General features: G+C 47.1%; 2 protein-coding genes across 5 annotated transcripts; one reads left to right on the top strand and one right to left on the bottom strand.

Annotated features, from left to right (window-relative positions):
- The first annotated feature begins 10466 nt into the window (after positions 1 to 10466).
- On the top strand, positions 10467 to 49142 carry Nrde2 (NRDE-2, necessary for RNA interference, domain containing). Of its 3 annotated transcripts, none has more exons than XR_013044464.1 (14): positions 10467 to 10623; positions 18652 to 18760; positions 19695 to 19928; positions 23356 to 23517; positions 28668 to 29118; positions 30680 to 31085; positions 33241 to 33374; positions 35556 to 35676; positions 38683 to 38858; positions 40716 to 41102; positions 42007 to 42932; positions 43921 to 44054; positions 48341 to 48412; positions 48835 to 49142. XR_013044464.1 is itself a non-coding variant. In XM_006991807.4 (14 exons), the coding sequence occupies exons 1-14, from the start codon at positions 10560 to 10562 to the stop codon at positions 48958 to 48960; spliced, it is 3507 nt and encodes a 1168-aa protein (XP_006991869.3). In that variant the 5' UTR covers positions 10468 to 10559; the 3' UTR covers positions 48961 to 49142. The 3 variants fall into 3 exon arrangements, 2 of the variants coding, with proteins under 2 accessions (XP_006991869.3, XP_042116974.2); XM_006991807.4 differs by having other exon boundaries at positions 10468 to 10623; positions 43916 to 44054; XM_042261040.2 differs by lacking the exon at positions 10467 to 10623 and adding an exon at positions 14454 to 17295 and having other exon boundaries at positions 43916 to 44054.
- Positions 49143 to 51468: 2326 nt separating this feature from the next.
- On the bottom strand, positions 51469 to 66578 carry Psmc1 (proteasome 26S subunit, ATPase 1). 2 transcript variants are annotated; one of them, XM_006991808.4, is made up of 11 exons: positions 65958 to 66578; positions 62930 to 62983; positions 61930 to 62026; positions 60559 to 60683; positions 59353 to 59538; positions 59039 to 59167; positions 57977 to 58073; positions 55425 to 55614; positions 54549 to 54700; positions 53537 to 53691; positions 51469 to 51814 (listed from the first exon to the last, which is right to left on the bottom strand). In XM_006991808.4, exons 1-11 carry the CDS (start codon positions 65958 to 65960, stop codon positions 51680 to 51682), a joined length of 1323 nt encoding a protein of 440 aa, XP_006991870.1. In that variant the 5' UTR covers positions 65961 to 66578; the 3' UTR covers positions 51469 to 51679. The 2 variants fall into 2 exon arrangements, with proteins under 2 accessions (XP_006991870.1, XP_076407336.1); XM_076551221.1 differs by lacking the exon at positions 65958 to 66578 and adding an exon at positions 64334 to 65735.
- Between the last annotated feature and the right edge of the window lie 3743 nt (positions 66579 to 70321).

The following is a 70321-nucleotide window of genomic DNA, read 5'->3' as shown; positions in this document are numbered from 1 at the left end:
ACCATGTGGGTGCTGGGAATTGAACTCAGGACCTCTGGAAGAGCAGTCGGTGCTCTTAACCTCTGAGCCATCTCCCCAGCCCCTTTTGCTCTTTTTTTAATGAGGGGAGATAATGACAAAAGCGATGTAGATGGGAAGAAAAGGGGGAGCAAGGGAGCGGCGGGAGGGGGGGCACAGTAATCAACCAGTTTCCACTGCTGCGCCTGACGGATAAGCACCAACAAGCCAGGAGAACTGACAGAGAAAGAAAAGCCAGCTAGATGATGGAGAAATAGAGCCCGGGGCCAAGTCACTTCTTAAAATGTCACTTCCCTAGGACTGGAGAGATGGCTCATCGGTTAAGAGCACTGGCTGTTCTTCCAGAGGACCCAGGTTCAATTCCCAGTACAGTATGTACACAGTGGCTCACATTATCTGCAACATTAATCCCAGGGGATCTGATGTCCTCCTCTTCTGGCCTCTGAATAAAAATAAATAAAAAGTTCAGCTCTGGCTGTCCTGGAACTTACTTTGTAGACCAGGCTGGCCCTAAACTCAGAGATCCACCTGCCTCTGCCTCTCAAGTGCTGGGATCAAAGGTGTGTGCTGGGGTTGGGGATTTAGCTCAGTGGTAGAGCACTTACCTAGCAAGCACAAGGCCCTGGGTTCCATCCTCAGCTCCGATTAAAAAAAAAAAAAAAAAAAAAAAAAAAAAGGTGTGTGCCACCACTGCCCAGCAAATAAAAAATTTTATAAAGTCACTTTTCTAGTCAAAGAAAGACCATTGGAATAGTGAGGATTTAGCCATTTGCTTATTTAAAAATTATCTTTAATGGTGAATACTGTTTCATTGATCTCTTTTATTATCAAGAATAAGAATGGAGGAATCTCCATGACGGGTAAGGTGACCTGGCTGACGTCCCATGCAACCTAAGTCAGAAGCTCATTTATTAGTAAAAGGGGGACCTGTAGGTCCCTGGCCCCCGTTTTGGGTAACTGTTGCCTTGCTTGCTGACCTTGACATTGATATCCTCCTTATGCTAATTCCCTCCCCGGTTTCACCCTCCTGAATGCTTAAGGGAAGTTCCTTGTCTATGTATCCTACATAATGGGCATTAACAGCTTAGATGCAAGATTGTAAAACATCTGTAGCGAACTTCTGCCCTCCAGGGTTCTCCCATTGTGCTGTAAGCCTGTATTCAAGACCTCCTCCCTCCTTCAATAAACGGCATTTGGCATTAAAAACAAACAAACAAACAAACAAACAAACAACAAAACAGGGCTGGAGAGATGGCTCAGAGGTTAAGAGCCCTGGCTGCTCTTCCAGAGGTCCTGAGTTCAATTCCCAGCACCTACATGGTGGCTCACAACCATCTGTAATGAGACCTGGCGCCCTCCTCTGTGTACATAATAAATAAATAAAATCTTAAAAAAAAAAAAAAGAATAAACATGGAGCTGTGGGGGTAGCCTAGTGGTAGAGCATATGCTTAATGTGTGCAGGCCTGGGTTCAAGTCAGTATCCTAAACCAAAACCCAAATGCATATCGCTTTGGAAAGAAGCGCTAGTTTAAGAGTGATGTACCTGGGGCTGGAGACATGGCTCAGCGGCTGAGAGCACTTGCTGCTCTTCCAGAGGACTGGGGTTGGATTCTTTCTGTGTATTTCTGTGGGGTTTCTCAACACCTTTTGTGTTTTAGACAGATTGTAGACTGTGTGAATTGTACATTACGCACAAACAGACTGGTTTAACCAAATGATGATCCTTGGGGTTGTGTCTGGTCACTAAAACCCTTTCTGGGCTAGAAAGATGGCTCCGTGGTTAAGAGCACTTGCTGATTTTGTAGAGGACCTGGATTTAGTTCCTAGCATCTAGATCAGGTACTCCCAATCAGGAGATTTGATGTCCTCTTTTGGCCTCCATTGGCAACTGCACACATGTGGTGCACATACAAAGGAGCAGGCATAGATACATATCTGTGCTAACTAAAATAAATCTAAATAAAACAAAAAAAACAACTTTTCAACCTAAGACCCCACTGCAACCCTACACACACACACACCTCCATCCACCCTCATCCCCACCCCCACCCTCATCCCCACCCCCACCCTCATCCCCACCCCCACTCCCACCCCCACCCTCATCCCCACCCTCTGTGAAGTGGATCCAGACCTTTATTTATCCCCTCGCCGTTGGCTCTGATTTCCACATTTTCGTTTACTTCATGGAGACTAACAGAAAATTCCTGAAGATTGAGTGAGTTGATAAACCCGTTTCTCCAGTTTCCCTGAGTTAGTGTGGATTCTTTCTCCAGAGAGATGAAAAGGAGTTGACTTTGACCTACCTACTCTGGGTAGACCAGTTTAGAAGTCTCTCATCCTCAAACTACCTGGGAACAGGTTCTGGGATCATGACTCCGAGTGTGGAAATTGACTCATTCATTTTCTATTAGCTAAGACCCTTGGGTTCCAGAGACAACAAGTGAACTTGAATTTGACTACCAAAAATGGGAAAAAAGGTATTTGGCCATTTCCTAGAGCAGAAGCCCAGAATTGAGGGTAGGTTCCAGGGACAAGAAGCAGCAGCTCTTCAAAACCTCTGGGACTCCAGCTCACACCGGCCTTTCTTTCTTCTCGATTGGCTGATGTGTCTCAGCTTCTGAGCTATTATAGTCTGGATGCACAAGGAGCAACTAGCTTTTTGTTTGTTCAGTTCAGGTTCTGAAATCCTTGGTTCTGAAATCCTTGCGGAAGGTTGGGCATGGTAGCGCATACCAAGCTGAGGCAGGAGGGTGTTAAGCTGAAGGCCAGCCTTGGTTATGGAGTGAGACCCTGTCTCTGAAAGCAAAAAAATTAAAAGTAAATAACGCAAATAAAGACAATGACAGGGAAAGACCTTTGCTTGACCTGGCTTGATCAGAGTCAGGCTGAACACCTATCAACTGAAGACTTGGCTGCGTTGGGCCACATACTTACCAGGACATCACAGGTGACAGACAGGCTGGGATAATGAGGCCATAGTGTACTGACATGGGCTCTTGATATAACATTTCCTTCCTAAAGAAAACAGGATCATGTAGACATTGTTTTGCCAACAAACTTGTTTTAAGGGTGAAAGCTACATGCACCGCACAAATTGGCAGTGGACTGATTTGCCATGGCTGTATCTGCTAGACCTCTGCAAAATGCACTATTCTGTTAAACTAAAAGTGAAGTTTTGAGCTGGGTGTGGTGTCACAAGCCTTTAAACCCAACACTCAGAAGGCAGAGGCAGGCAGATCTCTGAGTTCAAGGTCAGCCCGGTCTACAGAGGGAGTTCCAGGACAGCCAGGGCTACAGAGAAATCCTGTCTCAAAATTTTTTTTGTCAAACACTGAGTACCTCCATATTTTTGTTTCTGTCTCTTAGAGATATTCTGCTCCCATCCCATCCTCTTATTACTGAAAAGGTGCGTGGGGGGTGGGGGTGGAGGGGCTTTACAATTTTTCTTATTAACTAATTGATCCACTGATTAATTAGTCAACCAATTGCGAGTGTATGTCTGGGCTTGTGTGTGTCCCAATGTGCGTGGAGGTCAGAGGTCAGCATGTGGGAGTTATTGCTCTCCTTTCACCACATAGATTCCAGGGATTGAACTCAGGTCATCAGTCTTGGCGGCAAGCACCCTTTCCCACTGAGCCATCTCACTGGCCCCAAAGGCCGCCTTTGATGACTTTTCATCTCACGCTTGCCATTTCTCATTCCTCATGGCCACAGGGGGCGGTCTTCACTAAATTCCAGCCTGTCTGTCTGTCTGTCTGTCTGACACCCAAGCCCTCTGCAATGAACTGAAGCTTCCTTTTCTCCTGCGCATTTCCCTCTTCCCCTTCATCTCTCTCCTTCCAGCTTCAGAGATGTTCAGAGGCGACCAGACAGACAGGAGCTGTAGAGACAAGGCCGGAGAACGAGACAGATGCCAGAACAGAAGCGTGCCAGGTTAGCGTGAGTTTTCTTTCCCTGCCTCAAACCACAGCGATGCTTAAGAAGTGGCTGAGCAGGGCACCGGCTGCTGTTAGCCAGGCTACCCACAAAGCCAAGTGGTGATTTGAGACCGTTTCTGGTTTATGTTGAGAAATCCCTGTCACATGCACTGGAAATACCCAGAGTTTACTGATGGAAACCAGAGTAATAACAAGTGGTTCGTTCTCACACCCTTTGTGGTGATTTTTATATGCAGAAAAGAATATTCAGGGGCTGGAGAGATGGCTCAGTGGTTAAGAGCACTGACTGCTCTTCCAGAGGACCCAGGTCCAATTCCCAGGACCCACATGGCAGCTCACACTGTCTGTAACTCTAGGTACATCCTCACACATACATGCAGGCAAAACACCAATGCACATAAAATAAAAATAAATAAAGTTTAAAAAAATAATATTTAAAACTTCCCCTTTAAAAATTTTTTTGAGACAGGATTTCTCTGTAGCCCTGGCTGTCCTGGAACTCTCTGTAGACCAGGCTGACCTTGAACTCAGAGATCTGCCTGCCTCTGCCTTCCGAGTGTTGGGTTTAAAGGCATGTGCCACCATACCCAGCTCAAAACTTCACTTTTAGTTTAACAGAATAGTGCATTTTGCAGAGGTCTAGCAGACACAGCCATAGCAAATCAGTTCATTGCCAATTTGTGTGGTGTATGTAGCTTTCACCCTTACAAATGTTAGAAAAGTAGAAATAATAATATTTCATAGCATTTGAAAAAAAAAACTTTTTTTTGAGCCAGGTGGTGGTGGTGCATGCCTTTAATCCCAGCACTCAGGAGGCAGAGGCAGGCAGATCTCTGAGTTAGAGGCCAGCCTGGGCTACAGAGTGAGTTCCAGGAAAGGCACAAAGCTATACAGGGAAACCCTGTCTCGAAGAAAATCAAAACAAAACAAAAACTTTTTTTTTGAGACAGGGACTCTTTATGTAGCCCTGGCTGTCCTGGAACTCTCTTATGTAGATGAGGTTTGCCTGGAACTCACAAAGATCTTCCTGTCTCTGCCTCCAGAGTGCTGGGGTTAAAGGCATGTGCCACCATGCCCTGTACATTTGAAAATGTACACAATTGACTTCCAGTGTAGTCGCAACAGAGAATGGAAATCCTGCTTGGTCTCCAGTATTTCTGTGTGATCCTTTTCCAAAAAAGTGTGCTGACCTCTGGTTTAACTGATCAACATTCAAGTGGGGCTGGAGAGAAGGCTCAGTAGCTAAGAGCACTTCCTGTTCTTTGCTTTGTTTTGTTTTGTGGTTTTTTTTTTTTTTTGATACAGGGTTTCTCTGGGCATTCCTAGCTGTCCTAGAACTCACTCTATAGACCAGGCTGGCTTCAAACTCAGAGATCCTCCTGCCTCTGCCTCTCCAGTGCTGGGATTAAAGGCGTGCACCACTACTGCCTGGTGCACTTGCTGTCCTTACAGAGGACCCGGGTTAAGTTCCCAGCACCCATACGGTGGCGGACAACTGTGAGTAAGCACACATTGCACACACATATGCAGGCAAAACACTCACAGACATAAAACAATGATCACCATCCAATCTATCAAAACAAAGTTAAAAATACTTCCTCTGCTTCTTTCTCGGTGAGAAGGATAAAACTTGTGAGTGCTCACTTGCTAGGCAACCACACTTGTGCTGGGGGTGTCTTTCTGTGTGCTGTGAATGTGTTGCTCTGACTGACGGATAAATAAAACACCGATTGGCCAGTACCAGGCAGGAAGTATAGTATAGGCAGGACAAGAGAGAGGAGAGTGCTGGGAAGAGGAAGGTTGAGTCCCGGAGTCACCAGCCAGACACAGAGGAAGCATGATGCAAAGATACTGGTAAGCCATGAGCCATGTGACAAAATATAGATTTATAGAAATGGGTTAATTCAAGTTGTAAGATCTAGCTAGCAAGAAGCCTGAGGCGCGGCCATACAGTTTATAAGTAATATAAGTCTCTGTGTGTTTACTTGGGTCTGAGCAGCTGCAGGAGCCAGGTGGACACAGGAAAACTTCAACTACACACTACTACTGAGCTACACATCCTGCCCTTAGTCATTTGTTTTGTTTGTTTTGAGACAAGGTCTCAGACTAAAGTCCAACCCAGGCTGGACTTGAACTCTCAGCCATTCTCCTGTCTCTGCCTCCTGGGTATTGGGATTACAGGCATCAATGACCAGACCTGGCTCATTTTTTTAAAAATGCTTTTAACAAAGCATATGGTTACACCCTTACTAAAGTATCACCCAAATCAAGAAACAGAACACTTCTATGACTCCCCAATGTTTCCCTGTGCCTGTGTAGAACACCCTACTGAGCTCCATTCTGCCATTATATATCAATATAAGTATTTTCTAAGATTTTGCATAAAAAAATCATACAATATGCCGGGCGGTGGTGGCGCATGCCTTTAATCCAAGCACTCGGGAGGCAGAGCCAGGCGGATCTCTGTGAGTTCGAGGCCAGCCTGGGCTACCAAGTGAGTTCCAGGAAAAGGCGCAAAGCTACACAGAGAAACCCTGTCTCGAAACCGCCCCCACCCCCAAAAAAAAATCATACAATAAACACTCTTGGTGTCTGGCTTACTTTATAGCTTTCTGATTTGGAGATTCACCATGTATAGTGATATTTTATTTGTGCTGAAATGTGATTTTATTTGTATGTTAATAAATAAAGTTGCCTGGAGATCAGAGGTCATAGCTGCAGCAAGAATCTTAAAAGGTCTTATTAATAAAAACAAACCTGGAGCCAGGTACTGGGGTCAATGCTGGAAGATCAGAGAAGCAGAACAAGCCACAGCCACCTCACCTTGCCAATTCCTCAGCTGATCTTGTTTCTTCAAACTGGAAGCTTCTGTGTCCTCATCTGAATGGCTCTCAGCTGAACTGCTGCTCAAAAGCCTAAAAGCTTAACCAGCTCTAGTTCCTAGTTTTTATGCCCTATATACCTTTCTGCTTTCTGCCATCACTTCCTGGGATTAAAGGCGTGAGTCACCATTCCTGGCTGTTTCCAGTGTGGCTTTGAACTCACAGAGATCGGATGGATCTCTGCCTCCCAAGTGATAGGATTAAAGGTGTGTGTGCCATCATTTTCTGGCCTCTGTGTCTATCTAGTGGCTGTTCTGTCCTCTGACCCCAGATAAGTTTATTAGGGTGCACAATATATTGGGGGACACAATATACCACTACATTTCCCCTTTTTTTGTCTAAAATAATAAAAGAAGGTTATAGTCAAGAATTACATTAACAATGTCTATTCCATTATCATTAGACAGATTCAGACAAAAAAAAACTCCATTATATATATATTAACAATATCCAGTTCAGTAACATTTGATAAACTTAGACAAAAAATTTCATTACTTAACCTATTTAAAACAAGTAGTTCCTTTTTAAAAGTAGATTCAATAATTGACCTTTTTATCTTACCATATCCATATTCTCTTTTTTCTTTTCATAATACATTCAATAATCTACCTTGTCATTTTTATATCTTCCCATTTTTCTTTTTCAACGATCTACCCATTTATCCTATTATTTTTTTTTTATCTTTTTTCTCAGAGTAGATTCAATAATCTACCTCACATAGCCATTAAGCGGAAGTCCGGCAGTGGTAGCATACGCCCTTAATCCTGATCACAAGGCAGGCAGAGTCTCTGTGTGTTCAAGGACACAGCCAAGCATGGTGATACACACCTTTAATCTCAGTACGAACCATAGCGATCTGGAGGTCTGTATAGACAGGCAGTGATGAGGAAGTCATGTGGTTGGGTTTAGAGCCAATGAGAAGGCAGAACAGAAAGGCAATAAAACAACAGAACACAGGAACAAGATCTCTCTCTCAGGGGAAGGATGGCAGCCATTGGTAAGCTAGAGGCTATTAGCTAGTATTCTGATCTCTTGGGCTTTTAACTTGGTATTTGGCTCTGTGTTTCTTATTTAATAAGACCATGCTGTTTTATCATCAGTTTATTCTTTCCTATAGTTAATTTCTTTATATTTATTTTATGTGTGTGAGTGTTTTGCCTGTACGTGTGTATGTACACCATGTTGGTGCCAAGTGCCTGAGGGGAAGAGAAGGGAGCACTAGACCCCCTGGAACTGGAGTTACAGTGGTTGTGAGCCACCACGTGGGTGCTAGGAACCAACCCTCGGTCCTCTGCAAGGGCAACAAGTGCCTGTACCCACTGAACCACTTGCCCTCTCCAGGCCCCTTGTTACAGTTACTTTTACAGAATGTTTCAGTTGAGGAAAAGGCAGGAGGAGGGAGGGTTTGAGCCTGTTCTACAGAGTGAGATCTATCGAAAAACAAAACCAAAATCCAAGACCAAACCAGAAGACAGCTGGTGAGATGTCTCAGTGGCCATCAGCTCCTGCCCTGCAAGCCTAATGACCTGAGTTTGATCCCTCAAACCTGCAAAAAGGCAGAAGCAAAGAACTGACTCCACAAAGTTGTCCTGTGACTGCCACACACGAACTATGGCATGTGTGCCCTCTCATCTGGCACCTATGCATGAACACACACACACACACACACACACTTTAGAAACAAGTAAAATAAAAAAAACTTCCCAGGAAACAAACCTCCAGGAAATCTGTATCAGTAACTTGATCACATACTTTAAGTCGTTCTTATGAAGGCTTGCTTATGAAGTCTCTTAAATGTTTGTAAATATACAAATACACACTCTGCCAAGATTCCTTATTACCAATACATTATCATTGGTTTCTAAAAACAATTCTGAAGCCTTTCACATTTAATTCTTATTTTTCTGAGCAAAAAGTGTTGGGAAAAGAGTGTTCCCATCCTAGTCACCTGAAGTGAAGGCAGATATTGTCCTAAACAATAAGAGATTTGACGGGACTTGAGAGTCACAGTTACAGACATGTAATTGTATGACGGGATTCTACTGCTCCCTCTTGCAAGCACTTTCAGGGACCTGAAAACGTGAAGGACGTTTATCTTGGACACACACAGTCTAAACATTAGGAAGGGCGCTGCTTTGAAAGACATCCATCCTTCCCTTGGTTAGATGATGAGATTCAAATCTCTGGGTTTAGAATTTTTTACTGTATTGCTATTGTGGGAAATGCTCATGCAACCCTGTACACTTGGAGCTCAGAAGACAACTTCGTGGAGTCTGGATGGAACTCAGGTGGCTATGTTTCCTTGGCAAGTGACTTTATCATCTGTGCCATCTTGTTGACCCCTTCTCCTCCAACTTGTTTTTTTTTTTTAAAGTGAAATGTCAAAAATACTTTATAAATATGTAATTATACATATACTATAAATATATATAAATAGGCAAGTACATGTATTTACTATAAAAATACCTTTATTGAGACCTTGAACTCTTCTGTATTCATGGAGCATTTATTTATATTATTTTCTTTTTTCCTTGTTTTTATTTTTTGAGACAGGGTTTCTTTGTGTAGTTTTGGTGCCTGTCCTGGATCTCACTCTGTAGACCAGGCTGGCCTCAAAGTCACAGAGATCTGCCTGGCTCGGCCTCCCAAGTGCTGGGATTAAAGGTGTGAACCATCACTGCCCGGCTATTTTCATTTTTTTGACACGAGTTTCTTTTCGTAACAGACCAGACTATCCTGGAACTCGCTTATGTAGACCATGCTGGCTTCGTACTCAGAGATCTGGCTGCCTCCCAATTATTAAAGGTGTGCATCATCACTGCTCAGCCCCAGCATTTTTAGGAGTATTTAAAATGGCAATTTAGCCAGGCGGTGGTGGCTCATGCTTTTAATCCCAGCACTTGGGAGGCAGAGCCAGGCGGATCTCTGTGAGTTCCAGGCCAGCCTGGGCTACCAAGTGAGTTCCAGGAAAGGCGCAAAGCTACACAGAGAAACCCTGTCTCGGAAAAAAAAAAAAAAAAAGGCAATTTAAATTTGCCATGGAGCTTATTACATCTTACACAAAAGCTAACTTTTCTTTTTTCTCTCTCTCCCCTCCTCTACCTCCTCACCTCCTCCCTCTCTTGGAGACAGATTCTCGATGTAGTTCTGGCTATGTAGACCAGGATGGTCTCAGAGAACCACTTGCCTCCGCCTCCTGAGAGCTGAGATTAAAGGCGTGTGCCACTACGCCCAGTTTAAAGCTAATTTTTCTGAAGTGCTTTTCACAGGTGAAACAATGCAATTTGTACTTCTATGTACACACACACAGAGGCAGACACATATAATCTCAGTATCTTGCAGATGAGGAAACTAAAGCTTACAGAACTTGACTACTTTGACCCAGTTTACAAGCGGCTGTGCAAGTTTAGGGATTGAGCTGGAATTCCAGTTTCCACGTCTTTTTTTTTTTTTTTTCCCTGAACTTCCTCTTCCGGTTCCTGCTTTTCCAGTTTCCTCAGGAGGCTAGGGCATTACCTACCAGGAAACTGCCCTTCCCCGCCCTCACTCTTTTCCCTCCCCCTTCTCCACCCGCAGGTCTCCGCCCAGCCTTGGGTCAAACCCCAGCGGAGTGCCGGAAAAACCACATTTCCCAGAGTGCACCGCGAGACGGAGTCCTCCAACCAGAGCGCTCCAGGCGGCGCCATTTCTGTGGTGGGAGTGGTGGTGCGGCCTGCGAACATGGCGCTGTTCCCGGCCTTTGCGGACATAAGTGAGGCCTCCGGGGGTGGGACATCCAGGAAAGGTAAGCACCCAAAAAGAGTCGAAAGCGACAGTCGATGATATTAGTGGCAGTTTTTCGGGCCCGGGGCTTGGCCTTTTTTCTCGGATTTGTTTATCCACCTGTATCCCAGAGTTCTCCGCGGCGCTGCAAAGCCTTCTGGGTCTTGTCTGAAGCTTAGGGAAAAGGTCCTTTCAGGCACTAAGGTGGTCAAGTTAGGGAAGGGTTAACAAAGGCTAGGGTGAAGTGTTGGGTCTGGGGCTAACATTACCATATTTTTGGACCTCAGTCTCCTAGGAGCTGCAATAAGACAACTCCTTTGCACAGAGAAACCCTTTTGAAATACTTTTAATTGTGGTCAGTGTAACTCTTTTGTTTACTAAACTGTAACCCTCAACAAAGTCTGAGACGGTCTGTCTGCTCGTTGCAGCCCATCTAGTTGTCAGCACAGGTTCAAAATATAGAAGTGTTCAATAAACGTGTCCGCAGTGTGTGGACGGATAGTGCAGCGTGTTGCATGGACGAAACTAAAAACAAACAGTATAAGTTAGAATGTTAGAAATGTCATAGATGAGCCACAACTAACAACATCATAAATGGGACGTTCCAAGGTTTTGTAAGAGTTAACTTTGCAGTGATCTTCAAGAGGTTAGGATTTGGACAGATAATAGCATTCAGGAACCTTCAAAGGCCTATGGAACAGAAGCATGAGACTTATTTAGATAAATGTAAACACAACTATTATTCATAATGAAATTAACTGGAGGATAAGTGCATAAAATATACTTAATACTGGAAGTGTAAGATTCATTTTGAAGGGCTGGTGGCGCACGTCTTTAATCCCAGCGTTTGGGAGGCAGAGGCTGGTGGATCTTTTGAGTTAAAGGCCTGTTTGGTCTACATATAGAGTTCCAGGACAGCCGGGGCTACATAGGGAGATTCTGTTTTATAAAAAAACCAAAAACAACAATAAAATTAACTATATTTTTATATCATATAGCTACCAGTCACTGTTCAGCTTTCTTGAGGTGTCTCCACCTTTTATAATTGGTTTGCTTGTTAGTATCAAGAAGAAATCAGAATTCTCATTGTATTTTACTTTTGTAGACAGGGCCTCACTATGTAGCCCTGGCTGGCCTAGAACTCACAGAGATCTGCCTCCTTAGTGTTGGAATTAAAGGCAAGTGCCACCATGCCCAGGAACATTACATTTTCCGAATGTACTCCTTACTTCCCTTTCATTATAAAACAGTTTCTCTTGCTCTCATATTTTTTCAGATGATTTATTTGTTGAGAAAACTTGTTATTTGTCCTGAAGATGTTTCCCATCAAATCTTCATGTGACATGCTTCTTTATCCCTTTATTTCCTCTAAACTGATGATTAGATCTAAAGAACTGATGAAATTTAGGTATAATCTTTTTGTTGTTGAAGATAGCATGTTTGGAGTGCTGCACAAATAATAAGTCATTTGAGGAAGATCCAGTCTTTGATTTCAGTGATATTAAGATTAGACAGTGAATTCATATGTTTCCAACTCTTATCTCTTGGGAAGTTGCCCATTAATCGAACTTTAATTTTTTTTTTATTTATCTGCATGTATATCTCTGCACCATGTTTATACCCAGTGCTCTTGGAGGCCAGAGGAGGGCATCAGATCCCCTGGGACTGAAGTTACAGATGGTTATGAGTCTCCATGGGGGTGCTGGAAATCAAACCTGGGTCCTCTGAAGAGCCCCCAGTGCTCTTGACCACTGAGACATCTCTCCAGCCCCTCCATCACACTTTTATCTAATGATTTTGTGGTGATGACGTCTATTTTCCTGTGACAGGGTCTCACTGTGGTACCCAGACCAGCCTCCAACTTATAATCTTCCTGAATGAACTAAAGAGACTGAAAGAGCATAGGTTCTTCTGACTCTAGAATTTGTATTATGAATTGTCTGATTTTTAAAATTATTTACTGTTACAGTGTTGGGGGGTCTTGTGATTTAGACCTTATCTTTGCAGTTCCTGGGCTGCTTCCTAGGACAGGTCACCTCCCAGGAAAGCATCTGCCATCTCCACCTTGAATGTCGTTCTTGGCTCTGTTTGCTGGCGCTTTTTGTATAAGTGAGTTTGTGCTCCCAGATTCTTTGCCAGAAAATGGGGGTTCTGATCAAAATGAAAGGCTTGGCTTATTCTTGAACAAACATTTTCATTGATATCATTGCTTATTTGTTTGTATCATCTGCCCTAAAAATGCTGTTTGAGAGGGCACCCCTGGAGGGGTGGCCACTCACCTCTGAGTTCACTCAAACAGGTGAGAAGCCAATGCTACTTTGTTAGGACAGGTTACACAAATGGATGTCGAACTTGGAAATGTTACCCAGTTATAACTGAAGACCTGTTTTTAAAGTTTAAGCTTATTCATGACGGTTTGCTCCTCTGCCTGTGGTGGAGCTGAACAAAGGCATTTTCAGTAGAGATGGAGAAGTAGAGTGCCATAGTAAACTCAGCACAGAGGCATTTCAGTGTCGAGTCCTTGTGATGGGCCGTTACCTTGCTTCTGTCTGAGTTCCCTGAAGGTGTAGGTGCTGTGGGTCCCAGCAGTAGGTAGGCAGGAGGCATGAGTGGCTTTTGTGCAGGATATTTCCCTCTCTTTTTCGAGGTACCTTGCTAGGCTCTCAGCAAGGTCTAGCCTGAGATATCTGTGCTGACCCCCAGGGACAAAAGGTTTTCCCTCTTCGGCTCCAGATGCTAGCTTTCCTTGCTGCTCTTCTCTGTAGTACATTACACCCTGCTTAGCGATGTGTGTGTGTGTGTGTGTGTGTGTGTGTGAGAGAGAGAGAGAGAGAGAGAATATGTATATGTATATAATACAACCTGAGTGAGAGAGAGAATATGTATATGTGTATAATACACCCTGCTTAGTGATCCAAGTACATATACATAATATATATATATATATATATATATATATTACACTCTGCTTAGTGATCTAAGTGTATATATAATATATTACACCCTATTTAGTCATGTAAGTATATACTTGATTTCTGCCAAGCACTGTAACTTATGAGGTTGTAAGTAACCATTGAAAAGAACTTAGCATCTGTTTAATAAAATGTCTTTTAATGTTAGATATCTCTGTCCAGGATTCTGTGCAACTAAAATTGAATCTCACAACTCAGGCCTGTTATCTGACAGGCAAGGGTATGATCAGGTATAACCATCCTAACCATCCTATGAGCAGGTGCTGTCTTGTCCATTACTGTTTCCCCAGTACCTGGAATTGTGCTTGGGTATGTCGCAGGTCCTCAGTAATGCAATGAATAAAGACAGTTACTGTGAAGAACAGAGGATTATATGCTGGCTGCTCTTTATACCTTGAGCAGACTTTTGGAGGAGGTTAGATCTTTTGGATATGAAGATGAAGACAGACTTCACGTCCTCAATAAATCAGTGTGTTTTATTTATTCAACAGGTATTTGTTGAGTCGCAGCACTGTGAGGAGTTAGGAGTGTAGGAGTGGTCATGGTTCCCACCTTCAGGCTGCTTATAATTTGTGAGAGATGGGCAGGCAGGGAGCTGGAGCTGGAAATGAGGATGGAAGACTTGCAACCACTTCGTGTGTTGTTTGCCTGGAAGACTGTATGTATGGACATATGTGTGTGTGTATACATGTAATATTACACGTGTATGGACATATATACTATTATGTGTTCATGGGTGTTTTGCCTGCATGTATACTGTATCACGTGCATGCCTGCTGCCCTCAGAGGCTAGAGGAGGCCTGTCAGATCCCTTGAAACTGGAGTTACAGATGGTTGTGAGTTGCCATGTGGGTACTAGGAGTCAAACTGGGATTCTCTGGAAGAGCAGCTGGTGCTCTTAACCATTCAGCCATTTCTCCAGCCCTGTTTTTTTTTTTTTTTTTTTTTTAATTTCTTATTATTTTTTTAATGGCCAGTTTTTAAAAAATGGGTCTCAAAATCACAGAGATCCATCTGCCTCTGTCTTCTGAGCTGTGACTGAAGGCATGGGCCACCATGCCCTCCTTAATAGAATTTGAGTTGGCCCCAAATGTTGTAGGAAGATGGACAAGAGATAATGAGGTCACAATTTGTAAATTGCTCTGACAGCCTTGTGTACGTGGCTGGAGAGTTTAGTTGAAATACAGTGTGGTCCCATGGTATGGTGGAGAGCCTTAGAGGAGGAAGGGTACATCCGGGCTTGGACGTGTGCCCTTGGCCACGTGACTCACCTTCTGTGGGCCACAGGCTATTGATCTATAAAGGAGAGGGAGTTGTCCAAGGTGCCCAGCTCTTTGAACACTCAGGGCATCCCTGCTGTTTTTGTTCTTTATGTTAAACTTCTCTGAGAGGTTTTGTTTGACAATTTGCTTGGTTTTAAAAAAAGTTCAAAATCTATCTGTGGACAGTGTGACGGAAGCATCTCCCAAATGCTTCCATTATTGTCACTCCTGACATTCCATGTGTCTTCATTTAACGTGCTACCAAAGCCACAGCAAGAACGGCTTGTCTGATCAAAATACCGTTTGCCTTCTGAGATGAAGGTCACACTGAGGGTCTCTGCTGATTTGAATTTGTAACCCAGGAGTTTCAGTTCTTTAGAAAGGACTTCTTTCTGTAGCATGAATCTTAAAGAGTCTTATTAATAAAAACAAACCCCGGGGCCAGGTTTTTGGGGTGAATGCTGAAAGATCAGAGAGACAGGACAAGCCACGACCACCTCACCTCATCAGTTCCTCAGCTGATCTTGTTTCCTCAGGCTGGAAGCCTCTCAGTCCTCATCCAAATGGATCTCAGCTGAACTGCTTCTCAAAGGCCTGAAAGCCTAACCAGCTCTAGTTCCTGATCCTCATGCCTTATATACCTTTCTGCTTTCTACCATCACTTCCTGGGATTAAAGGTGTGAGTCACCATGCCTGGCTGTTTTCAGTGTGGCTTTAAACTCACAGAGATCCGGATGGATCTCTGCCTCCCAAGTGATAGGATTAAAGGCATGTGTGCCACCATTTTCTGGCCTCTATATCTAGTAGCTGTTCTGTCCTCTGACCCCAGATAAGTTTATTAGGGTGCACAATATTTTGGGGAACACAGTATCACCACATCTTTCTCAGTGGCTGCGCGTGGCGGACCCTCATCCCCAGGAAACCTGACCTGCAGGCGCTCTCTGAAGGCCTTTGGAGAGTCCCGTCTTTGTCTTGTGTTTCTTCACCTGCCATCACCATTTAGAGTGTTGGTGGTGTGAAGAGCCACTGGGATGCGCTGAGAACATCTCTCCCTGCATACTGTTTGTCCCATCTTTCCCCACTTGTCCTTTGTATGTGATGGAATCTGATTGCTGTGGAAATATTCTGATCTCAGTGAGCAACAAGGACTATTTTCCCTTAGCTCCTGCTAGGAATGAGGCCCAAGGGAAAAGAACCAGCCTTAGAAGGAGCACAGAGACAGGAGAGAGCGCGCATGAGCAGTTGGTCGGTGATGACTAGATCGGACCTTATGCATGACTCACTCCCTTCAGGCCTGGTTCTTCGTCTGTAAAGTACTGGGATGGTACTTCCCCAGAACTGGCTTAGGAGATGTGGAAGATGGAAAGGCCATCCCCTTGTCCTGGTGTTGGCCTACAGTGCACACTTTGTTAGTTTCTCCTCCTCCCTTTTCTCCTGTGCTTTTTAATGTTCCTTTTCTCCTTTGGAATCTTCCCTTGCTCATTCCTCTCCTTCCTGCACATATTTGTCAATCACCTGCTGTATGCCAAGCATTGCCCTCGCTGCTGGAAATATGGCAGTAGGTAAGGTAGAGCACCCGTATTCAGGGAGCTGGCATGCTGTCTGTTTCTTTTCATTAACATGCAGTTACCATGAGGGACTAGATTCCAGAATATGTAAAGAACTTGTGGAACTCAATAATAAGAGGACCCTATTTAAAAATGGGTAAAGTATTTGAATAGCTATTTCTTCAGAGATGGTCCAATGAATGGCCAATATGTAAGCAAAAAGATGTTGATGTTATTGTCATAAGGGAAATGGAAACATAGCCACAATGAAATAATATTCCACCTGCTAGGATGATAATTGGAAAAACAACCACAATTGTTGATTAGATGCTTAGAAATGGAATCCTCCTGTGCTGTTAATGGGAATTGGATGATGCAGCTATTTGGTAAAATATACAGTCTGGCAGTTCCTTGGAATGCCAACATGGTTTATGATCTGACCTAGCAATTGTCTAAATATCCACCCAGGAGAAATGAAAGCATTCATGGAGAACTTGTACATGTAAGTTCTTAGAAGCCTTGTTGTAATAGGCACAGAAGAGAAATAACCCAAGTATCTGCTGGCTGATGAGTAGACACGACAAGTGAGGTACATCACCAAATGCCATATATTTGGCAGTGAAAAAGAATGATGTAATGATACGTGGCTGTAGCTTGAGTGAACCTTGCAAACCAGAAAGTGGAAAAAACCAGTTACAGAAAACCACATAGTGTATGAACTTATTTATATGAAATAAATTTATATGTACCAAACAGGCAGATCCGTTGAGACAGAAAGTAGATAAGTGATTCCATAAGGCAGAGGAGGGAGGCAAAGGGCATGGGTGAGGAGCAGTGGAGGAGCAGGGCACAACGCAGACCTCTGAGGACTCTTCCATGTGCCATCCCATGCTTTTTCCCCTTCCTTTCACAGGTAAGACTTAGAAAGTTAGAAAGGACTCTGTAGAGCTGTACATTAAGAAATGTAGAAACAGTCATTGTTAAGACGTTAGAGCGACAGAGGGAAGGCTAGGCTGGAGAAGGCGTTTGTCGCCAAGGATGGCCAGAGTTCCATCTCCCGATAATGCAATACAAATTATTTAAAAGAGAGTGGGAGCTGGAGAGATGGCTGAGCTGTTAAGAGCACTGGTTGCTCTTCCAGAGGACCCAGGTTCAATGCCCAGCACCCACGTGGCAACTCACAGTTGTCTGTAACTCCAGCTCCAGAGTATTGGACACCCTCACACAGACATGCACGCAGGCAAGACACCAATGCACATAAAATAAAAATAAATAAAGCATAAAAAAAAGAAGTTAGGAATTATAGATAAGCCAAAGATTTTAAACATTTAATCACACTACCTAGAAGTAATAATAATTAATGTTTATAAATTTTAGTATTAAAGTTCATTTTATGTTTTTTTTGTTTGGTGGTTTTCTTGAGACAGGGCTTCTCTGTAGCTCTGGCTGTCCTGAAACTCACTCTGTAGAACATGCTGGTCTCGAACTCTTAGAGATGCCTCGTTCTCCTGAGTGCTGGGATTAAAGGCGTGTGCTATCACACCTGGCCCTTATATTTTTGTTTCCAAAGGATACTGTTGTAAGACAAAGTTTGCTCTTGACTACACTAGTGTAGAACATGGAGTGTTTCCTGAGTGGTACACTTTCTTGCTGTATCTGTTTGGATACAGGATCTTGCCATGTTGCAGAGCTGTACTACACACTGTATATGTAGCTCAGGCTGGACTTTGGTCTTTGTCTTTGTCTCTGCCTCGCATGTGCTGGGGTTACAGGCATGTGCTGCCGTGGATGACTGACTTTCTAACTTTCAGGAGTTTCCAAATGGAATTTGAGGGCTGGTGAGATGGGGCAGCAGGTGAAGGTGCTTGCTGCCAAGCCTGACAACCTGAGTGTGAGTCCTGGGACCCACATGGTAGAAAGAGAGAGAGCACTGATTTCCCAAGACCAGTTGCATTGACATGATCAGACACATTAGACAGTGGATAGAATGCATGAAATGTTGTTAACCTTCAGGCCACATTGGGTATGTGACTTTTGTTCAAGCCACAGCCTAATATTACAAGAGGGTTTCAATCTTAAATATTTTAGAATGTGTTAAAGCACCGTGCCCTGTGAAAAATTTTATGGATTCCACTTGGTTTCTGTGGACTGCACAAGATATTGGCCGATAATACGGATGCCAGCTGATAGGCTGGGTGGGTTCCTGGTCTAGAAGGTCTGTGGCACTAATGGCATCCATCTTTTCTCTCTCTCTCTCTTGCATGTGCAGAATTAGACTGGCTGAGCAACCCAAGCTTTTGTGTTGGAAATCTAACGTCTCTGAGCCAACAAACCGAAGAGGTCACAGCCCTTGCTTCTGAAGGGTCACCACTGACAAGGTACTTGATTGACAGGTGGATTTAGCCTTGTGTACTGTTCATAGCCTCAGTGATGCTCCCTAGAAACCCCTGAGATGAAAGAAATGAATGGAGTTCGTCCTTTTGCTCGGTGACCAGGTCATCTGTGACCACCTTCCCTCCCCTAACTCCTGTGGATCCTGCTCCCTCCTTGTTTAGCAGGGGCAAAAGTACATGACACAGTTAGTACCTGTAATTAGGCCACGAGGGAAACTGCATCGTTGTAACTCTCCAGTAACTTCATTGACCTCATTAGTGACCTTAGAATATTGTTAATTTGGATATTTCTTTAGTTTCATTTTCAACACTTAGATAAAAATAGCTGATATAAGATAACAGAGGCTAAAATCTCCTAAGCTCATTGGGGAGCTGGATGACATACATCTTCCCTGACTGTGAAGGAAGGTTTTGTAGACCATTTGACAGAGAAATGTACATTCACAAATATAGACTAGATGGCCTCATTAACATGGTGAAAACCTCATACTCCACATGCACGGGAAGCCTCTGGAAATGATAGATGATGACCAGGGGGGAGTTTGTAATTGGTACAGTTCTGAGGAAGAAAAACTGTTGTCACCTTTACAAAGAAGGACCGTGACCACAGTTAAACCTTTTTTCCTCTAGAATGTCCACTGGGATAACAACAGTCCTCTAGTGGTGTCGCCAACAGTTTGCTAGAGGGACTGGTAGGCTACTTTTTCCATTACAGCTGTGTACACAGGTTTTCAGTGTTAGGATAGTGTCCTCACCTGTCTCGTTCAATCCTGACATCTCTAAGGTGAGTTCATCCAGGAAGGTGTCGTGTAGTGTACGGGCTAGGAGTGAGCGTTCATGCTTCTCTGCACATTATTCATCTATGTGTGATTTCCCCTACTTGTCTTGAAAATAATCCCAAAGTTGACTTTTCCAACAGGAGTCCTCTGAAGTCAGAGCTCTCAGATGAGAGTGACCCTAGCAAGACACTCACACAGATAAGCCGAAAAAAGAAGAAAGAGAAAAAGAAAAAAAGGAAACATCAGCACCGCAAAAAAGCTAAGAGGAGACATGAGCAATCGAGCAGCGGTGGGTCTGAGTCGGACACAGATTCTGGGAAGGACAGATCTTCCAGAAGCCTCAAGGACACTCAGAAGGAGTCTGAGAAACCCAGGTGGGGCGCTGCTTTCAGATGCAGGGGCGTTTTAATTGCCAAGGTTCTTTCTTGATTGTTGCCATAGTTAGACATTTAAATGACTCTTTAATCAGTTGATCAAAAGAAAGGCCTGCTGTGGAGCAGAGACCAGCCTTCAACTCCTGAATCTCTCGAGTGGTAGGATTATTGGCATGTGCCACCACACCTGTCTTGATTCTGGGACATGGCATATGTGCCATGAATTGGAGTGCGGGTCCGTGCACTGTGGAGTGGCAGGTTCCACTTTTAGAGAGGAGCAGAGTGTTGTCAATCCTGGATCACGCGTGTGCTGCTTTCTCTTTGGTTAAAGTCCCACAGCATTTGAATACCGACTTGCCCGTTTCCTTTCTTCACATTTCTGTGGAAGCTCCGTGTTGATGGCCATGGTATTTCCTTCCATAGGGCCGTTACTGATCTCCATACCCCACTCTGCTATCTACCTTAAAGCCTTACCTGGAACAGTGTAGGTGCTCACCGTAGCTGTTCCTCTGCTTAGGTGAATGTCCTGCTCTGTGGAAATGGATATTAGGCGGTGCAGGTGGTAGGTGGTGAAGATGCCTGGCTTAGGTACTTGTCTGTTGTTGTGATAAAATACCCTGAGCAAAACAACTTAAGGAGGACCAGTCTATTCTGGCTCATTGTTGAGAGTGTAGCCCATGGTGGCGGTGCATGTGTGTGTGTGTGTGTGTGTGTGTGTGTGTGTGTGTGTGTGTGTGTGTGTGTTAGGGCAGCAGGAGCTGAGGCAGTGGCTCAGGTTGCATCAGAAGGGAGAGGGAGATGCCTGCTGCTGCTCAGCTCCCTGCTCCCTTTCCTTCGGTCCAGGGCTCAGGCCATGAGTTTCCAGGCGAGTCTTCCCACCTCAGTGAACCTGGTCGAGAAAATGCCTCACAGGTATTCCTAGAGGCCACCCAGATCATCTGCATGATTCCGTACAGTTGTGTCAGGAGGCTTGTCTCTTAGGTGGTTCTAGAGCTTGTCCATTTGAGAGTCAGAGTTAACCATCACACTTTCTGAATTACTACTCATTGAGCTTTGTGTGTGTGTGTGTGTGTGTGTGTGTGTGTGTGTGTGTGTGTGTGTGTGTGTTTAGAAGATAGAAGATACAATTTTTTTTCTCAAATTGTTTTTTTTCCTCAAATGGCACATGTTAAGAATGCATTAATTACTGTGTTTTTATACAGTAAACACTAAGATATTAGTGAGTTGTGAATGGATTTCCATGATGTCAGGAAAGTGGGTTCATGGAGGGTAGCACACCATGTGGGAATCTACTTCAGGGGATCAAGGGACAAATTCCCCAGAGGTGACAGCCACTAATTGTTCCTTCCTTTGTGGATGCATTTGCTCATTCTGACAGGCTTACCTCCTTTTGTTGCCCCTTGGGATTTGGTGGAGAAACCACAGCTGTCCTGCAGGCAGTTGTGATTTCCTTCACTGTGGGTTTTAACCCAAGACTTGCCATTCAGCAGTTATTTAGTGAGTAGCTGTTCTCTGTCCCTAAAATACCATTCCCTTTATTCCCTGCCAAGAAGGATCTGGAAGTCTCCAGAATCTTTAGCTGTATCTGGGCAAAACAAAACCTGTAGCCTTATGAACTCTTTTCTTCTAGAGGCCAGAAAACCTCCCCTTCTGCTCTTCACTCCTAGGAGTGGTCGCATTCATTTGTGTCTGGGCTGAACATCTGCCACAGATTGGTTACAAGAGACAAGTCAGAGTCTTGTCTTACTGGGAGCTCTCACCATTCTGCCCTTCTTGTAGGAGTTCCAGATGTAGATAGAGCCCAGATGAAGAATCTGAGACCATGCCAGAGTGATACTGGAGACGCAGCAAATCAGAGTCATGGCTGTCTTAGTTAGGGTGACCACGGCAACTCTTACAAAGGAAACATTTGATTGGGCTGGTTTACAGTTTCAGAGGTTTAGTCCATTATCATCATGGCGGGACATGGGCCGTGAGGCAGACACAGTGCTGGAGAAGGAGCTGAGGGTTTTACATCTTGATCTACAGGCAACAGGAAGTGAATGGAGACACTGGATGTGTCTTGAGCATAGATGAGCCCTCAAAGCCCGTCTCCACAGTGACATACTTCCTCCCACAAGGCCACACCTCTTAAAAGTGCCACTCCCTATGGGCCAAGCATTTAAACAGTTTGTGGAGGCCATTCCTATTCAAACCACCACATGGCATTTCTTTCTTTTTTTTTTTTTTTTTTTTTTTTCCAAGACAGGGTTTCTCTGTGTAGCTTTGCGCCTTTCCTGGAACTTGCTTTGTAGACCAGGCTGGCCTTGAACTCACAGAGATCCGCCTGGCTCTGCCGCCCGAGTGCTGGGATTTAAGGTGTGCGCCACCGCCCGGCAGCATTTCTTCTTTTAAAGTACTCACTTGTAATAAAATGTTGGAAGACTGTTAAAGTAAGTCAGGTGAGGTGAGGGCAGTGCACTTTAAAGCCTCGTCGCCTTTGGCCCTGGGGCTGTGCCCTTTGCCTGGTTCTCTGGAGTGTCTTAGGTAGGAATAGTTTCCCTAAACAGCCTTGTTTAGGAAGTACCTCTGCAGTTGTGGTGATGGAGGTTTGAATGAGAATGGCCTCCACAGGCTCCTAGTTACACACTTGGTCCCCAGCTGGTGACATTGTTTGGGAAGGACTAGAAGGTGTGGCTGTGTTGGAGGACCTGTGTCACTGGGGGTGGACTTTGAGTTTCAGAAGCCCACACCATGCTCACAGTTAGCTCTCTCTCTCTGTCTCATGGTTGTTGTCTCACAGTGTGAAGTCTCAGCTACTGCCCCCATGCCATGCTCCCTGCCGTGATGGTCCTGGACTCTAGCCTACTGAAATTGTAATCCCCAATAAACTCTTTCTCCTATAAGTTGCCCTTATAGGTCATGGTGTCTCTTCACAACAGTAGAAAAGTAACTAAGACAATAGTTACAGACATTTAAATATTTGCATATGTTTGCTTGTTTATTTCCCAGAGCTTCCTGCATAGGATCACTAAGCTGGATCTCTTTCTTTTTTTGTATTTTTTGTTTTAGGACAGCATCTTATTAAGTTGCCCAGGCAGGTCTGGAGCTTATGATCCTCTTGCCTCAACCTTCTGAGTAGCTAGGACTGTATAGGCCTGTGCTGCCAGGTCTGGTTGAAATGAAATATTTCAAAGGAATGCCTGAATCCTTCAGGGTACTTACTGAGATGGCTTCTCTTCTTGGTGAAATGTCATTTCATGGTTGCTGGTTTTGCTTCATTTTCCAACCCTTCCCCATAGTGAAAGCCCTCTTCTCTTCATGGCCTGTGTGGTTATCTGTACCTGGGTGCCTTTGATGTCATGAGGGTTTGACAGGGTTAGCTTGCATATTTCTGAGGATGCCAAGTGTTTTAAAGTTTTAAAGTTCCTTTCCCATTGTCTGATAGTCAAGGAAGCAATGCTGTTGCTGTTGCTGCTGCTGCTGCTTCTGGACACCACTCCATTTGGCTGGAAGACATTCAGACTCTGACAGAAGTCTTCAGGACAGATAAGAAACCAGATCCTGCCAACTGGGAGTATAAATCTCTCTACCGAGGGGATATAGCAAGGTAACCATTGTTGTAGCCCTGGTTTGGTTTCTCTCTCTCTCTCTCTCTCTCTCTCTCTCTCTCTCTCTCTCTCTCTCTCTCTCTCTCTGTCTCTCTCTTTTCTATTAGAAGTAATGTCTTTCTCCTTTGGCTCTCTCAGCACTGTCTGTCTTTCTCTCATGGATTCTGTTGCATTTTGCCTGTTGTTGAGTTGTAAAGGCCCAGGTCTCTTCTATATTCTGAAATGAACACTTTAGCTGGAAGGTCAGTTTGGGGTGACCTTATCCCTGGCACATAGCATAGTGCCTGGCCGAGTGGGTGTTCAGTAAAATGTTTGTTCAGGAATGAATCTAAAAATACCTTATAATAATTATCTTTGGTAGGGTATCCAGGAACTATTTGGTCTGAGCTGTGTGCCATTTGAAAAGGTGGCAAGAGCATTTTTATTTATTCAGCCCCACACATATGCCACTTAGCAAATGACATTTGATGGTAATGCCTTTGTCACATTATTTCTAGCAGACACCAACAGAGAGTCATAAAGTAGGGGGTGGCATTTGCTGCAGGAATGAATTAGAACTCTTTCTTGTAATCTGTCAAACGTATTGAAAAATGTGCAGGGTGGTGCATCCCTCTAATCCCAGCTGCTTGTGAGGCTGAGGTGTGATTGTCACTCTGAGAGACACCTGGGCGACTTGGGGAGACTTCTGCCTCAGACAGCAACGCTGAAGCAAGGTTTGAGTGTTTCCTGACTCCCTGGAGACAGTTAGGACCTTGTAGGACTTGGGACATAAAGGGCAGAGGCGGGCGGGACCCCAGCTCCCAGTTCCCAGGTCTTGAAGATTTAAGTTCTGAGATATTGGAGATCAGTGTTTTGTTTGTTTGTTTGGTGTCTGTTTTGAGCTCCCTCTATAGCCCAGGCTGTCTTCACACTCACTGTGTAGCCCAGGCTGTCTTCACACTCACTGTGTAGCCAAGGCTGTCTTCACACTCCCTCTATAGCCCAGGCTGTCTTCACACTCACTGTGTAGCCCGGGCTGTCTTCACACTCACTGTGTAGCCCAGGCTGTCTTCACACTCACTGTGTAGCCCAGGCTGTCTTCACACTCACTGTGTAGCCCGGGCTGTCTTCACACTCACTGTGTAGCCCAGGCTGTCTTCACACTCACTGTGTAGCCCCTTCACACTCACTGTGTAGCCCAGGCTGTCTTCACACTCACTGTGTAGCCCAGGCTGTCTTCACACTCACTGTGTAGCCCGGGCTGTCTTCACACTCACTGTGTAGCCCAGGCTGTCTTCACACTCACTGTGTAGCCCAGGCTATCTTCACACTCACTGTGTAGCCCAGGCTGTCTTCACACTCACTGTGTAGCCCAGGCTATCTTCACACTCACTGTGTAGCCCAGGCTGTCTTCACACTCACTGTGTAGCCCAGGCTGTCTTCACACTCACTGTGTAGCCCAGGCTGTCTTCACACTCACTGTGTAGCCCGGGCTGTCTTCACACTCACTGTGTAGCCCAGGCTGTCTTCACACTCACTGTGTAGCCCAGGCTGTCTTCACACTCACTGTGTAGCCCAGGCTGTCTTCACACTCACTGTGTAGCCCGGGCTGTCTTCACACTCACTGTGTAGCCCGGGCTGTCTTCACACTCACTGTGTAACCCAGGCTGTCTTCACACTCCCTCTATAGCCCAGGCTGTCTTCACACTCACTGTGTAGCCCAGGCTGTCTTCACACTCACTGTGTAGCCCGGGCTGTCTTCACACTCACTGTGTAGCCCGGGCTGTCTTCACACTCACTGTGTAGCCCAGGCTGGGTGAGTTCCAGCCTCCAGTGTCACTGCCCTTCCGGTGTGCTCACGCTGCACTCCCCTGGAGGAGCTGTGCCCATATAAACAGTCCCACCCCAGTGTCCCTCACCACAGTGTGTGAGGCTGTGTCTGTTTACCTCTTCTTCCCATTTGATTTGATTTGAGCTGAATTCATTTGAGTCAAATGTACTTAGAACGTGCGGGTTCCTACTTCTGGGTTCAAGGGGAGCCAGTAGGTGGTTTGATAAGGATCTTATAGGATACGTATCTTCATTGCGGGAATGTTGCCTTAATTACATCATAAGTTCTACTCAAGATTCTTGAACAAGTGATAAATAAGATGTTGAACAATATGAAAGTAGTTAAGTTATGCCTCATCCATACAGTAGACTAGTTTGAAGGCAATAAAAACTATGCTCCTGTGGCTGGTGGATGGCTCAGTTGGTAAAGGTCCTTGCCATTAAGTCTAACAACCTGAGTTCGAGGCCTAGGACCCCCATGGTGGAAGAGGGAACTGCTGCCCACAGGTTGTCCACTGACTCATGTGTGCACTGTGGCTGCACCCTCCCCGCCCAAATGTAATTAGGGACTGGAGAGATGACCCAGCGGTTAAGAGCACTGTCTGTTCTGCTCTTCCAGAGGTCCTTTGTTCAATTCCCAGCAACCACATGGTGGCTCACAACCATTTATAATGGAATCTGATGTCCTCTTCTGGGGTACGGATGTACATGCAGACAGAGCACTCATACATAAAACACTTACATAAATAAATGTAATTAAATATTAATTAATTAATTAATATCTTTAAGGGTTGGAGAGATGGCTCGGTGGTTAAGAGTGCTTGCTGCTCTTCCAGAGGACCCAGGTTCAATTCCCAGCACCCATGAAAGAAAAAAAAAAAGAGGAAAAATTATATTCTTTAAGAGTAATTGTATTGTGAAGTGTGTAAAAGCAGTGGGAAGGTTCAGGGCTATGACTGTTAAAAGGATGTGTACCTGTGTCTGTGTCCAGAAGTCGGTATCTGAAAGTAGTGGGACTTTGCGTTCCCTCCCATCTTCATTTACTTTGCTCTAGCAGATGCTCTCCTAACTTATTGTCAGTTTTACTTTATGTGGATGGGTGTTTTGCCTCCATGTATGTCTGTGCACTGTGTGTGTGCAGTGCCCATGGAGGCCAGAAGAAGTCAGATTCTATGGGACTGGAGTTACAGATGACTGTGGGAATCAAATTCATGTCCTCTGGAAGAGCAGTGCTCTTGACCACTGAGCCATCTCTCCAGCACCTTCCCCCCCCCCCCCGCCCCCCCCCATCAATTTGTCCTTTGGAGCTGAAGAGTCTGTTCCCATCATGGCCGCCTATGGCCATGATGTTCTTTATCTCCTAATTGCTCTCTCACTTCCTGGCCTCATCATGGCTGCCTATGGCCATGAGCTTCTAGCTCTACAGTGAAGTTGCTCTGCATGTAATTCCATGGTCATTCCTCCTTTCTGCAACCCTTTCCTTCTATCCTTATCACACTGGGGTTTTCAGTCTACTCACGTCGCTACTGGAGATGCTGTCACAGTGTTCGGACCCTGCATGATTTAGGAGAACTTGTGTGTTTGAGAAAAGATTTCCCTGAATTGGGATTCCCAGCAGTGGAGCAGTGATAGAGGTACAAGGCAAACAGAAGGCATCTGGACAGTGGAGGAAGCAAGGAGACGGGGGAGCCCGGCTTGCCTGGCTCTCTTGGAGCTGACAAGGTGTGGCGTCTCTCCCCTATCCTTTCCACATGACATTTTATTTTGCAGGACTTCACATACATAGCAACGGTTGGAAGAATTTTGTCCTCATGTACTCCTCCAACATTCTGCCTCGGATACCCCTCAGGCTTGCTTCCTGGCTGTCTGTCCATCAGCCCTTCTGAAGTTTTGATACATTTCAAACCAGCCACAGCCAGTACACTGTCTTCTAAGTGTGCATATTAGTGACTAGGACTCAGTAGTTTTTAGGGTTTCCCTTTGGTTTCCCATTACGTGCAGTTCATCTCTAGTCTTGCACGTTGGTGAACACCTGCGCCCGTGTAACCATGACCCTGTGACACCCACATTTCTCCACCTGTGACACCCACACATTTCTCCATGCTCCTCTCCAGGTAGCTCACACCCCATGGGTCCAGCAGCATTTGCTTCTGCCATGATTCCCGTCCCGTTAGTCTTGTCTGCCTAGAATGTTGTAAGTAGAATTACACAGCGTGCACTCTCCTGTGCCTGCCTTTTTTCACTCAGTGTGGTATTTCTGAAATTCAGCGTGTGGCATTTGTCGAAGTTTGTCTCATGTATTATTTATTCCGTTTTATGGCGCTACTGCTGCTTGTTAAGAGTTCGTCTGTTGATGGCCACCTGGACTCTTTCCAGTCTTTAGCTGCGGAGAATATTTGAGTTCAAGTCTTTGTGTAGACATATGGTTTGTTTTCTCTTGGGCAAATACTTCGGACTAGAACGCCAGGTTACAGGGTGTGTGTGTGTTTAGATTTTGAAGGTCCTGCCACACCTTTCCCCAACATGAGCCCTCATCACTTTTCCATTCCCACCAGCAACAGATCAGAGTACGGCTGACCGCATCTGTGCTGTGCATCTTGATAGCTTCGGCTACCAGGTGTGGGGTGTGCCCCAGGCTGGTTTTATATGGGCATTTCCTGGAGGGCTACTGGTACCGAGTATTTCATGCCTTTTTGGTTCTGTGTCTCCTTGTGTGAGATGCCGGTTCAGTCTCTTGCCCTGGTTTTAGGTGGGTCATTTGATGACGGTTGTACACAGTTTTGTCAGTCTCTGCCTGCATGTTCTGTAAAACACTTTAGAGCCCAGAAACCTCTTTTCCTTTAGAGTAGAAAAGAACCAAATACAATGTCCTTTGACTCACTTAAAAAGAAAGAATCTTAGACCTCATGCTGCCCTCTGAAGCAGCAGGGTATAGCACAGCATTGGGAAGGGGGACTGATTGGCCTGGCGGACAAGTGCTCTGGGTTCCTGGTGTTACTTAAGAGTGGTGTGAAAGGGGATGACACTTCCAGCCTTACCTGTCACATAAGGCTGTGATAAGCAAGTGATATAAAGTGTGTGACAGACCCTCACAAAGCTTCAGAGAAATACATAGTCGCAAGATCTAGAAGGCACAGTCTTAAATCCATAGAGGTGTTATCAGCCGGCTGAAGACCAGGGAGAAGTCAAGCCAGGCAGAGTAAGGCTGATGGCTGATCTCTTGGGGCTCTTAGTCTGTTCAAGGTGAATGCGTAAGAAGAATTAGGTCTCAGGACGTTCAGTTGTACACAGGGATCAGGACACACATTTTGTCTCATCTGCTTGTTCTCTTTCTAATCAGGTACAAGAGGAAAGGAGACTCCTGCCTGGGCATTAATCCTAAGAAACAGTGCATATCTTGGGAAGGGGCTTCTGCAGCTAAGAAGCAGTCACACAAGCACCTGGAGCGCTATTTTACCAAGAAGAGTGTGGGATTAATGCGCACTGAGGGGATTGCTGTGTGTAGTAACCCTGAGCCCCCTTCCTCTGAGACAGTCACATTTATCCCCGTGAAGGACTCCGCTGATGTGGCTACCCCTGTTGCAACATGGCTGAATCCTCTGGGGATTTATGATCAGTCAACTACACAGTGGTTACAAGGACAGGGTCCACCAGAGCAAGAATCAAAGCAGCCAGATTCACAGCAGGACAGGGAGAGTGCTGTTCTCAAGGCCAAAGTGGAGGAGTTTAACAGAAAGGTGCGGGAGAATCCTCGGGATACTCAGCTGTGGATGGCATTTGTAGCTTTCCAGGTAAGTGTCACTGGCCTGGTTCTCTTACTTTGAAATGGCAATTCTGATTTTACTCTGTAGCATCCATCCATCCATCCATCCATCCATCCATCCATCCATCCATCCATCCATCTATCCATCCATCCATCCATTTGGTAGTACTGGGTATTGAACTCAGGATCTTGCATATGCAAGCATTCTACCACTGATCTCCCAAGCTCTTCTTTGTTTCATTTTGAGCTAAGGTCTAAGTTGCCCAGGCTGGCCTTGAACTTGCCATCCTCCTGCCTCTGCCTCCAAAGTAGTTGGGATTATAGGCGTGCACCACTACATACACTTGGTCCTGTCCTGTAGCACTTTGAACTGCTCTGAAAGAGCCTGGGCCTCGTTTCTTGTTGGTTGTAGCCTTTGACCTGAGCTTGCTCAAAGTCCAGTGAGGAAGCCCAACCTTCTGAGAAGTACATGCATAGTGTACATACCTACCTACCTACCTACCTACCTACCTACCTACCTACCTACCTACCTACCTACGTAGAGTAGGAATGCTGTGTAGTTGTCTGGGAATGGAGTAAAACTTGAATAGAATGTTTCTTTTTTTTAGTAGGGGTTGGGGTGTGGGGCTGTGGTTGGAGGGGTTGGGGATGAATGTAGGGGTGAGTGGCTGTAGGGTTGATGCTGGGATGGAACCCAGGGCCTCACATGCTAGATAAGCACTGTATCCCTGATTGGGATCTCAGCTCAGGAGTGCAATTTTGAGAGAAGTGGCTGAGGACAAGGCATCCCTGAAGTGCAGAGTACACACAGCGAGGGCTGCTCAGGGTCACCTCCCTAGAGGTGGGTGCTCCTGCCCTGGCGTGCACAGCTAGCTGCGTCTTGGTCATTAGTTTGGTTCTTGAGTAGTTAATAGATTGTGACTGTTTGATTGGTAAGATTGGTTCTGCCCTGTTCATGCACTGTGCTAGTCATTGATGTATAAATCCCTGTTAACCACACAGATGGCTCAGTGGTTTAGAGCACTAGCTGCATGATCGTGAGGACCAGAATTCAGATCTAAGTACCCATAGAACAAGCAAGACATCTGTGTATACCTGTGACTCATTTCTAAGGGATGTTTGTGTGTGTTGTGTATATATGTGTCTGTCTGTCTGTCTGTCTGTCTGCAGAGAAAAGAGGTTTCCTGGAGAGATTCTGCCCCAGGAATAAGGCTGAGTGTGATAGAGGAGGACAGCTGACGCCCTCTTCTGGTCAACAGTTATACACAGGCATGTGTGCCTACATACATAACATAGGAACACACATGCACAAATAAATAGTGATAAGTGACTCTTTATTTTTTATTTTTTGGTTTACTGAGACAGGGTTTTTCTCTATGTAGTTTTGGTGCCTGTCCTCGATCTCACTCTGTAGACCAGGCTGGCCTTGAACTCAAACCTCTTGTCGTAAGAGGTTTATCAATAAAATCTCACTAGTAGCTCAGTTTGAAAGCCGGGAGCCCCCCGGGAGTCATGCTAGCTGAGCACTGTGGAACTGAGGAGCACATGTGTGTAGTTTGCATTAGTAAGCTGTTGTTCTTGTTGTTGAGGACGAGGTCATGAGGGGCCCTGGCCTGTATGCCCTTGAGGAAGGAGAGCAGGAGAAGCACCGGAAGTCCCTGAAGCTCCTGCTGGAGAAGAAGCTGGCCGTGCTGGAGCGGGCCATCGAGAGCAACCCGAGCAGCGTGGACCTGAAGCTTGCCAAGCTGCAGCTGTGCGCCGAGTTCTGGGAGCCCAGTGCGCTGGCCAAGGAGTGGCAGAAGCTCCTCTTCCTGCACCCCAACAACACGGGCCTGTGGCAGCGCTACCTCTCCTTCTGCCAGAGTCAGTTCGGCACCTTTTCTGTGTCCAAACTCCACGGTCTGTACGGCAAGTGCCTGAGTACCTTGTCTGCTGTCAAGGACGGTAGCATCTTATCCCACCCTGTGCTGCCAGGCACGGAGGAGGCCATGTTTGGTAAGGAGATAAACAGAAGTGCTTGTGTGGGAGGGCTGTGCTTTTGTTTGGCTTTATGCTTATTTTAGAAAGGTCTGAATCGTCAGAGCAAGTTTTTTATTTCAAGCATTGCCACTCTGCCTAATTATAACAGAGTGGGTAGGTAGGGTGCTACAGCCCTGGGTATGTGGGTAGGTAGGGTGCTACAGCCTGTCCAGCTCACAGGGTGGGTGGGTAGGTAGGGTGCTACAGCCTGTCCAGCTCACAGGGTACATGATTAGTTAGGTAGGGGCTAGAGCCTGTCCAGCTCACAGGGTACATGGTTAGGTAGGGGCTACAGCCTGTCCAGCTCACAGGGTACATGATTAGTTAGGTAGGGGCTAGAGCCTGTCCAGCTCACAGGGTGGGTGGGTAGGGATGTCTGTCGGCTTACAGGGTAGGTGGGTGGGTAGCATGTTAGAACTAGCAGAGTTAGAAAACGATGACTGGACACCTTTTCTATTTATTCACCAAATAAACTTATTCCAGTCTTAATTGCTTTGGCTGCCAGTGGTCTTACCTGTTGAGACCCCCGGTTATAGGGTGCCTGGCTGTAAGTACATGAGTACTTACTACATACAAGTAAGTGACTGGAATTAAACGTTAGTGTTTTCGGTGTGCCCCTCAGTGATCTTGGCAGTTGTGAGGTACAGCAGGCAGCATCTTATGTAGTATGTGGAGCTTCACTCTTCAGCTTGGGTTCTGGAATTATCCTTTATTGTGACAGTGTGCAGAGTCTGATCTGGAACAGCGTGCACATTTCTGAACCTGTTTGAGCTTGTTCCTTATCAGGAACAGTAGGCTAACACTTGCTTTACGAGACCATTGTGACCATGAAGTGAGATAACGTGTGATGTACCTGCATATGACAAGCATTTATTTCATTGAACCTTTGTTATTAAGAATTAATTAGGGGGCTGGAGAGATGGCTCAGGGGTTTAGGGAACTTGCTGGTCTTCCAGGGGACCTGAGTTCAATTCCCAGTACCCACATGGCAAGCTCATAACTGCCTGTAACTCCACTTTCTGGTTCTGATACCCTCACACAGACATATTTGCAATGTGCATGAAATAAAAATAAATTATATTTTAAAAAAGAATCATCATTAACATCTAGAGACACAGATGTATTGATTGCTCTAAAAATATATGCATTTCCCACACTGACAGAGAGTCTTGTATTTGGGGCTAGAAGGTACAGTTCCACGCATCCATGATACCCTAGGTTTAATCCCTAACACCAAGACTAAATAAACGACAGGGACTTCCCTTTTGAAAAGTGTCTCATTTGATATTCTTCATGATATGCTTACATAGCTTAAAACTACTTTAGATGAGCTGAACCCTTCAAGTGTGGCACTGTGGCCTGTTCACTCTTGGCTGAACATATGGTGAATGAATGGTGAATAATGCCACCTAGTGGTGGACTGAGTTCAGCTCTTTGCCATTGCTCTTGTAACAGTGAGCTCTGAGGACTGGAGAGCTAACATTCAGGCCTGCCTTTTAGCTTATTTTAGAATACATATATATTCTCTCTCTCTCTCTCTCTCTATATATATATATATATATATGGTTTTATTGTTAATATTTGTGTTTTGTGTAGTTTTGTATAAAAAATAGAAAAACTACACTTTGATTATAGTATGTTATTAGTCCTTTTCTTTGTTTATTTAAAAAAATTTTAAGCTGGGCATAGTGGTGCACACCTTTAGTCCTAGCACTGGGGAGGCAGAGGCAGGAGGATCTCTTGAGTTTGGGGCTAGCCTGGTCTACAGAGTGAGTCCGAGGACAGCAGGGGTTACACAGAGAAACCCTGTCTCAAAAACCAAAAAACAACAACAAAAAAAAATAGACTTTTCAGGTTTCTTTTTACTTATGTGTGTGTCCATGTGCACATGTGAACAGGTACCCGAGGAAGCCAGCATAGGGTGCTGGATCCCCTGGAAGTGGTAGTCATCTAACATGGGTGCCAGAACTGCACTCAGGTCCTCCGGAAGAGCAGCAGATGCTCTTAACTGTCGCACCGCCCGTCCAGCCTGTTAGCCCTTTGAAATCAGGACACCGACGACACCGTGGAGGGGTTGAGTTGCGTTTTGAGAAATGACGTTTTCTCCTCCCCCTTTTGCTCCTGTGCGCAGCCCTCCTCCTTCAGCAGTGCCACTTCCTACGGCAGGCCGGCCACGCAGAGAAGGTCATCTCTTTGTTCCAGGCCATGGTTGACTTCACCTTCTTCAAGCCTGACAGTGTGAAGGAGCTGCCCACCAAAGTACAGGTAGGGCACACTCTGCCTCTCCCAGAAATCCTCCAGTGACCAAGGAGAGTCCCTCCACGACAGCCGCCAGATGTGCTGGCCAGATAAATGGGGACCCCTGCCCCCAGACACCAAGTCCACGGAGAGGCTCGCTTCCTCCCTACCACCCCTGTTCGAGCACAGCCTTCTCGCCACAGTTTCGCCACCCCGAGCCGCGTGTCACTTTCTCTGTCTTGTCTGGGTTGTGTTGCTACCTCTTCATTGCCTAAAATCTCTACTTGAACTGTGAACAAATGGGCGTTTGGTCAGCAGTCCTCATCACGAAGGGGTTCATCTTTAGTTAGGTGACCAGACATTTCCAGTGTTCACTCCATGTGGGAACGTAACCCAGCATAAGAGCTATGCGGCTGTGAAAAACAACCACTTCTCTCTGTCCGCTCTCTGCTTTGGGAAAGGGGCTGTGGGCAGGCGGTGAGAGCATCTGGACTCAAGGTGAGCCCTGGGAAGAATTTTTGAGAAGGTCTCATGTGAACTGCCAGTGCAGACCATTTTTTATCGTGGTGCTACCTTTAGACAAAGTTGGGTTAAAGAATCACACCTGCGGCGGTGGTGGCTCACGCCTTTAATCCCAGCACTCGGGAGGCAGAGGCAGGTGAATCTCTGTGAGTTTGAGGCCAGCCTGGGCTACAGAGTGAGTTCCAGGAAAGATGCAAAGCTACACAGAGAAACCCTGTCTCAAAAACAAACAAACAAACAAACAAACAAAAGAATTATGCCTGTTAATACCTAGTACAACTAATTTTTAATTAGTCTTTAGATAAAGCAATTGAAAAGTGTGCTGTGATGCTTTAATTCTGTGCTGTGCATCAGCAGTGCTCTGGGTGCTATGGTGAGGCTGAATCCTCTGTCCTCCCCTCCACTGAGGCTCTTGATCTGGGATGAGACCAGTTTCTGCTCATGATGGCAGGGTTTCAAGGACCCCTGCTCTGCTATGTTCAAGCCCCCAGCCATGCCTGGAGGTGTTGAGTCCCAGCAGCACAGTGCCCTAAGCATCTGCATGCAGCTCAAGTAGAGCAGCCTAGTCAGCAGGGTTGCACATTTCCCCTCTAGCCGGGAGATGCCATCACCATAAATGTACTAGTATAAGACAGAACAGGGAGAGCCTGTGACACTGATCTGTTCCAGTAGAATAAACAAGCTTATTATAAACACATATCACACTCTTAAAAAATAAATCAGCCTTTGCTTGCATACATGGTTTATTTATTTCTTGCTGTACTGGGAATTGAACCCAGGCCTTTACACTTGGTAGGCATTGAGTTTTTTGTTTGTTTTGTTTTTAATGACTGTTTCAAAAGCCAGTCTGTAGTCTTCCCAGCCCATTTCCTGTGGGTGATTGACACTCATTTGCTCTCCAAGGCTGGTGTCAGCACTCTGCCCTGTGACCCTCATGGGGTGTTCCCCCTCAAGGCACGTCCTGGAACTGCCGGCATATGATGTGTTCCCCACAAACTTGCTTGTCCTCCAAAGGTTCCTTGAGAAAGTTTTCAGTAGAGTAGATTCTTGGCTGCCTAAAGTGCTGTTGCTAGTCGATAACAAGATCAGGAACAGGAGGAGCTCCTGCTCAGTGTCCGTTCATTCTGTTCCTGGGGATGCTGCCTGCCTGTAAGGTGCTTTGCACACTTCAGAATCATGTCTAATGACAGCAGGAGCCAGCCTCCAAACGCAGATGGCTGTGTGCCGCAGCTACCGCCCTCCACGCACCTGTGCCTAAGGCATATACTGAGTTCTACTGTGTGCTGAGCTAGATGATAGGATTAGGGGTGAGAGGAGCCCGCCTGCAGTGGTTAGACTGCACCGGTGGGGTCAGGCGGGGTCAGAACTGGGGAACGCTTTCCTGCTCACTGCAGACCTTGTCACCAGACCTTGACCAGCCTTTCATAACCTGATCTTAGAAGCCCCTGAGTCCAGCCCACACTTTAGAGCCATATACCAAGGGTAGAGTAATGGGGCCCATCTCAGAGGCTGCCTGCTGAAATGATTGCTTTTTCTGCTTTGCTGTGCAGATGGACTGACTAAACATTGGAGGTATGATGTTTTAGGGATCCTGTGCTCCCCAGATAGCCACCTGTGCCTATCTGGCCTGATGACTTGGGTGTCTCGCTTGTGGTTGGCCTAATTCTGTTATTTAAACTTGAACAGGTGGAGTTCTTTGAACCCTTCTGGGACAGCAGTGAGCCCCGTGTTGGGGAGAAGGGAGCCCGAGGCTGGCGGGCATGGATGCATCAGCAGGAGCGTGGCGGCTGGGTGCTTGTCAACCCAGGTGAGTGCTTCCAGGAAGTTAGGGGCATGCCTTCTCTTCTGGGGTTAGGTTTCCCCTTCATGATGGTTTCTCTGTAGAAGCTGCTTAACTGAGGCGGCTTAAGAGCACTGTACAAGCATCGGAATGTCAGAAGGACGTAACCGACCCCGTGGACTGCTGCAGCACCCAGCTCCCATTCCCAGCCTGTAGCACGCTGAGCATCTGAGGGCCGGAGGCCTCCAGAAGAAGGGCTTTTCCAGGCTGCTCTTGAAGTAGCTGGAGTGTTGCTAGCCCCCTACTTCCTGCTCTTCTGGGTGTAGATTTAAGGAAGTCTTTTTGCAGTGTTCAGATAACAAATTCTTGCCTCTTTAGGAACCCTAAAAAAAGTATGAACTACCGCGTGCATAGTGGTCCTTCTGTGTGACGCCGAAGTGCTTCCTAGGTTTAGACTTCTAAAGAGGCGGCCAGGAGGAATCCAAGGGGACCACTGGTTCCCAGTCTCCTAGCCACAGTTTCAGTAGCAGGAATGGGGCGGAGCTCAGTGGAGAAGAAGGTGCTTAATCAGAAGCCAGGTAGAGCTGGGCAAGACGGCACGCATTGGGGACCTCGTTTCCCACTTAAATTATTAGGACTTTCTTTGATTTTTAGTTCTGAAGTACTTGTAGGTGTGCATGAAACTGAGAAGTGCCAGAGGGCACTCAGATTTTACCAGTCTGCATTTCTGTGTGTGTTTACGTGTGTGTATGTGTGTATGTGTATGTGTGCATACATATTCATGTATATGTGTGTATACATGTGTGGTGTATGTGTGTGTGTATATGTGTATACATGTGTGTATATATCTCTGTGTGTGTCTGTGTAGCTATGTGTATGTATGTATATGTGTATCTGTGCACACATGTTCGTGTATATGTGTGTATACATGTGTGGTATATGTCTGTGTATCTGTGCTTATGTGTGTGTGTGTATGTGTGTGCATATGTGTGTGTGTCCCAGGCAGTTTTGTCACTTGGTTAGCTTTGTGCAGTCTCCCTCACAGTCATGACACAGAACTATTTCGACACTTCAGGGCTTTGTTTATTGTGCCACTGTTTTAGCTACATGGTCCTTACCCATAGCTACTCAGCACATGGATCTGTTCTGATACATATTATAAATGGAATCATTATTTGTGTGTGTGCACGCGCGCGTGCATGTTAGATGTATGTGTGTGTGTCGGTGTGTATGGGTGGTGCTGGCTTAGGCATGCACATGTGTGGAGGTCCTCTGTTGCTTCTCACCTTATTTTAAGAGACAGTTTGCCGCTGGATCTACAGCATCCCCCTTTGTCTGGACTTGCCGTCTCCTCCTCTTTCCCCTGACCCTATTGATGGGTTATGGGTGCACACTGCCATCCTGAGTGCTGTGATTACAGGCAGTGAGCACTTCACCCACAGAGCTGTCTCCCCAGCTGCCATACAACTTGAAAAAAAAGAGTTGCAAAGTAAAATGTAAGATTTACCATGGTAACAGTTCTTAAAAATGCAGTTCAGGGCGTTAAGTGTATTTGCATGGTGCATAGCTGTTCCTGGCGGCCATCTCTAGAACTCTTCACTGTTTTCCAGCTGAACTAGTCTCGGTTATCATCATCCCCTCCCGGAATCCTCTCCTCCCCTGGCAGCTCCAGTTCTACAGCGAGTATCAGTTGCTGACGTCAGGAACCTCCCGAAAGAGGAGTCACATGTGTGTCCCTGTGCAGCTGGCTGCTTCTACTTCTTGTAGTGTGTTTGGGAGTCATCTGGGTCATAGCATGTGCCAGAATCTCCTTTCATTTTAAGTTTGTATTATAATCCCCTGTGTGTGTGTGTGCGCGCGTGTGCCCACCACATTTTGCTTATCCATTCTTCCTCGGATGGCTGCTTGGGTGCATCTTTGGTTCTTAGTGGTGCTGCTGTGAGCATGTGTGTCCCGTGACTGACTCCACTTCCAGTCCTTTAAGGTATACATTCAGAAGTGGAATTGCCCAGTCCTGTGACAGCGTTTTAATTCTTGGAGCTGCCGTCTTGTCTTTTACAGCTGCTAGCACCATTTGAGGTTCTTATCACCAGGTCCAGGTTTTCCATATCTGTATCATCACTTGTTTTCTCTGTCCAGAGGGGACTTTGTTTAGCTCAAGTCCCTGGGGCCTGTTCATGTTATGCTGAGCATGAGTCTGTGATGTAGAGAAGCCACAGTTTGTGTTCTTCCCCTAAGAGATCGAGGGGGAGGTCATTGTTTTTGGCCGTGATGAATAGGGCTGCCTTGAACACAGATGCTGAGGTCTTATTTGCTTGCATTTGTGTGCGAGTGTGTGGACCTCAGTTTTCACCTTTCTGCAGTTGTGGTGGGAGCCTGTTTGTTAGTTTATAAGATGGAGCCAAACTCTTTCTGGATGTGGTCACTCCATTTTCCTAAGCCTTAAAAGTACTGGGCTTTGCAGGCCACTGAGGCTTCTTTAATACTACATGTTCAGACTTAGGAAACAAAGTGAAATACATTGTTGGACACCCTAAACTTAGTTTTTAAATCAAACTATAGTGATAAATCATAATGAAAAATATAAGGCCATTGGCTAAGCATCAGATGGGTTAACCAGTGCAGTCATTAAATGCCATTTGTTCAAAATAATTACCTCTAGCTAGCTATTCTTAAAGTGCATTAAAATGACGTGGGATTAAGAATTCAGTGAGTCACATGTAGGTGGTGGCGGCATTGGCACAGACAGTGTTTTGTCATCTCAGGAAGTTCTGTTGGGCAGTGATGTTCTAGAATCCATTCTCAGGTTTTTTTTGTTTTTTTTTTTTTCTCGGTGAAAGCATTGAAAACATCATTGTTCCATCCTTTATCTGCTTGTTTTTTCTGGGACTCTTCCCTGAGTCCTTGAGCCAGGGAGGCAGCGTGGTTGGTCAGTTTGTGTGCCACATGCCCAAGGTAGTTGGCACAGAAGACCTGTGGTGATGGTGGGTGTATTTCCTGCTTCAGTGAACTAGATGTTTCCTTCTTATCTAGATGAGGATGAGGAGGAGCCAGAAGAGGATGACCAGGAGATAAAAGATAAGACTCTGCCCAAGTGGCAGATCTGGCTTGCTGTTGAACGTTCTCGAGACCAGAGGCACTGGCGGCCCTGGCGCCCAGATAAGACCAAGAAGCAAACGGAGGAAGACTGTGAGGACCCTGAGAGACAGGCATGTACCCTTCACTACAGCAGAAAGTGTTCCCTCCCTCCCTGCCTCCCTCCCTCCCTCTGTTTATTTGTGCATGGTAGCCAGAAGAGGGCATCCTCTCCTATTATTCTCTACCTATTCCTTTGAGGCAGGGTCTCTCCTGAACCCAGGGTTCTCAGATTTCTAGGCTAGGCTGGAAGCCATCAAATCCCAGTGACATTATGTCTCCGCCCTTCTGGGATCTGGGGTTTTAGGGGTGTGCAAGGCTCCTGTCTTGTTAAGTAGATGTTCAAGACCTGAACTCTGATCTCATGGTTTTGAACCACTGAGCCATCTCTCCGGCCTCCAGGGTATGTGCTTTCCCTCGGCGGATGGGGAAGGAGCTAGTGCTAATACTTCACTTACGTCAGGAAATGATCTGGTACTTGCTGCTCTGGGTAGGGGCTGGCATCTCGGGAGATTTTAAATAAAGGAAGATGTGCTATTTTGTTTGTTTGTTTGTTTGTTTATTGTTATGTTCTGTTGAGAGTCTGTAGTCCAAACTGGTCTTGAATTTTGATCCTCCTGCCTTTAGACTCCTGAGTGCTAGGATTACAGGGATGTGCCAACATTCCTGGCTAAGAAGTGCTGTTTTGAAGCCTGGAATCGATCCAGTTTTTACAAGATACCAGTTCATTGTTTGGCGATGTGTATGAGGCTCTTGTGACCCTTCCTGCAAGTGAGGTGCCTTGAGGGGGTGGGTGCCTCTTGCTCACTGCTGGTCCCCTGTGTCTACAGGCTGTCCTCTGGCTAGCGCTCAGGTAGTGGGAGCTAGTGGATGCTGGAGAGCTCCCTGATGCCGGAGCATGCAGGCCTCGGTGCTGGCAGCATTTGAGGTGGTGGTGCAAGGATGGAGTTAGGACCCAGAGAGCGAGGGTAGACCAGAAGAAGCAGCCTCTGGTGGAACCTCAGCAGGCCTGTGGCGGGGAGCAGAGAGCCTGGGAGCCCTCAGCCCCTTGCCGGTTGAGCTACGGAATGTTTAAAGGGAGGGTCCTTTTGGTGCGTGAGGATTTCCTAGAGTTCATAGTCAGCTGAGTTCTAGAGCAGACTGAGCAACTTCCTGCCATTTTGCATTTTCTCTGTCGAAGCCCTAGGGAGAAAAGCTTTCTGATGAGTCGATGGTTCAGTCCATTGAATCCTGGGCAGTCCAGTGTTATTGTGCTTGTACCTGACTTCTTCTACCACGTGGCAAAGAAGCCAGTCAGTGTGAAAGCGCCTGAGGTAGATAGGGCGGTGTCCTTGGCTGTGGGTTTTGAAGTGATGTATGAAGTCATCGTGAACACTCACAGCTAGCATCAGGCTCGTGATTGCTCTTTCCACGGTCCATTGCTTCTACTGTCTCCTTCTTACCGTGTACCCGTTTATCTGTCTCTGAGCAGTTTTCATTTTTTGAACTAAACTTCTCAAAAGAAACTACAAATAGTAAGTCTCCCACCCTAAAGTCAGAGGGCTCTGTAATTGTTATCTGCCAGATAGCTAGTGTTGTTTGCTTCCGAAGTCTAGATTTTCTGAGTCCAGCAGGCTGCTTTGGTAACTGTTGGCTTCAGCCTATTGGTCTTTCCCTTTTTCCCATGGTATGCACGAGTTCTCAATGGCCCCTCCAGACTGCAGCTCTGTTCCTCAGCCCCTCACGCTGCCCGGGCTCCAGGCTGAAGCTCTGTTCCTCAGCCCCTCACGGTGCCTGGGGAGCCTCTTGATTCTTTGTGTTTTGTAGAAGACCTAGCTGCTGTCTATTAAAGCTTACTTTACTCCGACTAACGGGGACTAGGACATCTGTGTAGAGAGCCAGGCCGCCGTGACAGCTCCCGGTCTCACTGCTGCGTCTCCTCTCGCTTGCAGGTGCTGTTTGATGATATTGGACAATCTCTGATCAGACTTTCCAGCCCGGCTCTTCAGTTCCAGCTCATCGAGGCCTTTCTGCAGTTCTTGGGCGTGCCTTCCGGCTTCCTGCCTCCAGCCTCCTGCCTTTACCTGGCCATGGATGAGAGCAGCGTCTTTGACAGTGAACTTTATGATGAGAAGCCCTTGACTTACTTCAACCCTTCGTTTTCGGGCATTAGCTGTGTTGGCTACATGGAGCAGCTGGGCTGTCCTCGCTGGACCAAAGGCCACAGCCGAGAGGGCGAGGAGTTTGTCCACAACGTCTTCCACCTTGTGCTGCCTCTGTTCTCAGGCAAGCACAAGTCTCAGCTCTGCCTCTCCTGGTTGCGGTATGAGGTTGCCAAGGTAACCAGCTGCCTCCTCCCTCATTTCATGTCATGTCTCACGGGATTGCGGGGGCTCCAGAAGCCCCTGAGTGCCACTGTCACAGAACTTCCTCCTTTAGTGGCTCTTGCAGGCGCCTCAGATGTGAAGGAGCAGCAGGAGATAGGCCAGTGCTTAGTGGCCAGAGCTGTCTGTGGTCTGCGATTATCCAGGCACTTAGTGCTAAGAGCCAGCGTCAGCCTAAGCAGGGTTAGAGGATCTGGGGCGTCTTAGGACAGGAAAATAAGCTGCTTATCCTAATAGCTGTCGGCGCAGGGCGAGGTCCCATACTCTGCTCTGCCCTCTGCTGGCCAGTATTAGTACTAACTCTTATGGATAATGTGCTCTCAATTCATTTCATACACAAGTACAGTGTATTTGGATCATAGCTACAGAGTCCCCCCGCCCAACTCTTCGAGGAACTCCCGCCCCCACTTCGTGCCTTCCGTTTTTTAATATGTAAGTCCTGAAACTATCTGCGGCTTACACACAGCAGGTTGTATGGGAATTGTGTCTTTGAAAAGTGTCCTTGACTGGATGATTGAGTCATTAGAAACATGGAAGAGAGATGTGGGCTCACAGTGTAGTTCATCATTTTCCACTCAGTGAGCTCTTGCCTTTTGGACAAAAGAGAAATGGGGTCTATTTCTGGAGATGAGCATTTGGAGAGGGTTGGGCCTGTTTGTTGGGGATTCAAGTGAAAACCTGGTCTGTGCATGCTGGCATCCGTGGCCACGTAAACCCTGATTTCATTGCCGGCTCGGGGCTGGTGGCAGCCAGATCTGACGGAGGAAGTGTGGACTGCTGCCTCGCCAGCGCCTCCTCAGCCTGGCAGGACAAGGGAGTGCTTGGGGGACCCAGCGATGTTCTTTTCTTTTTGCTGTAGGTGATTTGGTGTCTACACACTAAAAAGAAGCGACTAAAGTCTCAGGGAAAGAACTGCAAAAAACTAGCCAAGAATCTCCTTAAAGAGCCAGAAAACCGCAACAACTTTTGCCTCTGGAAGCAGTATGCACACCTAGAGTGGTTGCTTGGCAACATAGAGGATGCCAGAAAGGTGTTTGATACAGCACTCAGCATGGCAGGCAGCAGTGAGCGGAAGGACCGTGAACTCTGTGAACTCAGTCTGCTTTATGCCGAGCTGGAGATGGAACTGTCGCCTGACTCGAGAGGAGCCACCACAGGCCGGGCTGTCCATGTGTTAACGCGACTGACCGAGAGCAGTCCCTATGGGCCCTACACTGGGCAGGTCGTGGCCACTCAGGTTCTGAAAGCTCGAAAGGCTTACGAGCACGCCCTGCAGGACTGTCTGGGACAGACTTGTGCCTCTGACCCAGCTAGCACAGAGTCCTTGGACTGCCTGGGTAGCTTGGTCAGATGCTTTATGCTTTTCCAGTATTTGACTGTGGGGATCGACGCTGCTGTGCAGATATATGGACAGGTGTTTGCCAAGCTGAAGGGCTCTGTTCTCCCAGAAGGTCCTGGGCCGGAGGATAGCACCAGCCCTCAGAGTTTGAGCAGTGTTCTCGAAGCGATTACCCTGATGCATACAAGTCTGCTGCGATTCCACATGAACATTAGTGTGTACCCCCTGGCTCCACTCCGAGAGACGCTCTCAGAGGCTCTCAAGCTATATCCAGGCAATCAGGTTCTCTGGAGGGCATATGTACAGATTCAGAATAAGTCCCACAGTGCTAACAAGACCAGAAGATTCTTCAACATCGTCACCAGGTCTGCCAAACACTTGGAGCCTTGGCTCTTTGCAATTGAAGCCGAGAAGATGAGGAAGAGGCTGGTGGACTCTGTCCAGAGGTAATTACTGGCGGTCTCATGCTGGGTCTCACAGACCTCTATGGGGTGGTTATTGTGTTCTCAGCCCCTTGCCAGGTCTCAGGCCCTGCCACAGCTGCTGCACTGCTCTAGATGCTTCTGCTAACAGACTGGAAAGTGAGTAAGACACTTAGGAATAGCTCCTTCCTCCTTAGAACCACTGGTGACTGTCTTCCTGCCCCAAGTGTGGACCTGCCCTTTATTTCTGGTGTGCCTGAGATGGAATGCGAGCACTGTTCTGTCAAGCACGGACTCTAGAGGTCAGCTCTGATTCAAGTGCCTGCTCTGCCCCTTGTCCCTGGGTGACTCTGGGCAAGCACTTCATCTCTCGGACAGTTTCCTCTTCTGTCAAGTGGGAACCGTGGAAGAGCTGACCTGCTGGGCTTTCCTCTCAGGTCCAGGGCAGCAAGTGCTTGGCTTGAAGGTGGCACACAGTTCCACAGGAGCTGTGAGCTTCTGGCAGCACTCATGGAGAATGGCGTCATGCTCCACCTGCCTTCCTTTGACTTAGTAAATGGTCATCCTGGAACCGGGAGCTTGGGAGCCATTGTTCCTTCTGGAATATTTGCTGCTGCGTCACGTCGGTCATAGACATAGGGTTGCTTTTAGTGAGGCTTCCTTTTGCTTGGATTTGGTTTCTTCCATTGATACTTAGTCACTCCGCCTGAGTCTAACTGCAAAGACCTTTTTTTCTCTCCCCAGGCAGGACTTGGCATTCTGATCACAGGGTGGGCTTGTGTAGGCTTCCCGGGCAGGCTCAGCATGGTGCAGAACACACAGCCCTGGCCAGTGCCTGGGCTCCAGCCTCACCTGCACAGGCTGTCCACATGCTCACCCCTGGGGGACAGCGCTTCCCCAAAAACTGATAGAGGTGCTGCTGACCTCGGTCATTGCTGGAGTATGTCTTCCTCCGTGATGTTGGGGACAGAACTCATCTCGGAATGACCTGGGTTCTTTCCTTGCAGAGTAGGTGGTAGAGAGGTCCACGCCACCATCCCGGAGACCGGCCTGACGCATCGGATCAGGGCCCTGTTTGAAAATGCAATTCGGAGCGACAAGGGCAGCCAGTGCCCCCTACTGTGGAGGATGTATTTGAATTTTTTGGTAAGAAAATATTTTTTGACTCTCTGTTTTTGTTTTGTTGAAGCCCTGTGTCTAAATTTATAAGTAGAAAAACCTGCAGTTGTTGGTAGCCACCGCCTGGGAAGGAGAGCCTTATTTTCAGCCCTTGACTTGGCATTGTTCTAGTGCTTTCTGTAGGGCTGGATTTGTGGATAGGTATTGTTTAAATCTGGTTTTGTCGTGGGATATCTTGTTCACTCTGTCTATGGTGATTGAGAGTTTTGCTGGGTATAATAGTCTGGGCTGGCATCCATGGTCTCTTAGTGTCTGCAGCACATCTGTGCAGGCCCTTCTGGCCTTCAGAGTCTCCATTGAGAAGTCGGGTGTTTTTCTGACAGGTCTGCCTTTCTGTGGGACTTGGTCTTTTTCCTCTGTGCTCCAGCACAAGCACTTTACCGCGGACTGTGTCCCCAGTGCTTCCAGCCAGTCTCTAGAGAGCCCAAGTCTATGGCCGACGAGGGTTTATGCCGAAATGGTGCCTGTGGTACGTCCTGATTGGACTGCCCAGCAGCCTGGCGCAGGCAGCAGGAAAACCTGGCTTTAGTCAGACCCCTGCCCGACTTCCCCGTCCCCCTCAGTCTTCCCGAGCAGAGGAAAGAGCTTTAGAGTGGATGCATACTTGTGTATTCGCCAGCTCCACGTCCCAAGTGTCCAGATGCATGCAGGGAAGGTCAGATGACAGAACTCTTCTGAGACCGCAGTGAGCCAGGTTTGCCTGGGTTGTGTGCAGAAATCTTCTGTGGACTTGAAAAGTCTGGACCCGGAAGGAATCTCTATCTTTGAGGTGGTGTTAAAATGAAGGACTAGTTAGAGCATGTCTTTGTCTGGCAGTTCCTGAGGCAGCTGGGTGGGCTCCTAGCACTTTGTTAATTAATTACAGTTAAAAAAAATGAATGAGAGCTCAGTTACACGTGCGTCAGCAAGTGTCTGGGGAGGATGGGAGAGACGGCCGTGAAAGGCCATCGGAGTGGCTTGCCTGCTTGTGTCCTGCGGCCTCTGGAAGGTGTGCAGCATGCTGGCATGCTTACTTTTCCCGGCAGAAATGCTGAGGACGTTAAAGCTTGCTGTGAGTTGGCTGTAGGAAGAAGAGTCAGACAAACAGCAGCCGAGTTTCCCCACTTAGTCCTGCTTAGGTTGCCCTTTGGCAGATGGCAGACCGAGTTTGAGGGGACGTTCCAGCTGTTGTTGCTCTGTGCACATCAGCACTTTGAGCCGAGCTGGTGGCGGTGTTGAGAAAGTGACAGTTTCCTTCTCAGTAGCGAAGGACATCTAAGGAGATAAGCCAGTCAGCCATTATGTGACCGCTGTGCACAGTGCAGGAAGTCTCGCTGTGTAAAAGGAGCTGTGGCAGTTCCGGGTTGTCCCCGTTAGGTCTTTACCTCCCATGTAGTGTGCTGTTCATCTCGGTCTGCTCACAGATCCCAGGCCATTTGGAAAGGCTTTCATTTTCAGGGCTGGTGGGAGAGGAAGCCTCTGCTCAGCCTTCCTCCCCTCCTGAGCCTCAGTGTCACTTCAGGAAGTCACACAGGAAGTGCTAGAGAGAGGTGAAGCTTACATTTGGGGAGGGTGATGTCAGTTTTTATAAATTGTCTTTTAATTTTCTGAGATGTTGTGTCCCCATCAGAAGGCGGCACACATCAGTTGGGAACAGAGATGCCCAAGCAGGTGATTATTAAACCCTAGTTAGCCTCTAGAAATGGAGAGTGACAGCCCTTGTTCCTATTGCCCTGGCTGGCCTTTGGAGAGAAGACTGTGTGCCTGGCTCAGGGCTGACTTAGGCACTTGTTCACTGTATGCATCACATGGTGCCTGTGAGTCTTGGTTCCTGGGGTAGAAGAAGCCTCTGTATAGGATCTCCTTCCCTCCCTCCAGGAGGGATCCAATACCCAGAGACAGGGATAGTGTGACCAAGCCAGGGCCATTTATTTTTCCCACCTACAGTATTTCTAAAGAGAAATTGCCCACTGACAAGCCGACTGAGCAAGGACATGGGAGACACACACCTCAAATCTGCCTCCTTAGAATGGGGACTGGGGGTATTCATGCGGTAAAGAAATGGGAACATGCTGCATGGGAAGGGCCATGCATTTTCTGCACATGTGGCAGTCAGACCTCACAGTTCTCCCTGGGATACTGTTCTCAAAATGGGGAAGTGTGGCCTGAGGGCTGGAGTGTTTTCAACCTCCTGATGTCCAAGGTCACACTAACAAGACATGTGAAGAGCCGTGGCCTTATCAAAAATGGCCTTCAAGTCCCTGAACAGGAACCCAGGCAACCATTATCATCATGATGCATCAGAGCTGCTATCTGTGGCTGTACTAGCAGGAGACTGAGCCCACAGTCAGCTGTAGGACTTAGAGAACTGGGGATTTAAAGCCAACTGAAAGCAGGTAGCTGGTGTGACGAGACAGGCCAGCTGCATCTTTGGCAGATCATTATTAAAGCTGGGTTCCTGACCTCCCAGAGCCTTGGAGACCAAGTTTCTTATTTGATGGCAGCGTTTCTGAGAAGGACTCTTCCATCCTCAAAAGATGCTTTTGAGCGGCTGAACATCCACATTTGCAATTGTTAGCCCTTCTTTTAGTGAATGCCCAGCACGTGATTGTGCTCTCTAGCCAAGGACCTGGCGTTGTAGCAGCTCCCTTCTCTTCTGGTAGCTGTACTTCCTTTGCCTTTGCACAGAGGCCGTTAGTGCTCTGAGATGTTCCTGGTCTGCCTGGTAGGACATGATTTCCTAGTCACAGTGCCACAGGGTAACAGGGAGCCCTGGGAAGGAGGGAGTGGCCCTAGCATGTTTCAGCCCTGACGGAAATGTGCAAGGACTCGGTGGACATGAAGAAGGTAGGGTGGGAAGAGGCAGGTAGCTTCCAGGAGAAACCGCTCTAAGAGGGGCAGGTGTACTCAAGGCCATGCCTTAGACTATGACATCGGGGAGGGAACACAGTCACCTCTAGGCTCTCACCTGGCGTTGGGTCCTGCCACACCTGATGCAGGAAGGCGGCGGCTTTCTGAGGTGGCTTTGGAAGGAAATGCCAGAGAGCAGTTCTCAGTGAGGCTAGCGTCCTTGTGCCTGGGCATACTGGGGTCTGGGGTTAGCTGTACATGGCTAAGAGAGTGCAGTGACAGTTTTGTTCTTCCACTTAGTCAGTACTTAAGAGAGGACATTGAAGTGTGTTGACTTGGGAGGAAGGAGGCACATTAACTCTTTGGGGACAAATTCAGAGGCTCATCCTCAGAGCAGGAGTCTTCTGAGCCACACATATGACCATGGGAGTCAGACCATGGGAATCAAACTTGAAAAAAAGAGAAAGGATGGCCGAGGCTGAAGAAATAAATGGCTTAGTGGTTAAGGGCACTTGATGCTCTTCCAGAGGACCGGGGTTCCATTTCTAGAAAATCCAGCAGGTGGCTCACATCTGACCCGAACATCTTACACACACACACACACACACACACACACACACACACACACACACACACACACACACTCACCACTCACACACTCACACTCCAGAAACATTTGTGTGTGTTTTGGATCATGGGTGGCCTGTAGTGATACTAATACAGTAGTGGGGCAGTGGTCTGGCCTGGCCTGGCCTGCAAGAGGCCCCCCAGTTCCAGATCTCACGGAGCAGCCTAGGTGGGAGCTGGAGAGGCCACCATCAGGCTACCTCTAAGGCAGAATGACCTCTAGGCTCTGACAGAAACTTGTAATAGGCTATGGGCTAATTAGCCCTTGAATCTTTACTATTTAGTCATGGTTTTAGACAGTCTTTTTACCTAGTGCAGGCTGGTTTAGGATTTGAACCTCCTGCCGGCCTCCCCGTGTGGATGTGCCGTCATGCTTGTCTTACAAGGCCTTTCAGAGAAATGACGGAACGAGTACCCAGGGATCCAGTACCCAGGGATCCTCGTTATTTGGTCTCTGAGGGTGATTTTCACAAAATGGCAGACCATTTCCCATGCGTACGAAGTCATGAGCCTCGCCTCGTGGACATGTCTCGTCCCGAGCCTAGGTGTCACTAACACTAGACAGTAGTGCTAAAAGAGGAGACCCAAGGCTTCCGAAATTAAGTGTTGAATGACCCAACACAGCAGTGGCCCCAGAGCATTCTCTGGCACCTGGGAATCATCCCATGGGTTGTCAAGATGGTGTCAGCCCCGACACAGGCCGGCTTCTGGTATCTGAGGGCAGGCGCAGACTGTGCACATTGTAGCCTTAGCCTCCCTGCCTCCATCGCTCACCTAACGATCTCTTCCTAACCCAGGTTTCCTTAGGGAACAAGGAGAGAAGCAAAGGTGTGTTCTACAAGGCACTCCAGAGCTGTCCTTGGGCAAAGGTAAGCTTTAAACACTGTCGCGTCTTCAGCTTCTCAAGGACCTTCCAGCCCGCCTCTGCCCGGCATTGTCAGGGTGTGGCTTTGCCAAAGCCTTTTCCTAGCGACACTGTCCTGAGATGGTGCTCCATGGGGTTAGTGCTTTCCCAACATTCTCCCACAATGCCCAGATGCCCATGTCCTACCCAGATGAAGAGGCGTTGGGAAACCAAACTGAGGGTGAACTGTAGCGCTGACCGTGCTGGCCACGTCCGAGGGAGTGCTTCACTCTGCATTTACTGTTTACGGCCGTTTGCCATTTCCCCTGGACACGCAGAGCTGGCTGAGCTAGGCAAGTCTCTGCAGGCCGGAGGGATGGGACTCACTGGGACCCTCCGTGATCTTGCTCTGTGCTCACGGCCAGTGTTGTCTTTCTCTGCTGCTAGGTGCTGTACATGGATGCCATGGAGTACTTCCCAGACGAGCTACAGGAGATCCTGGACTTGATGACCGAGAAGGAGCTTCGTGTACGCCTGCCCCTGGAGGAGCTGGACCTGCTGCTGGAGGACTAGCGTACACCGGGGGCAGCGCTGGTCTGCTGAACCGCGAGGACAGAGGGCCCAGGAGAGCCATGGCTGTGCCAGGGCTTGCTTAACCGTCTGGGTGGGGTTTGGACTGTTTTACATATTATATATGTGACCAATGATGTACAGATGGAGTCGTGCCAGTGATAAACCTTTTGTGGTTGTGTGCATTTTCGTATTCCTCCAACTACACACACACACACACACACACACACACAAAACCTTTTGTGGTTGTGTGCAGCTTCGTATTCCTTCCCTCAGCCCCCGCTTAGTCAGCGCTTGCCTGTCACACTGCATGTGTCCATGATCCTGTCACAGGTCTGGCTGCTTGCCATGGAGACCTCCCCTTTCCCTGGGCTGGTAAGCAGAGATACATTGTTCTTTATCTTCCACCCAGCAGATGGTTATTTAAACATTTCCTGTCTTGCTCTGGGGACCAGCAGCATCCACAGGGACCTTTGGGTCTGTGCGGCACTGCTCAGAATCTACCCTCTATTGGAATCCAGGTGCCCATGTGCTCAGTACTGTGGAAACCTCGGGCAGGGCACCAGCACCCTCTGCAGGAAGCTTGCTGGTGACCTTGGAGCAGGCTGAACCATGACCACAGCTGCTCCCAGTTGACCGGAGCTCGCCTTTCTGATCATGAAGGCCATGAGAAGGCAGTCGTTTTTACTGTGGGGGAGCTCTGCCGCACAGCCTTTCCTGTTAGCCTGGCTGAGGAGATGGCGTGTCTGTATTCACTGCAGGGATGCCTGCCGGAGTCCAGGCTGGCCTTGAACTCTTGCTTCTGCCTTTGCCTCTATTAATACTGTTTATTTTCCCTGTATGTTGGGATTTAGATACAGGACCTTATGCTGTCCTGTGATTGCTTCTCACCCTTCCATGTACATAATTCTTACCCTTGGTCTTCAACACTCCTGCCAGGTGGCATCCTCAGTGCTGAGTTTTGATGCTGTGTAGCTTCTCATAGATATCCATCTCTACACAAATAAATTGCACCCACTCTGCACAGGGCTACCCGAGTATAGCCTTTGCTAGACAGAACTCTTCCCCACCCCCATGATGGAACCTGTGAATAACCTATGGAGGGTTAGCCAGGGTGGGCGTGCTGGTGCAGGCCTTTAATCCTGGCACTCAGGAGGCAGAGAGAGACAGGGGGATCTCTTGAGTTCGAGACCAGCCTGGTCTGGCTACACACACCTTGTCTAAAACAACAAAACAATTCAAAAAAAGCGAGAAGGCTGTCCTGGGTTATCCGAGTAGGCCCAGTCTGGTCACGAGACTCTTGGGAAGTAAAAAAGGAAAGGAGGAAGGAACAGACACAGGAGGATGGATGGGAGTGGCCTCCACAAGCTGCAAAAGGTCCTCAGTTGACAGCATGTGCTGACCTGGGCCCTGCAGCGACAAGGAGCTGAGTTCTGCCAACCTGGACCTCGAGGAAACTGGATTCTCTCTTGAGCTTCCAGAAAGGAGCGCAGTGGATACCAAGGTTCTAGCTTTTTGAGTGGTCTCTTGACCTGTAAACTGAGACAAATGTACTGTTTAAAGGAAGTCTCGGTGGCACCAAAAAAAAAGGAATATGCCTTCTTTTCACAGGCCACCTGCTGCCTTGTGGCTCTGAGGAATCATCTATTTAGAAAGGAAATAGAGCCGGTGGTGGTGGCGCACACCTTTAATCCCAGCACTTGGGAGGCAGAGCCAGGCGGATCTCTGTGAGTTCGAGGCCAGCCTGGTCTACAGAGTGAGATCCAGGACAGGCACCAAAACTACACAGAGAAACCCTGTCTGGAAAAACAAAAGAAAACAAGTGCTGCAGTTTCTGAACCCAGAACAAAGGCAGGCATGATTGGGATAAGATCCTTCACTGACTAATTTCAGGGATCCTCAGCCTCTTGAGAACAACATGTATTGCCCACTACGGAGCCCTGCAGTCCACAGAGCAAACTGGTCTCCTGAAAAACAGCCACATTAACTTAGCCTTTACTGTGCAAAGACCACTGGCCCCGTGGCTCTGTCTGAGGCACTGGCTTTGGACACATGAAGGGTGTCCTTGTGGTGCCGATAAGCTTCCCTAGTGCGGGACCCTCCTGTCTGCGGCAGGGAGCTGTGGGCGTGCAGCCTCAGCAGCTGTAAAGTGTTGCCTATGCTGACTACTTCTGTCAACCTGACAGAAGCTAGAGTTGTTTGGGAAGACGGAACTTCAACTGAGAAAATGCCTCCGCTCCATCAGCCTGGACTACAGGCAAGTCTGTTGGCATTTTCTTAGTAAACGATTATGTGGGAGGCCCAGCCCACTGTGAGTGGTGCCACCCCTCAGCAAGTGGTCCCGGGGTGTATAAGGAAGCTAGGAAGTAGCACTCCTCCAGTTCCTTTCTGCTTTAGTTCTTTCTCCAGGTTCCTGTCCTGACTTCCCATCGTGAGGGACTAAGCTGTGAGATGAAGTGAACTCTTGCCCCACCCCCTAGTTGGTTGTGGTCATGGTGTCCATCGCAGCAATAGAAAGCAAACCAGACAACCCTTTATTGGGAGCAGAGAGCAGCACAACACAGTGACCCACGGATGGAGATGCCTGATGGGCACCCTGCACAGCATCCTTCGAGATAGGCTCTACCAGCGAAACTCACTGGAAAAATGGATTCCTTGGGGCAGCTTCCCACCTTCCCAGGTCGGGGAATGCATTAACTTCCCTGAAGGCAAACGTGGGTCACTAGAGATAGAGCCCCTCAGGGGTGCCCTCTTGCTTTTTATAAAGAACATTCTCTTTAGATTTTTTGAAGTCTTCATTTGTAACTTTCATTCTGCGTTCCCGCAGGGCCATCAAACCAGCTTCTGTACAGATTGCCTGAAAGAAAGAACAGTATGAGCTGGGCTTAATGGGGCATGCCCTTAATCCCAGGCAGAGGCAGGACAGGCAGGACAGGCAGAGCCAGGGCTACACAGAGAAACCCTGTCAAAAAAAACCAAACCAAAAAAACAAACAAACAAACAAAAAAAACCCAGTATGTTCAGCTGAAACACTTATTTTTATCTTACGGAATTCAGAGAGATATTTTGAAATAAAGTATAAGACTAAACACAGTTGCTCATTTGGGAACAGGTTATTTTTTAAATGTCTCATGCATCATAATTTCTGAAAGAATCCAAGATGTATAAACTGGGAAGACTTTAAGGGAGAGAACTGGCCCAGGGACCTGGAGTTCTGAGCTGTGGCTCAGGTTCTGACAAGCTATGTGGTTTGGCCAGTCAGTAAATTCTTGTAGCTTTACTTTCATTAAAGATATTTCTAGGAGATGGAGCAAGTGATAGGCCCAAAGGCAGGGACTTGAGTGTATGCCCATTTCATTTACCTGGACTCAGAGCATACACATATTCCTGTTAGCTATGTTGGCATACAGTAGTTATTCTAATACATTCCTCAGTAGTTCTTGCCCAAGTGAAACAAGAGCCCTTGGACACATGCGTTAGAATGCAATCCAGGGCACTGAGGAGACTGCTTGGGAGTTAAGAGTGCATGCTGCTCCTGCAGAGGACTGAGTTTGGTTCCTGGTACCCACTCTGGGCTCACAACCATCTGGAACTCCAGCTCCAAGGACTCCGATGCCCTCTTCTTGCCTCTGCAGGTACCTATATTCCTGTGCACATTCCCCCACACAGACACACATGATTAAAAATTAAATGTTAAAAACAACAACAACGCCAAACAAAGCAAAAATACCACAATCCTGGCACTGAATGTTGTGTGGAAATGGTCATCAAATTATTTACTTTAAATGGTTCAGCCAAAAAGCAGGTGTGCATGAGGACAGGAAAAGGTTAGCCAATGTAGGAGATGGGCATGTGGGTATACATGTACTTCTCTGAATGCTGGGAAAATTTTAAGAAAAGTTTATGTAGTACAATTAAAAGTAATTTCCAATGAAAAAGAAAAACTCAGCTCTTTAACTCAGTTCTGTGGGACTGATGCTAATGACCTGAGTGCAGGCACTGGCCCGGAGAAGCACTCAGTGTGCCGCTTCTACCTAAGACCCATGCTGAGGAAGACCCCGCTCCTTGAAGGAAAGGAGCCTGCACCACATTCATTGCTCAAAGGCCTTGACATAAAGACTGGGCAGCCGAGGAGAAACGTACTAACTCATTTGCAACAAAACCAACAGTAAACTTGAGTAGCTCATCAACACAAGGTGGGAACGACAGTGCAGTGTGGGGGGCCTCTGCAGCTCTGGGGTGACCTCTCCCAGCAGACACTTTCCTGGCAGAGGACTAAAGATGAAGTCTGACTTACTCAAGCAGGTCACTCAGGCCTTGTACAGTGGGTGGTCAACAATGTTAGTGACTGATCCTTGTGGGTTCACGGGGGTGTGGTCATTTACTTCACAGATTAATGCATTAAATGACTTTGAATAAAAAGCAAATCTTCCATTTGGATATAATATTAAAGCCACCAAGTGACTATGATGGTAAAACCGAGGCATCCACACACTTGGCCTAAGTGCCACCCCTAGAGTTTGCAGTCTTCCCTAAAAGACCAAATTCCCCGAGGAAGCCAGCCCACCCAGTTACTCACCTTGATGTCAGCCCCAGAGAGGTCATCCTTTGCCATGATCAAGTCATCCAAGGTTACATCATCAGCCAGTGTCATCCTGCTTGTGTGGATCTGGAAGATCCGCTTCTTGGTCTTTTCATCAGGCAGAGGGAACTCAATCTTTCTGTCAATGCGGCCTGCAGGTACAAAGCTTTCAGCGACTTCCATTCAGACCCAGACTGTTCCAATTCAGAGCCTTAGCCACCCACAGGTGTTGGACGATGATGTGGGGTGACACACAAACCCTAAAAAGTGAACACTCACTTCTGTGCTTTGTCACCATCTACATCTGAACTGAGCCCCCTTAAGCCCCTGACTTGATACCTTCAGGAATAAACCAGGGAGATCTTGAATGGCATTAGTGTCTACCTTAGAAACACTACAAAAACTAGCTGCAAATTATGGCTTCCAGTGCTACCTGAATGTAAACAATAAATCATGGCCTATGACTCCTTAGGGATGAAAGCAAACGCTTGAGGCTAGAACTTCTGAGTATGGGGAGGAACTAGAAAGCGAGGGATCTCAAGGAGACAGACTTGAACTCGTGTGTGTGTGTGTGTGTGTGTGTGTGTGTGTGTGTGTGTGTGTACATGTGGTGAGGACAACTTCAGGCACCTACCACCGTGTTTCCTGAGATCAGTGTCTCTCACTGACCTGGAGCTTGCCAAAGGCAGCTTGCTAGGCACGCTGGCCCGCCAGCAAGTCCCACTATCTGTCTCTACCTCCCCAGTGCAGGGTGGGGGGTGGGGGTCACAGCTGCACACCATGACACCCACCTTTTGTACATGGGTTCTGCAGACAAAATTCAAGCCCTCCTGCTGATAGGCAGGCACCTTTCTAACTAGGCCACCTCTCCAGTCAAGTAGATGTGTTTTTGGTAAATTATGCACACAATAGTATTTGCCATTCTGTGTACCGTTGTATAACATCCCCCAAAGCATATTTCAATCACAAACTCATTAATTTTCTACAAGGAAACAAAAGCAAATTTGACCTGGTCTGATAAGTGCTGGATCCAAAGTTTCTATTCGGTTTGTAGCCATGATAACTTTTACATCTCCCCTCGAATCAAATCCATCCAACTGGTTCAACAGTTCCAACATTGTTCGTTGAATTTCTCTCTCACCTCCAGAATTTGAATCATATCTTTAGAAAAAGAAGAAACAAAGACCCAGCCATTCTGTTAAAAGCAAGCACGCAGCATGAAACCCAGCCTTCTTTTCTTGGCCCAAAGGCTGCCCCCTATGACTCTGGCAAAACATTATCAGCACCTGTGCTCTGGTCAGGAAAGTTCACATTTAACAATGGCCACTGTGATGGATGAGTGATTAACGCCTTCTAAAAAGGCTGGAGGAGCTGGCACGGGCCCCTTTTCTCTGCTGACTGCTGGATGTTGGAGGACTGAGAACAAGCATAATCCTGGAAGCAGAGGCGGCCCTGAGCACACGCTGATGCTAGGGCCCCAGCACAGAGGGAAAACAAGCTTTTGCCTTTTGAATCCACCCAGCCATTGTGTTTGCAGCAGCACAGATGAAGACACTTCCCAACATCACAGACCACAGATCTGCACAGCAACTCAGTGCCTCAGCTCCATCATTTTTTCTGTCTCCCTGTTTGGTGCCTGATGGCCCAACCCACTAACTGGAGGGCAAAGACAACCATCATTACAGCAAGCCCCTAGAGTCCGGATGGTACTGGCTTCATGCAAGTGCTATGACACAAATGGTCTCCAGACGTTGCCTGGGTGGGTGCTTAAGGCCCATGGAGGTCCGAGAGCCAAGTATGCAGAGGGCCGTGCACAGCAAGGACTTGCTACACAGGGAGGGCCTGACACTGTTTTATCTCATACAACAGTTCAGGGCAAGTCTACCTTTTGGTCCCAATGGCATCAATTTCGTCAATAAACACGATGGATGGTGCATGTTCTTCAGCAACTCGAAACAGCTCCCGAACAAGTTTGGGCCCGTCACCCAGGTACTTCTGAATAAGCTCTGAGCCAACCACTCTCAAGAAGGTGGCTGAAGTTTGGTTCGCTACTGCTTTGGCCAGTAATGTTTTACCTATTTGGGGTAAAAAGAATAAGACAAAGGAGAAAACCATGTAGCTGCTGTTAAGACCCCTCACCACACACCAGCAGCTGTCTGGTGCTCTGCTCTCCCAGCCTAACTACATACTCCGACAGCTTTGAACTCTCTTAACGTCATCACGATAACGTCAGCAAGTATCTTTTACTTGGTTATTTTTTTCTCATTAAAAAAATTGTGTGTTGTGTGGTGTGTGGGGGTCATGTGCATGGAACACACGTGGAGGAGAGGACACCTTCGCAGAGGCCCTTCCCTTCCTCCACCTTCACATGGGTTCCGAAGATCAAACTCAGGTTGCCAGGCTTGTGCAGCAGGCACCTTTATCACTGAACCATTTTCTCAGCCCTACTTGGTTATTTTTACACCTGAGCGTAAAGGAGCCTCTAAAGCAGTGGTTCTCTACCTGTGGGTCGTGATATCCTGCATTATCAGATGTTTATGTTACGATTTATAACAGTAGCAAAATTACAGACATAAAGTAGGAATGAAGTATTGTATGGTTGGGGTCACCACAACATGAGGAACTGTATTAAAGGGTTGCAGCATTAGGAGGGCTGAGAGCCACTGCCCTAAACGATCACGGTAATTACCTCTGCACTAGCAATACAACAATCTGGTTTTTTTGGAAAGGAGTTTTTTCCTGGGTCCATTCTAAGTTGCATATAAATTAATGCAGCCAGACATGGTGGTACATGTCTAGAATCTGGCATTTGGGAGGTAGAGGCAGGAGGATTAGAAGTTGAAGGTTATCTTGAACTATATAGTGAATTCAAAGCCAGCTTGGCCTTTATGAGACCCTAAGTCAAAACTAATGAATGAATAAACAAACATACACACAAACAAAACAAAACTTAACCCATCCAACCCAAGACTAGAAGACCAAATAACTGCTATGGAACTATCAGTGATAAAATACTGTCTGGGAACCCTAGGCCTGGCCCTAGGACACAAAGCAGCCTCCAGCACAGGCCACAGGGTCCACTACTAGCAAGGTGGTACTGGGTGGGCTTGTGAGTGGCCCAAATACTGAAAGCAGGACCAGTCAATGGAGCCCACAGAGGAGAGCTGGGGAAGGAAGCTTAGGAGACGTCTCAGTCTGTGGTATGCCCTTCCCAATGGAGGCAGTTCCTCTCACGGATCTCAAATGGTGTTTCCAATGTTGCTCTAGGCCCTGGTACTTTCTTTCAGGTTACACACATTCACAAAACAAGTTCTCAACTGTGGCTGACTGTGCACACTGAATTTACTTGGGAGCTCTAAGCAATGTGGATGCTGGTCCCAGCTCCAAAGACCAGTCACCAGAGCACTCAATTCAAGACTTTTAGAGCTAGTAAGACCATGGCCCCTGTGAAAGGGAGAGGGCTGGGTGTTGGCTCAGGATGCAGAGGCAGAACTGTAACTGCCTAATTGGCCTTAGGCAGCTGGAAAATGACCAAGGGCCAAACTTTGTGACAACATGTGGTAATGATGCTGTCCTTGGCCACGGACCGACCAGGGCGGTAAAGACAGAGTAGCGCCTCTTAAGAGGATGAGATCTTAGTGTCCAGAAGCAGCCAAAGAAGCTGCCGGCTTACAGGGAATCCCTGAACAAGCCCTGCCCCTCGGACAGGCCCGCCCACCGTGCACTGCAGTGTCCACATCCATTCACTACATGCTGGCAGGCCAGTGCACAGTGCTGCAGCTCCAGCCCCGCACCAGCTCAATGCTCTGTGGCCCTGGGCTCAGCACCGGCCTCATGGTAGCTTTACTTTCTCATGAGATGAAGCAGAGTGGCGGCTTTTTCTTCTAGCTTCAGGCTTCTGGAGGAAGGGACTTCTCAGTCCCTTGGTAGCTTTGACCACAGGTCAGTTAGAACTCAATGTCAGCTCTCTCAACAATGACCGACCACTCCTGTTTTCAACTGCAGAGTAAGCACTGCTACATATTGGTCTCTACAGCTCAGGACAACTAACTATAATGAATAAATGTGTATGCACTTTTATCATCATCCAACAAACATTTACTTAGTGCTACTGCACCAGTAGATAGACCTGATCCAAACACCTCAGTAGAACTTTGAACGCCGCCATCTCCACTACGGGTCTGAGGCTTGGCCATGCTCCAGATTATTGTGCACATGCCTTTGAGGCTGGGACCAGCACAGCCAACCAAGGTTGAGAATGTTTGTGTTGTGTGTATACAGGGTGGTACTGGTTTGCTGGACTGAACCCGGGGCCTTTTGAATGCCACTCTCCCTCCCACCCAGTCCCAGTTAAGCCAAGGACCTGTGTGTGGTGTCTTATATTCTGCCAGTGCTGCTGGAGATAGTGATTTGTCTACAGTGTCCAACATGGCATACCTGTTCCTGGTGGACCATAGAGAATGACCCCCTTAGGGGGCTTTATCCCCATCTCTTCATAATACTCAGGATGGGTAAGAGGAAGCTCCACAGATTCCTACAGAGAAGAAGCATTCGGTAAAAATGAAAGTCTAACTGAAGTTATTAGCATTATTTGACATGAAAATATCTTGCTTTCCATAGAATAAGTAGAAAAGTCATTCTTTTAAAAGGAGATACACCTGACTTCCACCCGGTAGGGCCTATTGAAGAGGCCAGCATCTCACTGGAATTTTTATTACCTCTCTTTCTAGGCTATGCTGCTCCCCTTTTCTTTTCCAGAAGTCAGCCTTGAGCATCATTTAAGCCATTCTGGAGCAAAGTAAGACTGAAGAAAGTTAAAACTCACCCTCTTTGATTAAACTACAGCCAGAACCCGGGAAGATGTCCTGACAGGGGGTCCCACTAGGGTATTACATTACATACTAGTCCCAACTGTGGGAGAGGTCAACCGTGGCGGCCTGGGGTAGCCCTCACTGACTTCCCTATGGGGAGAGCAGGCAGAGAGCTGGCTCAGTCACCCCAACAACCGCTTCTCCCCAGGCTCTAGGGCCACTCAGGCACAGGATCATGTCCTCGTCCCAGCACTTGTGTGAGCCCGTGTAAGTACAGACACCTCCACACAACAGCACAAGTCGGCACAGCTAGGAACAGCACGTTCTCACACAAAACCCACTCAACGGGAAATATGCAAAGTGTTAAGATGCTGCAGGACTATCGCACAGTTTACTGTGACTTCTGATTCCTAACAGTTCAGAACACATAAAGATCCACAGCTGAGCCAGGCGGTGGTGGCGCACGCCTTTAATCCTAGCACTTGAGAGGCAGAGCCAGGCTCTGTGAGTTCGAGGCCAGCCTGGGCTACCAAGTGAGTTCCAGGGAAGGCGCAAAGCTACACAGAGAAACCCTGTCTCGAAAAACAAAACAAAACAAAAAAAACCAAAACAAAAACAAACAAACAAACAAAAAAAAAAGATCCACAGCTGGAATTAATTAATAAAAGCTCAGAGGTCCCTTCCATACCTTAATTTCCTGGATTTGGTTGTCCAGTCCCCCAATGTCTGCATAGGTCTCCTGGGGGGCCTTTTCCACCTTCATCACTGTGACCAGGGGATCTGTGTCATCCATTAGCACCCCTATTACGGCATGTACCTACAAAGGATCAAGTCTTAACATGTGACCATGAGGTCCCTTCATCCTGTTTATGACAAGCAGTACCAGTTACAGTGTCTTTCTCTCCAATCCTGTGAGTGCTCTGGTGAGCCAATTCTGGGACAAACAGCCAGGTCTAAGGAAGGACATACTCCTGTGGGTTTCCTTAAAGATCAGCAACTCACCTTGTGGTTGAGCAGGACTGAACAGCCTGGCTCCAGCAGATCCTTGTCCACAAATGACAGGATGCTGACGTAGTGTTCTGAGCCCACAGATGTGGACACAATGGCGTGATTATCATCAATGATCTCTTCCAAGGTTCCCACAGACATGGGAGTCCCCCTGAGATCATCCACTTTTGATCTCTCCTCCTAAATATGAACAAGAAGGAAAAGCATTGGCCCTTAAGTTAGATGATCCGTTTGTCTGCTAGAGCTACAAAGAAGCAAACGCCTTCTTTTTTCCTTATTTGTTTTCTGTGTGTGTGCATCTAGTGTGCAGAGAGCAGAGAACTTGCTGTGCGTGTACTCCTGGCTACCCAGAGAGCTTCTGGGTGGTTCTCTAGTCTCTGCCTCCTTTGTTGGGGAATATTCTTTTAAGGTGTGTTACTTCTGTTTATGTTGCATTTGTTTAACTCTGTGAAGCTGTGTTACTGTGCCTGTCTAAAACACTTGCTGGTCTAATAAAGAGCTGAATGGCCAATAGCAAGGCAGGAGAAAGGATAGGCAGGGCTGGCAGGCAGAGAGGATATATAGAAGGAGAAATCTGGGAGAGGGAAAGATCTAGGAATGAGAGAAGCCAATAGTGAGGCAGGAGAGAGAATTAGGTAGGGTTGGCAAGCAGACAGGATAAATAGAAGGAGGAGAAGAAGGAGCGAGAGGAGGAGGAGGACTCCAGAGGCCAGACACCCAGCTACACATCAAGCTACAGAGTAAGAGTAAGATTTACAGAAGAAAGAGAACAGAAAAACCCAGAGGCAAAAGGTTTAAGTTAAGAAAAGTTGGCAAGAAACTAAGCCATGCTAAGGCCGGGCATTCATAAGTAATAATAAGTCTCTGTGTGTGATTTATTTGGGAGGTGGGTTGCAGGCCCCCCAAAAAGAGCAGAAATAAATAACAATACTCCTGTCCTGTTATAGGGTGCCAGGACTACAGATGTGCACTTCACCTGGATTTCTACCTTTTCACAGGGTAACGTGGTTGCCAGGGTGCACAGCCAGTGCTCTTACCTGCTGGGTCATCTTCCGGGCCCAAAGCAGCGAATGCTTTTAAAAGCTAGCCACCAAGAGGCCTGCAGAGGTCCGACTACCTGAATCCCACCTGATGACAGTTTTAGGTTCTAAATCGCATTCAATTAGTAAAGAAGACAGTTCCAGAAACTTTTCCACTCACCTCTTGTTTTTCTTCCAATGGTTTCATCTGCTCCTGATTTCTAATGAATTCTTCCTCCATGAGAAGATAGTCTTTTATTCTCTCTAACTTCAGTAATTTTAGGCGGCACTGAGTGTGAGGCGTTACTGTAAATAAAAATAAGGCTTAATATATCTGGAACTTAAATTTTACAATAAAATCTTATTTTATGCTCATCAGAAAGCCACTAGAAAGGGCTGGCAACATGGCTCAGTGGTTAAAGTGCCAAACCTGAAGCCCTGAGTTCTATCTCTCAGAACCACATGGTAGAAGTACAGAACTGAGTCCTGTAAGCTGTTTTGACCTCCACATGCCTACAACTGCATCCGAGTGTGCATGTATGCACACTTGTGTACACTGTGACATGTATGCACACTTGTGTACACAGACACTGTGATAAAGGAGCTGAAGAAATGGCCTAGCAGGGGACCTGAGCTCAGTTCTTAGTGCCCACATGGCAGCTCCAAACTATGTGCTTGGCACACGCGCAGTTCACCTATACACAGGCAGGCAAAACACTTATACACATAAAATAAATCTTGAAAATCAATAAAAAATAAAGCTAAGTTCAGGCACAACCCAAATTTTAATACCGTAATACTTCATTTTGCAGAATGAAAATGTTTCTGAGACTGAGACTGATTTGTAAACTGTAGTTTCCATTGCAGGGCACACTTAACCCCAGTCCCCGGGAAGCTAAGGCAAGAGGATCATGAACCTAAGGGCAGCCGGGACAGCACAACAGGACCGTCAAGATAAAGCTCTGTGGGTAAAGGCACTTGCTGTGCAAGCCCAATGACCTAAGTTCCATCCCCAGAAAAGTGACAGGAGAAACCAACTCCCAAAAGCTGTCCTCTGACCTTTACAAGCACACTGTAGCACGTGTGTGCCCCCTGTAAAGTAATAGAAAATTTACAAAGCAATAAATGACTTACATTTTTAATACCTCAGAGGGGTTGGCTATTTAAAGACAATGAATGGGATTTCTTTCTTTCTTTTCTTTTCTTTTTTTTTTTTTGAGAAAGAGTCCCTCCATGTAGCCCTGGCTGGTCCGGAACTCAGTGACCTATCCGCTGGCCTCTGCCTCCTGAGTGCTGGGATTAAAGGTGTGCACTACAGCGCATTGTGAATGGGATCTCTTAGCATGAGACACTCTCATCTAACGTTGCATTTTCAGATGAAGCATAACTTCTACACCAGCCCAGCAGAAGGCTCCACAGGAGCTAAGGAGAACCAGGGTATAACCACAGCTTGGTGCTTCCGTCTCCCCACTTCCTGCCTCCCTTTACACACTGTACTCTGTGCAGAGCAGTCCCCGGGAGCTAGGAAGACAGCAGAGGACATGGTCATTACCCAGCGGCAGTTTGCTGGCAGCATCTGGTCCCTTGGTTTTCTTCTTCTTTTTCCCCACTCTGGTTGGGACAGGAGGTTCATATTTCTTTTTCTTGTCCTTGAGTTTTTAGAAGAGTAGGAAAAAGAAGTCACAAGGAAATTATAAAATGCATTTAATTTTGTATCGCTACCATCTATTTCTAGGGGGTACAAATATTCTCATCTTTTAGGTTATTTATGTGTATATAATTGTCCTTTTTATTAATACTTAAAAAAATTAAAATGTAATTACATTATTTCCCCTTCTCTTCATCCTTCCAATCCCTGTCATCACCCCCCACGTCCCACTTACACTGATGGCCTCGTTTTGATTATTGTTACATATATAAATACAGCCTGCTAGGTCTGTAAAATAACTGTCTTTTATAAAGCAGATTACGTATCCCTGCACTCTAAGATTGAACTGTACTGAGTGAACGTGATCTCTTTATAGAAATGGCAGAGACTCAGATTTTTTAGTGAGTACAAAGAGGTCAGAATTGAGTTACTTGCCGAAAGTCTGAGTAAGGCGAGGCACTTCTCCCACCTCAGTATGTTACACACCTAGGCACACTACTTTAAAACTTCTCCAGTGTTCATGCTTTAACAACCATTAACTCAGGCCAATACGCTTTTCAGAAACAGGACACAGGTGGTCCACCTGCAATCCAGCTTACCAAAACAGCTACTACATCACTTGGCTTTTTTTTTTTTTTTTTTTTTTTGCTTTTGGAGACAGGGTTTCTCTGTGTAGTTTTGGTGCCTGTCTGTCCTGGATCTCACTCTGTAGACCAGGCTGGTCTCAAACTCACAGAGATCCGCCTGACTCTGCCTCACAAGTGCTGGGATTAAAGGTGTGTGCCACTGCCGCCTGGCATCACTTGGCTTTTTAAAGTTTGTGGCTCCACGAAGAACTCACTGAGACCCACTGGCAGTTTCCACAGTGACATGAGATCATGTAAATCTCTTGCTTCTTATTTACCTTGTCATCCTTCTTGCCACCCCCAGGACCATGGCCACCACTCTGACTTTGACCCTGTCAAAAGAAAGGACAAAGATAAATTCAGAATACAATCACTTCAAAAGAACACCCCACTAGTACTGTGATTCTAAAACACAGCACAAGACCCATTGTAACCCTTAGAAACCTGAGAGTCGTGCAGCCCAGGTAAGCCCTCAGTGTGGAGAGATTCTGCAAATAACCATCTCTCAGAACCAAGACCCACTCTGTGATGTAGCTGTCACTAGGAGGCTGACAGAGACCACTCCTCTGAACCAGGAGGTTCAGAACTTGACATGCTTTAATATAAGCTACACCCCAGACTCCAGGAAAGCTGTTGCACACATTACACAACCATTTCTCTCTCCAGAAGATTCTGACAGCACCCTACCATGCTCCTGGCCTGCCAGCGTGGGGGTCCTGGACAAGTTTCTCTTCTCAATATGAAAGGCTGTCACCTGAAGGTGTTACTTGATGTATTAAAAGCGCACTGGGATTTCTGATTTTAAAACTGCTGAACACAGGGCAATGACTCAATGAGGTATTTTAAATATATTTGTGAAAATACATAGTTTAGCGCATGTGTGGGTGCATGTGCACATGCCGGGGCACACATGTGGAAGCAAGCCAGAGGACAACTTACAAGCATTGATTCTTTCCCTCTATCTGTGGGTCCTGGAGATAAAACTCCAGTGGTCAAGCCTGATGTCAAATGCCATCTCATCAGCCCAATGGTGGTGTTTTAAAGACAAGTAACAGTTAAGTAACTGATCAGAGAAGCCACTCAGCTCCCTTCAGTCATGCCCAGGAAGGAACCTCTAACTAATATACTGGCTGTTTCCTTATCAAGACAAAACCACCACAGCGTTACTGAGTAGAATTAATGTCAAACATGTTCCACCACATGCAAGGTTCTTAAAACTTTGTGTTTTATTCTGAAAGTACATAAGGGCCAAAAAGAGATTCTAGGAGACAGTCATGTTGAAATCGGATGTGCAAGTTAGAACATTTCCTTGCTTCCTAGGGAAACGTGCTCATGTCTGAGGCAACCAATGCTTAGGAGGTGTTTATTATGGGCCCAATCTGTGCTATTATTCTCTCACTACCATTAAAATTCAACACAATCCCAAGACAGATTTCATTAATCCCGCCACAGACGGAAGAATTGTTGACAAGCCTGAGAACGTGGCCTGTGGAATCTGAATTCTGGTCCGAACACTAGACTATGTGGCTGTGGGTGAATCAGGATCCTCCACTGAGCTTGGTGTCCTTAAGTGGATGATACCAGCTCCTTCCCACCTATTGCTGAAAATGAATACAGCAAATACACCCTTAGCACTTCTATGGATTAGGTTCTAATGATAGATTACTGGGTCGGGATTGTACCTGTCACTGTGGCTTCACGGGTGTTGGTCCAAATCCAACATGGTTGTATCCTTCACACTCTTGTCTCTATCTTCCGCCCCTCCCCCGTTCTCTTCTCGCCCCTGCCTCATTTGACCCTCAGCCTCCCAGGAGAGAGCTATGACCCTCTAAAACAATCAGCCAATCACCCAGCCCTCCTCAAACCCATCAGCTGTTCCTTATGGTCCTCGGCTCAGCATGCCTAGCCTTCCCAGGTTCATCTACCATTCTCAAACCGTTCCGGTTTGGCTACAGGTGGAAGCCATTTTCCTCATCTCTGGGATACCTTACATGTTTCTCAGTCTCAAAGAAGAAGAAGAGCTAAACCTTTAATAAAGCTCTTAAAATATGCTGAGCAGTGTACTAAGCATTCTTGGAATATTATCTCATTTGATTTTAAAAAGAGATTTCTTTCCTTAAAAGTGTGTGTGTGTGTGTGTGTGTGTGTGTGTGTGTGTGTGTTCCCAGGATGCCAGAAGATGGCACTGGATTTCCTGGAGCTGGAGTTACTGATGGTTGTGAACTTCCAGGACGGGTGCTGGGAACAGAACTTGGGTCCTCTGAAGTGCAGCAAGTGCTCTTAACCCCTGAGCTATTTAATCCTTTACCCCCTGCATTTACATACAAAAAGACCAAGGTCCAAAAAGGTTTATGCACATTGCTACAAAGCTTGTAAGATATAAAGGCAGAAATCACACGAAGGTCTTCTCTATAGCAAACCCTGGGTGTTTTAACTGCTCTAGAAAACATAGGGTCTGTATTCCACCAATGGCCACTTGCTGCTTTTCAGTTTCCTCACTAAAACGGGAATATTAATAATTATCTTCGGGGCTGTTCCAAGGAATAAGAACAACTATAGAGAAATGTCCGGTGCATGTTCAGAATACTTTCCATAATTCTTCACAGGGCCTTTGTGTGTTCTGGCCTCGCATCTCAGGCTGTTTCAGGTCCTTTGAATTTTCTAATCCTTCTGCCCGGCCCCTGCTTCCCTCCGGTATCAGCACGGATTACTACTCCCTTACTCGCTCAATTTTTCGGTCTCTACTCAGCTTTCACATCCTCGGGGGTCCTTTGCGGACACCCTAAGAAAAACAGCCGCTTCTTACAACACAGCCACGAAACGATGGCTGACCCGGCCCTGCCCGATCCCGCTCCCGCTCCCTGACATGTTTACTGTCTCCCTTCTCTAGAGTGGAAGCGCCCATGGGGGCAGCGACGCGGTCCGCCGAGCTCCCCCGCCACCCGCAGCACCCAGACCGGACGCCGGCCCAACGGGACAGCGCTGAGTCGCCGGCGGCTCGAGTTCCACGCTGGTTCCGTGGCTCAGCCGCTGTCACCCGGCATTGGCCGGGCGGCCCGGCTCGGTTCCAGCCCTTCAACCTCTACCCGCCCGGCTCGCAGCAGGTCTGTCCCCGGGACTCCGCGGCCGCCGTCCGTCCGTCCGTCCCGCCCGCCCGCGGCCGCCGAGGAGCACGACCCGCTCCGACCCCGAGCGCCGCGTTCCCGTCCCTCCGCTCGCCGCGGGGCCCAGGCCTGGGCCGCGTCGCCGCCTCCTCCTCCCGCCTTCGGTGCCCGCGACCACCGGCCGAAACCCTGAGTCACTCACCATCTTTTCCCGGTCGTCCTAGCCGCCGCCGCCGGAAGTGCAGCCACCAAAACGACCCCGTCAGAAGCGGAAGTGACTAAGACAAGCTACGGACGCCTAGAAGGACCAACTCCCTGCAGGGCGAAGTTAAGCGCGAAGGGCTCGTCCCTCGCTGCTTGGTACAGGCAGGGATTGGTTACACACTTGTGGGCAGAACTTAAAAATAGCTGACCTGAGGGAATTCTAAATAGCTACGGTTGGGCTGTTGTCCGTAACTGAAGACAAGGGTCTTCGTTATCAAAGAATTAGGGCAACTTTGAAAATTAAAAAAAATTTAAATTATGCAAAAATTATAACCGGAAAGAAGTATTTGCGCCAAGAACTGGAATGGTACTTGGGACTGAGAAGTTGACGCGTACACAGCTTTTAAGTTCTTTAGTTTCTGGAATTTGCCAATTTTCCTAAGAATGCTCCTAAACTTGTGAGTCCCCCTCCCCCCCCCCCCCACCCCCCATGACAAATGACTGATGATCGCAAATACTGTGTTAAAATTACCCTTGAGGGGCTGGAGAGACATGGCTCAGCAGTGATAAGCAGGGGACCCAGGTGGCCGCTAACAGCCACCTGTAACTCCAGTGCCGTGGGATCTGTCGTCCTCTGCTGGCCCCAGCATGCAATGCATGCACATGGTGCGCATAATCAATGCAGGCAAACACTCAAACACATTAAATAAATACTTATTTATTTAAATATTTAAATATTTATCTATCTATCTATCTATCTATCTATCTATCTATCTATCTATCTATCTATCTATTTATTTATTTATTTATTTATTTATTTATGTTTTTTTCGAGACAGGGTTTTCTCTGTGTAGTATTGGTGCCTGTCCTGGATCTCGCTCTGTAGACCAGGCTGGCCTCAAACTCACAGCGATTCGCCTGGCTCTGCCTCCCAAGTGCAGGGATTAAAGGCCTCTGTCACCACTGCCCGGCACATTAATTGAATCTTTTAAAACATTAAAAAATTACTCCTTAAAGTAGTGGAACGTTTTTTATTATTAATGTGTCCATGGTAACATCACAAAAATGTCAACTACCCTTTCTACGTCCAGAAATTTCCATTAACAGGTACTCAAGACTTTGCATTGTGCCGAATAGAAGGTTTTTTTGTTTTTGTTTTTGTTTTTGCAGCCCCAAATTAACTTAGGCATTTTAGGGACACAAAGGATGTTTCACTTATTAACACACAGCACATACACTCTTTCCTGCCAAGGGTTGATAAAATACACACTAAGTCAAACTTTTGACTCTGAAGTAAAGGGTTTACGGAGTCACTACCCTCCCACTCTTGTGCCCCCCCCCAAGGAACCCCACCAAGTCCAATTTGTGTTCCCGGATACTCACTGGAGCACCCACCACGGGATGGCTCCCAGCTTCTTGTAACTCCAGTTCCAGGGGGGGATCCCGCACCCTCTAGGGCATCGAGGGCACCTGCAAGCATGTGGTGGGTAAACCCACACACGTACACATAAATAAATAATTAAATCTATAAAAAGAGAGTATGGACATTTAAAATAGACAGAGTCTAAAGGAGACTGAGGAGGGACACCCACTCCTCTTGGGACCCCGGCCAGGTGTTAAGCATTACTATTAATTAGTGTTATTAGCGTTAATAACAATGAATGAAAAGCTCTTTTTTAAATTAAAGATTTGTTTTTTATTATGTATAGTGTTCTGTCTGCATGTATTCCTGCTCGCCAAAAGAGGGCACCAGATCTCATTATAGATGGTTGTGAGCCACCAGGCCCTCTGGAAGAGCAACCAGTGCTCTTAACCTCTGAGCTATCTCTCTAGCCCAAATTATTTATTTATTTTCATTTTATTTGCATCAGTGTTTTGCCCGCATGCATGTCTTGTGTGAGAGTATATCTTGTGTGGAGTTAGAGGCCATTGTGAGCTGCCATGTGCGTGCTGGGAATCGAACCTGGGTCCTCTGGAAAAGCAATCAGCACTCTTAACCACTGAGCCATCTCTCCAGCCCCTCTTTAAGTTCTTAATGTAAGTACGCCTTATGTTCTTTTTCCTAAGCAAGGAGAGAGTTTGGGGAAGAGGAAGTCTGACTCCATAATCAGCCGCTATTGGACTCTGTCTTGGTGCCCTGGCTACGTTGAACAAGAGGACCGTTGGTCAAACAGCCAGCATCGCTGAGTATTTTGAATACTCCACAGCCACCCTGAGAACACGGTACACCATCACAGCTGATTGCCTTGGTTGTTTCAAACACTTTGTACCAGACTTTTTGCTATTACCTCAATGAACTTCGGGTGACCCTGCAATCATTTCCACCTCGGCCAGATGGGGCTCATTTTCCCAGATGGTCCGGCAGAGGGCCTGTTGTAAGATGGGCGTTAAAGAGGCGAGGTGATTGGTGCACACACAAACCTTCATCAGCACTCAGGGTGTAGTCTGATTATCCCAACCTCCTCCTCTGCCTGTGTATACCGGCTGCTCATCGGATTGACTGGTAGACATTGCCCTGTGCTGCCTCCTGGGATGCTGTAACATTAGGCTCAATAAAAGTCTTCCTTTGAGTGTAATTGTCTTCCCTGCTTTAGTGGTAAAGGCAGGAAGTTAAGTGTGCTCTTGAGGGGCTGGAGACAGGAACTGGAGACCAGAGAAGGCGGCGGCAGAAACAGCAGAGCTGTGGTGATGGTAAAGGCAGCGAACCCACAGGAACAGCTTAGATCCGCATTGACGGCTGAGCAATTGGTAAGGTGGCAACTGACTAGTTTGACAGCAGCCCGAGACGGAACAGTGATATATGAGCAGAGAACAGTCAAGGAGCGGAGAGCTGAGGCTGTAAAAGGTTTGCAGGGACCGTGAAGGGATGCTGCAGGTACTAGCCGCTGGGAGAATTCCAGAGTGTTCAAGGCCAAGGGTCTCAGATACCCCAGGCCAAGGGCTTGAAGAGAGGCTGGTATTAAGTACTATGGAACCCTGGCTTCTGAGGTCTACGACAGAGCTATACTAACATGGGATGCCGTCAGCTGCCGAGGAGCCCCAGTATGAAGGCTCACCTGGAAGTTGCCTCCCACAGGCTATGGGGTTCCTGAGGGACGAGGACACAAGAGCTGTGATGCTTGTAGAGCTCAGGGTCTCACTATCCAAGACCTGGAGCAGGACCAGAACACTAGAGGGCGCCACCTGCCGCCGCCACTGCCTCCACCACCTGCTGCTGCCACCACCTGTCTGCTGGGCTGCCCACTGCTGCTGTCCACTAGGCAAGACCAAGGGAAGCAAAAGACAGCAAACACTTAAAGGGCTTCTTCTTACCCATGTGTGATCTCTACCTAGGGAGAACAAAAGGACCCAAGCCGGATGGTTGGTGACATGGAGATAGATTACTCCACTAAAATTTACACACACACACACACACACACACACATTTGGTTGCATTTAGAAGACAACAACCTCCTTAGCACACAGGAAAGGAAAGTGTTCATCCCCTGTGGGAGACAAGCTCCCACCTTTTAAAAGGGTTCCTATGAGGAGGAGAGACGGATAAGAAACTTTTAGATAGAAAGATAGCAAAGAGGAGAAAGAAGCACAGGATATCTTCAGGAGGACCTGGATCAAAACCCAACGGTCCCTTCTGTCTCTTCAAACGGGCTTTTGATAACAATGCCAAGGGGCTGGGCAAAAGACCTCCCCCTTGCTAGATCAAAGCACACCGCAGAGCCAAGTGTAGACCCTTCCAAACACCTGGTAACCATGCCTGTGGTCAAATCATTCCCCGTATGCAGCCCTGCTGGGTAAAGCAAGCTCAGATTCTCAGACCCTGAGTAAGTTCTCACTAGGAAACCCCTGTGGGTCTCTACAGTCCCCCCTGCATGCCCTCACTTTGATGATTAACATTGAAGTTGTGAGTTAAAAATGGCCAGGGGTGATGGATGGTATGCACCTCTAATTGAAGCACTTGAATGGCAGGGGCCAGGGGATTGTGAGTCGGAGGCCAGCCTGAACCCCACTGAAAAACGAAGAAACAAGAACTTTTTTAAAAATAGGCAGACAGATCTCTGTGGGTTGGAGGCCAGTCTAGTCTACATAACAAGTTCCAGGCTAGCCAGGGCCACATAGGCCCTGTCTCAGAGGGAAAAAGGCTACAAGCAGAAGGTTTAAGGAACTCTATTAAATGTGGTGTACTACAAGACTGGCCAATGCCGAGGGCAAGACCGGCACTGTCTGGGATGCTGAGGAATGGAACCCCAACACAACTGAAAGGACAGGAGGGGTCCTAACAGGCCAGCACACTCAAAGGACAGGCAGGTCACCAATGCTTAAGACTGACTTCATACACAGGCAGAGGTGCCTCAGTCACACAGT

Source organism: Peromyscus maniculatus, chromosome 14 (genome assembly GCF_049852395.1).
Source record: "Peromyscus maniculatus bairdii isolate BWxNUB_F1_BW_parent chromosome 14, HU_Pman_BW_mat_3.1, whole genome shotgun sequence".
Lineage (NCBI taxonomy): Eukaryota > Metazoa > Chordata > Mammalia > Rodentia > Cricetidae > Peromyscus > Peromyscus maniculatus.
Note: the sequence above shows the minus strand (reverse complement) of the source record. Positions and strands in the feature narration are given on the sequence as shown.

Bases quoted from the DNA above. Each gene is read 5' to 3' on its own strand.
- Psmc1 (XM_006991808.4), bottom strand. The intron at 59,539-60,558 runs GTGAGTGGAAAA...GTTCATATTTAG, and splicing joins CATTGGAAGAAAAACAAGAG to GAGGAGAGATCAAAAGTGGA. The intron at 53,692-54,548 runs GTCAAATTTGCT...TTGTACCTGCAG, and splicing joins TCCAGCACTTATCAGACCAG to GCCGCATTGACAGAAAGATT.
- Nrde2 (XM_006991807.4), top strand. From the start codon at position 10,560: ATGGCGCTGTTCCCGGCCTTTGCGGACATAAGTGAGGCCTCCGGGGGT. The intron at 19,929-23,355 runs GTGGGGCGCTGC...ATTGTCTGATAG, and splicing joins AAGGAGTCTGAGAAACCCAG to TCAAGGAAGCAATGCTGTTG. The intron at 38,859-40,715 runs GCATGTACCCTT...TCTCGCTTGCAG, and splicing joins GTGAGGACCCTGAGAGACAG to GTGCTGTTTGATGATATTGG.